Source organism: Colobus angolensis, unplaced genomic scaffold, assembly GCF_000951035.1.
Source record: "Colobus angolensis palliatus isolate OR3802 unplaced genomic scaffold, Cang.pa_1.0 Scaffold124, whole genome shotgun sequence".
Taxonomy (NCBI): Eukaryota; Metazoa; Chordata; class Mammalia; order Primates; family Cercopithecidae; genus Colobus; species Colobus angolensis.
The window spans coordinates 4,600,237-4,656,938 of NW_012113586.1; the positions used below are offsets into that span (position 1 = coordinate 4,600,237).

At 41.0% G+C, this 56,702-nt stretch overlaps 1 protein-coding gene and 1 pseudogene across 1 annotated transcript; both read left to right on the forward strand.

Moving 5' to 3' along the window:
- Nucleotides 1-29,996: 29,996 nt before the first annotated feature.
- Nucleotides 29,997-30,921, forward strand: LOC105505300 (annotated as a pseudogene).
- Nucleotides 30,922-44,786: 13,865 nt separating this feature from the next.
- On the forward strand, nt 44,787-49,508 carry NHLH2 (nescient helix loop helix 2). Its single transcript, XM_011933091.1, has 3 exons — nt 44,787-44,969; nt 45,373-45,701; nt 47,518-49,508. The coding sequence occupies exon 3, from the start codon at nt 47,526-47,528 to the stop codon at nt 47,931-47,933; it is 408 nt and encodes a 135-aa protein (XP_011788481.1). The 5' UTR covers nt 44,787-44,969; nt 45,373-45,701; nt 47,518-47,525; the 3' UTR covers nt 47,934-49,508.
- Nucleotides 49,509-56,702: the final 7,194 nt, after the last annotated feature.

Below are 56,702 nucleotides of genomic sequence, written 5' to 3' on the forward strand. Positions count from 1 at the left end.
CCTTTCCTAATTTCCTAACATTGTGTGAATCATTGGATGGGGTCCAAGAAGGGGCAGCGTGTACATGAAAGGACAGCAATGACCTACAGTAACTCAACTCTGGAGGACACAGTTCCTGATGTACTCTGCTAATGGGAAGGAGAAACAGTTGAGACCACTATTTCCTAAAGAGAGTTCCTCTAAACACAAGTCCCTCAAGACCTCAAGACGTCCCTTTCAAAAAGCACTGTGTTCAAAAAAATATATGCGGCAGTTGTACAATGTCTAGAACCCTAGGGGAGCCACAGTATGTGAGCTATATTCAAGGTTAAGTTCTACAGGAAAGAGGAAAAATGCTTAGCTTCATATTTCTAAAGCTTTCTGTGATTGTGGAGGCATTTTATTTTCAAATAAACCCTATTTCTAACCTGTGGCGCTAATGTCTGGTACTTTCAGGCTTGTGTAGACAATCTGGACTTACACATAGTCATACATAACAGTTTAAAAAATGAAAAGAAAACATTTTGTATACACAAGATTTTAAATATGGATAGTAACAGGTAATCAGCCAGAAAAGCCAAAATTGGCTCCAGAACACCAATGTGTCAAAATCCCACATTTAAGAACCACTGAATCTAAGGCCGATTAAAAGGACAGTGCTGAAAGATTCTGGCTGGGGAACAGCTTAGAAATTCAGGGAACCTATGGGGATATGCTCTGATGATTCCAGGCTGTTATATGACAAGTGTGTCAGGAGAAATCGTCCAAAGTGGTAAAGTTCCACATTGTAAAGCTTCAAGAGAATGGACTTTGACAGTCAACCTCATCGTGGCCTGTATCCCTGAATTGTGGGTGTGACTGCACGGTGTGCTTAGACTAAACCTCCTTTGCCATTACTAAGTTCATGAAGAAAATGAAAATCAAGATTCTTAACAGAAGAAGAAGAGCTAAAGCTTGTAATTCAAAGAAGAGAGATTCAGGAATTACGTAATGGCCCCGTGTTGGTGGGTACAGAGAGCTGGAGCAGAGGGCAAATCTCATAGATCTTGGGGCAAACAGTACACAAGAGGAAAGAAGCAGAGTGTGTCCTGGGCTGGAGAGAGGAGGTGATGTTAACATCAGGCTTACCAAGCTTTGGAGAGGTAGAATGGGAAGACTGCAGGAAAACTTAGAGACTATCTAGTCCTAGTCATTTGTGCTATGGACAGAGTTTTGAGTTACTGAAGAATTTTTCCAAGGTCACACAGCCCAGAGAGTTGCTGAGCCAGAACTATAATGCCATGCTCTTACCCTCATTCCAGGCTATCTGTGCCAAGTGGAAAGAGCAGTGGTAACTCTGGCAGTGCAATTTTAATCATTTAAATAAAATATAAAATTAATATCTCTGAGCCTAAATTATAGATAGATTTTTTATCTTTAAGAGACAAGAAGAAAGGCTAAAGTTTTTTAGATATACATAGGCCTGGGAATTAAAAATGGGCAGCTCTCCAAAAGTTAGATATTATAATAGATATCAAGCATTTTCCTTTCGCCCATTCATCCTTTTTTTTTGAGACAGAGTCTCACTCTGTCACCCAGGCTGGAGTGTGTAGTGATGTGATCTTGGCTCACTGCAACCCCTGCCTCCCAGGTTCAAGTGATTCTTCTGTCTCAGCCTCCCAAGTAGTTGGGATTACAGACATGCATCACCATACCAGGCTCATCTTCTTGTATTTTTAGTAGAGACAGGGTTTCACCATGTTGGCCAGGCTGATCTTAAGCTCCTGACCTCAAGTGATCTGCCCGCCTCAGCCTCCCAAAGTGCTGGGATTACAGGCGTGAGCCACCGTGCCTAGCCTCATTCATAAAAATCTGTATGAACTTTTGGTTCCAGGCAAGAACAGGTAAGCACACTCAGCCGTATCTTTCCTAGTAACTACAACTAAAAACTCTAGATCAACACACATAATCTAGCTATCAAAAGGCTCTGAAAAGTGGATGAAAGCAGTCAGAGTGGGTAAGGATAACTGGACTCCAGGCATGATTGGGTGGTGATTTCTCTAAAGACATTTTTGTTGTGTCTTTTTTTGTTTGTTTGTTTTTGGCGTCTCATAGATTTTGTTCTGGGTGCTGAAGCAGCCTGAAAAACTGGATGCAGACAGAAAGAAGCCCTTAGGAAAGCCAGAGTCTCTGGAAAGGGAGGACCCCATCGGTCTAAATCCTTTTGACTTTATCGGCTCTACTCCAGGCAAACACCAGCAAAGAATTGGTCCCCCTTCTGCTCTCACTGGTAGCTGAGGTGGTCCCTGAGGGGCAGAGTCCTGTTGAGTCTCTCTGCCCTACACCAGGCAAATGCCAGCAAGAAGCAGAGCTTCTTCCCTTCCTCACCAGTACAGCAGACCCTATAGGTAGGATAATGCCTCAGCTTTCTAGCTAGACATCAGGAAGGGGAAGCCCTAAAGGCCAGAGACTGCAGGATAGAGTGGATAATTATGAAGAAGGTGCTGAAGAAAAGGATCCTTTAAAGCTGTGTATAAGGAAGTGTTGAGCTTACTCCTGAACTGAGCATGTGTGAAGCTGAGTGGAATCAGCACAGTAAGGACCTTAAGCCCTGAACTATGGAGGAGATCATTGCTCAGGTTTCAGACTGGCAGCAGGGGGATGTATAGGCAGAGTGGACCAGAACATCACTGTAAATGCTTTAGAAAGTTGGCCAGGTTGTGAGTCTAAACCTGAGTTGCCCGACTGGTTTTAAAAACAAGTCAATGCTTTTCAGAAGATTTAAATAGGACTCAGGGTTTTATCACAGTATATTCAAAATGTCCTAGATGCAACCCCAAATTATTTGACATGCAAAGGACTATGAAAACTTAAACAAGTGTCAAGAGAAAGGGCAATCAACAGAAGCCAGCATGGAGCTACTTAAATATTGAAATAGATAAAGACTTTAAAGTAGCTATTATAATTATGTGTTAATAAGTAAAGGTAAATATTTTTTAAATAAGTGGAAAGACAGAAGTTCTCCGCAAAGAAATAAAAACTGTATAAAAGAACAAAGTGGAAATTTTAGAATTGAAAAATTCACTGGAGAGACTCAATAGCAAATTGGAGATGTCCTCAAACTATACCTCACACCATATACAAAACTTGACTCAAAATGGATCATAGAATTAAATGTAAAACTATAAAACTCATCAAAGGAAATATTTTAAAAACCATGATTGGGTTAAGCAAAGGGTCTTTAGATATAAGAAAATAAAGACAATCCGTAAAAGAAAATATGGCAAAATTTGACTTCATAGGAATAAAAAAGCCTGTATTACTCTACAAAATATACTGGAATTTGTTTTGTTGTTTTGTTTTGTTTTGTTTTGTTTTGTTTGAGACAGTCTCACTCTTGCCCAGGTTGGAGTGCAGTGGCACTATCTCAGCTCACTGCAAGCTCTGCCTTCCGGGTCCAAGCCATTCTCCTGCCTCAGCCTCCAGAGTAGCTGGGACTATAGGCGCCCACCACCACTTTTCTGTATTTTAGTAGAGACGGGGTTTCACCGTATTAGCCAGGATGGTCTCGATCTCATGACCTTGTGATCCACCGGACTCAGCCTCCCAAAGTGCTGGGATTACAGACATGAGCCACCGTGCCCAGCTTCAAAATATACTATTAAAGCAATAAAAAGACAAGTTATAAGCAAGGAGAAAATATTTATAATCACATATCAAATGAAGGACTTGTATCCAGAACATATAAATAACTCAAAATTCAGTGATTAGAAACAACCTATTTTAAAATAGGCAAAAGATTTTGACAGACACTTCACCGAAGAAGATATATGGATAGCAAATACAATGCTTAAGATTAATAAAATTAATAAGTTGAATGAAAAGATGCTTAAATATAATCAATTAGTGAAATGCAAATTAAATGACAATTTTAAGTGCTAGTGATAATGTAAATCAACAGGAACTCTCCTGTGTTGCTGACGGGAATGTGAAATTGTACAGCCACTCTGAAAAATTGCTTTGGAGTTTTTTATAAAGTTTGATGTATATTTACCAGATGACCCAGCAATCCTACTTTTAGGTATTTATCCTAGAGAAATAAAAACATGTTAACACAAAAATCTGTGCACAAATGTTTATAGCAGCATTATTCATAATCACCAAAACACAGGAAACAACCAAATTAGCATTAATGTCTGAATGGATAAACAAACCGTGTTGCATTTACGCAATGGAATACAGCTTAGCAATAAAAATGATTAATTACAAATACAGACAACAACATAGGTGAATCTCAAATGCATTATGCTGAGTGAAATCTCAGTATCTAAAGGTTACAGATTTATTCCATTTAGGAATCATTCTGGAAAAGGCAAAAGCAGACAGATCAGTGGTTTCCAGGAGTTAGGTGTACAGAAAGGGTTTAACTAAAAAAAGGCAGCTGGAGGGAGATCTTTGGGGTATTCAAATTGTTCTCTATCCCGACTGTGATGCTGGTTATAGGAATCTATGCATGTGTGAAAATTCATGGACTTGTACACAAAAAAATGAATTTCACTCTTTGTAATTTGTGTAACTAAAGAAATGTTTAGGCCGGGCACACTGGCTCACGCCCGTAATCCCAGCACTTTGGGAGGCCAAGGCAGCTGGATCATCTGAGGTCAGGAGTTCAAGACCAGCCTGGCCAACATGGTGAAACCCTGTCTCTACTAAAAATACAAAAATTAGCTGTATGTGGTGGCAGGTGCCTGTAATCCCAGCTACTTGAGAGGCTGAGGCAGGAGAATCGCTAGAACCTGGGAAGTGGAGGTTACAGTGAGCTGAGATCATGCCACTGTACCCCAGCCTGGGCAACAGAGTGAGACTCTGTCTCAAGAGAAAAAATAAAAAATAAAAATGTTTACAGCGTTCCTGTTGTATACCATAAACTCTAAAAATAAAAAGATGATTTAATGCTTGAAAGGGGATTTAAACTGCATAATGTAAAAATGTAACTTTTAAGATTTCCTTGAGTCTAGTTTTCATTCCCAAATGGCCTCTCTTTCTAACAGATTTATTCTAAAACTTTTTATATCTGCTGGCAAGGGAAAAGAAGGGTGTGACTTGTGATGCTAATGGGAGTAAGAAGTAGGTGAGGACTTGAGAAAAGGTGTTTGATTAGAACATTTAAAAATATCTCTTTCACCCAAGCTTGGTGCTGAGAACTAACTTGACACCACTGAGCAGATGCTGTGACTGGGAGCAGCTGGGGTCCACACACCGTCCTGCCCCAGAGCAGTAGGGGCAGAGTTTCCTAATCCTGTGGTTGCTGACCTCCCTGCATAGCAGTTCCCGCTGGCCATTCATTTGGGGGTTGAAGAAGGATGAGAGTGGTGGGAATAAAAATTTATATTCTAACATGTTAAGTAAAAATGATAAAGATTCTTTTTTTTTTCTTTTGGAGACAGAGTCTCGCTCTGTCACCCAGGCTGGAGTGCAGTGGCACCATCTCGGCTCACTGCAGCCTCTGCCTCCCAGGTTCAAGCAATTCTCGTGCCTCAGCCTCCGTGGTAGCTGATATTACGGGTACCTGCCAACACGCCCAACTAATTTTTGTATTTTTAGTAGAGATGGGGTTTCACCATGTTGGCCAGGCTGGTCTGGAACTCCTGAGCTCAGATGATCAGTCCACCTCGGTCTCCCAAAGTGCTGGGATTACAGGTATGAGCCACTGCACCTGGCCAAGATTCTTTATATCTAGAATGACCAAAAGGGGACAAATTGGTGGTATTGACAAGCTATAAGATAATAGATGGATATAAAATAACTGAGTAATAACTAATTTATGGAACTTAACACCCTAGTATACATTCCTTTCTCTCAAAGGTGCTCCGACCCCAGGGCAGAACTCCATGAAGAAAAGTTTCCTACATGGAAACCCAGGTAGGGCCAGGTGGGCTGAAAACAGAATGTCTTGCTTTCACCTAGAGTCAGACTAACGCATTCACCAGGAAAAATTCGCTCAAAGTACAGGTGTGCTGTCCAAACAACGCACAAACAGCCCTCTCCCTCCCACAATGAGGGGAAGCAAAGTCCCAAATGACAAAAGAGATTAACACTGCTGTGATTATTTTCATTTCAAAAAGGGCCCACTTAAAGTATTTACTTCGGCAGTTCCTTCAAGTGTGGACCACCTCTGAGGCATTTAGATTTCCTTCATAAATCATTAATCACCGAGTCAGGGCTTGCAGGGAGGGAGAGTTTGCAGTTCTTGCCAATTGAAGATCAATAGAAGTAAAGGTAAATCATCTCGGAAATGATGATGTGAGCCAGTGGGGGAGATGTGATTGCGATTTACACCCAGTGCTTCAGGAAACGCGTCTTTAGAAAGAAGGGAGCTGTCCCTAGAGTGTGGAGGTGGGAGACTGCTCTTCCCAAAGCTGACTGCAGGTGCCACAGAGAATTGGGAATGTGCCCATGTGTCCTCTCTCCACTGGAAGGGCCTGAGACTGGACGTGGCAGGTACCAGGCAAGCTCAATCCATCCTGCCTTCTGGGCCGCACTCGCTCATTACGGAAGGCTGCAATTTCATTTCAGATCGGCAACGTAAAACCTGTTGTCATATTTTATGAGATGATGTTAACTCTGCTATGAAATTATACCCTGAGAATACCCCAGAGCCAGCTCAGTACATATAAATAGCCATTTATCAGATGCAACCCATAATCTTCCCGCTGCTGTGACCCATTCTGTAATTTTCCCTCGGCTGACAAGCTACAAATGAAGAGTGTACTTAGATTTCAGTTATGAGGTTTAAAATATGGATGTGGATATAAAAAGCTAAGCCCTTCAAGAAGAAACCGGGGAATTTTCCCATTAAATTCTAAGGACTTTCGTCCATCTGCTTTATCGTCATGTAAGAATCCCGTGATCCCTGCATTGACCTCCCACACAATCTTTTACCCACTGATTCCCTGTCATGCCTCTGTCAGCTCGTGCTTTCCACACTGGCCCTTTATGTGCCATTCTTCTCCCATTACCAACACAGGCACTTCTCTTCTACATGCTTATAAAATGTGTGTGTAAGCTGAGAACCACATTATGTTTGTGGACATGAGGATGTGAGCTTTAACCACTGAAACTTTTTTTTTTTCACGAAAAACATGTCATGAACTATTACTATGTGCCAAACACTACATACTAGGCATCTTACACATATACTTTCATTTTATATGCCTTTGGCCCTCTGTATCTGTGGGATGCATGTCCAAGGATTCAACCAACCTCAAAAAGAAAATATTCAGGAAAATATAAAACAATACAATATCACAATAAAAAATAATACAAATTTTAAAATCTAGTATAATAACTATTTGCACAGCATTTACACTCTGTGAGATATTATAAGTAATCTAGAGATGATTTAAATTACACAGAAGGATTTATGTAGGTTATATACAAATACTACCATCTTTGACATCAGGGACTTGAGCATGCTCAGATTTTAGTATCCACAGGTGGTCCTGGAACCAATCCCCCCCGCGAATACTGAGGGACAACTGTATGAAGAAACTGTGGTTCAGAGCAAACTAAGATCATGAGTAGTTAACAGTTGGAACCAGGATTTGAACCTAGACTATTAGTTTCCTGTGGCTGCTGTAACAAATAATCAAAAACTGGGTGGCTTAGAAAAACAGAGATGTATTCTCTCACAGCTCTGGAGGCCAGAAGTCCAAAATCAAGGTGTTGGCAGGGCTGCACTCCTTCCAGAGTCTCTAGGGGAGACTCTTGCCTCTCCCAGCTTCTGGTGATTGTTAACATCCTTCAGCCTGTGGCCACGTCTCTCTCTGCTCTGTCTTCTCTGTGTGTGTGTGTCTCTCTCAAAACTCCTTTCACCTCAGTCCCACGAGGACACAGGCTACACTGTATTTAGGGCCCATCTGGATAATCCAAGGTAAGTACCTTCTCTCAAGATATTTTACTTAATCACATTTATTTGCCATGTAAGGTGGCATTCACAAGTTCCAGGGATTTGAAGAGGATATCTTTTGGGGAGCTGTTTTCCAGCCTACCACAGACTTTAAAGCCATCAAAGTCCCAATGGGTCCCCATCCCCAATCATGCATAACAAATCTTTGGACTGCGGGGAACTAGAGGTAGTGGCTGCCTAGTTCATGAAGTCAAGTTGCACCTTTGCCAATCTCCACTTACATGAAGTTTCCGGGGACCGAAAATTCACAGATCCATTTCATTTGAATCACTAAAAAACCAAGATACTTGAATATAATAATAATCACCTTCATACAGGTCAGTTTATCAGATTAACTCTAGTCACTCACAACCCTGCAGAAGCAAGACAAAAGCAAATCAAGTCTGATGGACAACATGAGCTATTCACATTTTTTTCAGGTGCATTATGCTGACATAAACAATGGCTTTGAAATGCCCCTTGAGCTATTTTTTTTTTTTTTTGAGGCTTTATCTGCTGGGCACTGGAACATATGGATGAAAAAATGCAGTACGTAATTATGGGTAAGTTTTATTGATGCAACAACTTTGATATGCTTGATTATAACAGAAGTAATGCAGTGATCTCTTTATATGTTGAAATTGTTTGCCAAATTGGCACTTCTTGACCCATTTGTTTGTTGTCTTCATGACCCCATGGCTGGGAACTCTCCAAAATATTCTGTTTCTTCCTGCAAAGACCTTTTCATAACCTTTTTTAAAATGCTTATTTTAAAAGGAATTTTATATCAACATTAAAAAAATTTTTGAAAGAATAATAAAAACCACCCATAATCCCACTTGCCTAGCAAACAAGAGTTTTCATGAGTAGTGTGTTCTAACCTTAATGAACATCACAGTGCTACTCCATCAACACTTGAGACTATATGCAAAAGAGAAACAGGAACTATTTGGTTTTCAGTTGTGAGGCATAGAACTATCACATGATTTGATTAAAGCATGTAGGCCCCCCCACAATAGTCTTATGAATAAATAGACACTCATCACGCCCCAGCACTTATGAATAAATAGACACTCATCACGCCCCAGCACCTGAACATGTTAACAGTGTTATAAAATCAGTAGGCAGTAGCCTGGCAAATTCAAAATTACTAGAAATTTTCATTGTGATTCATTGGTGGACCAGTGCTAGAACTTTATCATAAACAATCAGACTGGGTCCTTGCGGAGATTTTGGATTTTCCCATGGAAAATGCTCATTTTTGGTTTCTCATCAACTTTCCAGCCATCTCTTTCTACCATCTGTTGAGCCCAAGGAATGCACACTTTCTTTTAGAACAATAGTAAATACTAGGAAAACACTAACATGGAATATAGCTCAAATCTTTGTTTGTTTATTTGTTTGTTTGTTTGAGACAGAGTCTTGCTCTGTTGCCCAGGCTGGAGTGCAGTGGCATGATCTCGGCTCACTGCAACCTCTTGCTTGTCAGGTTCAGGCAATTCTCCTCCCTCAGCCTCCCAAGTAGCTGGGACTACAGGTGTGTGTCACCATGCCCAGCTAATTTTTTGTATTTTTGGTAGAGACGGGGTTTCACCACGCTGGCCAGGCTGGTCTCGAACTCCTGACCTCATGATCCGCCTGTCTTGACCTCCCAAAGTGCTAGGATTATAGGCGTGAGCCACTGTGCCCGGCCCCAGATGATTGTTGAATACTTTATTAAGGATTGTCTTGAGAACATGAATGAAGATAATGATGAGTTAACTGCAGGGAAAAAATTGTAAGGTTGGTGAAATCTGCTTAGTTGACCATAATATTTCATCCTTTCTACTTCCTGAAATACAGCCCTCACCACACACTCCTGTGGTACTCTCATGGTACACTTGGCTGCTGTCACAAAGAAGACTGGCAGCTCACAACTTCAATTAGTTGTTTAGACTTCAAAGAGGAACTCCCCCCTAGGACTCTCTGGGGAGCCAGCAGGGGGCACTCAAGGGATGATTCATGAATGGTGGTGTTGGATTTTCTGACGAAGTGGTTTTATAAGATTGGGAGAGGGGTGGTTGCTTTCCTTGGACACTTCAACCCTCAAATCACACTATAGAGGTGGCTCCTTCCTTTGTTTAAGTAAAAATTAGATCTCCTTGTTGGAATCACTGTGCTCGTGTGTGTGTGTGTGTGTCTGTGTGTGTGTGTCTGTGTGTGTGTATGTGTGTGTGTGTGTGTGTGCATGTAACTGCATGTGTATGCAGGCCAAAAAAAAGAGGCTGAGACCAGGTGCGGTGGCTCACGCCTGTAATTCCAGCACTTTGGGAGGCCAAGGTAGGAGGATTGCTGAGCCCAGGAGTTCGAGACCAGCCTGGGCAACATAGCAGGAATCCCATCTCAAAACATAAAAATAAAAGAGGCTGAAAGGCGGAATATAAGTAAATCCATAAATAATTGTATTGAAGGAAATTACCATCAAATGAGTCTTGTAGTAAATACAATTAAAAGAAAGTTGCTTTATTTCTCTGTTTTTGTTTTGTGAAGCTGAGTAAGACAGAGTGTTTAATGGAAAATAGATTGGACTAAACAGGCAACAATTTCCCTGTGGGTCCGAGAGGCCTGTGCAACTGCAAGCAAGGCAGCGAGCCCCTCTCCACCGCACTTGCCTCATCTGTAAAATGGGTGCCATAGCCCACCAGTGAAAAGGCGGTTTGTAGCTCTAAAAATCCGATTTAACTGTTGTAGAAGTTCAGAATTTCTTAAAACTGGACTCTGCTTTATAACTCCATGAAGTAAAAATCCTAAAAATAGGATTCTATCACCAAATATCACCTGAGCACCAGCTTTGTATTAGATGCTATGCTGGCTAACATGCTGCTGTTAACACATAGGAAGACTGGATTGTGTTTTCATGAACATTATGATTTCGAGAGTTTATTTTCAGAGTCAGAGACTCATGCAGTTTGGAAGAGGTCTTGGAGATTTGGTCAGCCCATCTACCCAGAGCAGGCATATCCTGACACAGGCCTCCTGGTCTCTGAACACCTGGATGCTCAGTTTCTCATCCAGCCATCTAGTCCATTGGTACACAGTTCTTATTTAGAATTTTTTTCTGTATAACTAAACCAATGCTGTTTCTTCTTAAGTTGTCTAACACCTCTTATACTTCTCTCCTCTTCTTTCAGATATTTGAAGTTCTTTGTACTACAAATCTATTAAAAAAGGAAAGAAAACACAATGATTATGGATTTATTTGTGTCTCTATTATAGCAGCTGTTGATTAACCCCCTGTATTACTTCTCTCTGGGTCAGACAACCCCTCTCTATTAATAAACTTCTTGAGGTCAGATAGCATTCTTTCTCATTTTTCAGTCTCTCACAGCACACAGTGCTCCTCCTTTCATGTGGCAGGTACTCAGTAAATGTTTCTTGATTTATGAATAGCATCCCTTTAAATACTTGAAGGCTGCTATCAGTTTTCCCCAAGTCTCTTCAGGCTAAAAATTCCAAATTCTCCACTGGTGGGTGTATAATAAACACCCTTCTTTTAACACCTTCCGCATGTCGGAGGACTGCCCCCAGCCCTGGCACTTTGGTCCCCTAGACAGAGTTAAATGATCAGTGTGAGGTTGTTTAATCCAGCCCCGTATTCTTTGGCCTCCCCAATCACCTGGGGACTCAATCACCTGGGGACTCAAGAAAGCTGGTGGAGACCAAATATCCTGTGCGTTCACAGGAACTTTGGTGAATCAGGTCCCTCTCGCCTTATTCTTGTGGAAACTGAATGTTTAAAACTGAATTCAGAGCTTCACATTTATTTCTGTTAAAATTCATTTTGTGATAGTTTCATCCCTGCTCCCCAAACTGTAACGATCTTTCTGTATCGCAATTATCTCATTAGGTATCAATCCCAACTATGTGTCATCTGATAATGGTCCAACAAGCACTATACATGTCCAGGTAAAAGAACATGAAAAAGTATTAGGCAAGAGAGGATACAGTATTAGACTGGAACACATAAAACTGCCATTGTAATAGGTCAAAAGTGCTCACATATAACCAGTATTTAATGGTGCAGCCTAAGGCATTGTTACATGACTTCCAAAATGGCAGGGAGGTTTCACTCGAGCTTCTCTTGCTGCAACCGCTTAAATGTGTGCTACTGTGCCTCACTGCAGCCTGTGCAGCCTACATTTCCTCCTGTTGTCCTGAAAGGCATGTTGATGCTCATTATTCATTGCTTTGCTGAAAGCCTCTCAGAGTCAAGGGGAAGAGCAAAAGCTCCAGAGCCAGCCTGCCCGTTGAGCTCTGGCTCTGTTACACTGGCTATGTGACCTCTGACAAATTCATTGACTCCCCTGTGCCTCTGTTTCCTCATCTGGAAATAGAGATAATGGTGGTACTGTTGCTGAATTTTGCTCCTTAGTTCAGTGAAAACCTGGCTTCTTGTCACACAAACAGGAAAATTTAGGCACGTGGACATATCAAAGGGTGCGTAGAGCAGGATTTTATTGGGTGAAAGGTGAAAAAACGAAAAAAGAGGCCAGGCGCACTGGCTCACGACTGTAATCCCAACACTTTGGGAGGCGGAGGTGGGCGGATCACCTGAGGTAAGGAATTTGAGACTAGCCTGCCCAACATGATGAAATCCCATCTCTACTAAACATACAAAAAATTAGCCGGGCATGGTGATGGGCACCTGTAATCCCAGCTACTTGGGAGGCTGAGGCAGGAGAATCACTTGAACCCAGGAGGCGGAGGTTGCAGTGAGCTGAGATCACACCACTGCACTCCAGCCTGGGTGACAAGAGCAAAACCAGCCTGGGTGACAAGAGCAAAACCCCATCTCAAAAAAAAAAAAAAAAAGAAAAAAGAAAAAAGATCTCAGCAATGTGTGATGGACCCCTGCTAACAGGCCCTCTACCTCACTGATTGATTCCTAGGTCACCGCTGGAGCTGAAGAGAGCAGGCTCTTCCTCTGCATAATGTATGAATTTCCTGTGGCTCCACCCACTTCCCACAGTGCACATGCCAGGGTCTAGTCAGCTGTGGGCATGCACAGACAAGCCTTGGGCATCTAGCCCTCATCTGCACAAAAGCATCTGATGTAAACACTTGTGAAGCAGGTCAGAGATTCTCTGGGGACCCCTTTTTATCTGCCTAGGATTTGACTGTCTCAGGACCTGCCTCACAGGATTCTTTGAGGCCCGAAGAAATGGAGTGCTTGGAGACAAGCTGGCAGCTTGTGCTCAGTAATGTTGACGATTATTAGTATAACATCTTTCCCTGGAAAATCAGGCTGAGTGCAGGGCTTTTCACTCCTTTATTCCACAAAGTACTGATGAAGTGCCTAATGTAATTAAATCAACCCAGAATTTTCCCAGGGATCAGCATCAAGCCCACAGGGTGACAGATTCTGAAATATGTATTTCCCCACTTTAAAGATAAGCACACTGGTCCTTCTCTCAGCTTTCAGGCAGGTACTTGTGCCCTGTCGCCCAAGGTTGAGGTAAGGGTTTCCCAATCACATCTGCACATTTTTTCATCCAGCAGCAGATTCGAGCCCATGAAAAACAAGTAAGGGGCTCTTACTATTTATTCAACTAGTTAGTGCTCAAATCCTTTCCTAGCCAATATCATGCTTTCCATTATCATTAGAAGATCATTTTCCTTGATCGAGAAAATTAAAAAAATTATGAAATGAATTGTTCTGCCTTCTCTGTGCTGCTGTTAACACTAAATTGAGCAATGGCCATATGCTTCCCTGTCCTTCTTCCAGTTCCAAGCATAGCTAAAAAGCTTTTTCAATTGTCGTTGGCATGCTTCATAAACCTTGCCTAGTTCTGACCTTTACCATGCAGGCATAATACCTACTTGTGTCATTCTTTGTGTTAGCCCCCAACTTAGTGCTCTTCATTCACCTATGCAGATCCTTTAAAGACCTGAGATCATTCAGGAGCTCCCTCTATGGCCACACTAACTGTTTCCCATTTTTCTCCCTTATCACGATAACTTATGACTGAAGAGTTAGAATTTCTGTTTAGAACCTGCCATTCCTCTTAAGTCACTCAGTCTTTTGGAAATCACACTACATGGTCACAGCTATTTTTTCTCCAAACTTTTTTGAATTCCATTTTCTTAAAACCTAAATTAGATGTTGGTGCTTTGACAAACATTTTCTTCCTATACTATAATATGATGGTCCCTTGTATATGAGGTTGCTGTCAGTTTTTCCTCTTTCTTCCCAGTTCCTCAATTTTGGTCAGTGGAGAGCAAACTGGTCAGTGGAGAGTAACCATCCTTCATTGCACCTTTCAACTTCTGAGAGACTGAATCACTGGCAAGGAGTCAAGAATTTATTAGATATTGTAGGACTTTTTGAGGGTAGGCAGAATGAGACTCCTATTAATTATTTTAAGTAAGCTTTTAAAAAATTATAATATATGTAAGAAAAGGTCCAAAATCATAAGTGTAGAGCTAGATCTCAATGTACGTATGTATATATTTATTTATTTTTGTAGCAAGGTGTCACTCTGTCACCCAGGCTGGAGTGCAGTGATGCCATCATGACTCACTTCAGCCTCAACCTCCCGAGCTCAAGTGATACTCCCACCTCAGTCTCCTGAGTAGCTGAGACTACAGGTGCACTCCACCTTGCTTGTCTAATTTTTGTATATTTTTTGTAGAGATGGGGTTTCACCATGTTGCCCAGGCTGGTCTCCAACTCCTGGGCTCCAGTTATCCACCTGTCTTGACCTCCCAGAGTGCTGGGGTTGCAGGCATGAGCCACTATGTCCTGCAAGCTCAGTGAATTTCTACGAAGTGAACACACTCATCTAACCACCTAATTACAAAACCTCTCAGCTCTGCTGAAACTTTCCTTTTGCCTCATAAATTAGTTTTAATGGAATTATAATCTGTACTGGGAAGGCGACAATTACCATAATAGGAGTAACCATTTCTTGAGAACTTAACTATGTGCCAAGCACTGTGCTAAACAATCTATAAGTATATAAGCTCCACAGCTCTATGAGGTGGGTCTCATTATTATCCCCATTTTAAAGATAAGAAACTGAAGCTGGGAGGAAATAGGGAGATGTTGGTTAATGTCAGAGGCCATAAGTCTGTGAGATCTATTGCAGAGCAGGGTGACTACAGCTAACCATATATTGTTTATTTCAAACTTGCTAAGAGAATAAATTTCAAATATCTCACCATGAAAAATGATAAGTGAGGTGATAGATATGTTAATTAGATTGATTTAATCATCCCACATTATATAAGTATATCAAAACATCACATTATACCCTATAAACATACATAATTATCTTTCAATTAAAATAATATTAATTTTAGAATAATAAATTAAAAAACACACAAAGAAATCACTCTCACAAAAGGCTCTGGCTGTTGAATGGCCAATAGTAGCTGCCTCAGCTACTGGGAATGTGAAAGTTGTTTCCCAGGATCCAGTAAATTTTGTAAAAGCCATAATAAGTAACAATAATAGAAAAGGAGCAAGAGAGTTACTTCCACATGTATTATGAGACAGGCATGAACACCAGTTTTCAACCGGAAATGTCCATGACCCAGAATGCCCTGTTTCCTTGGAGTTCTAGCTAACTTAAATGTTATTGTGACCATTTGTACTTGCTCACCACATAGTGTGACGTGGCATAAGGGGGTACTCAATAGATCTTGCTTGAAAGCTGAAAAGAACATGAAACTGAAGCTTAGAGAGGTTAGATTACTTGCCCAACATCACTAGCTGGAATTCAAACCCAGGTCTAGCTAATTCCAGAGACTGCATTCTTAACTATTATAGTAGACACATGGTCCACAGCTTCCACTTGGCTAGCCAGGCTGTAGATCAGGGCTTCTCAACTTCCACACTATTGACATTTGGGGCTGAAAGGTTCTTTGGGGCTGTCTTCTGCATTTTAGGACGTTTATCAGCCTTCCTAGCCTCAACCCACTAGATGCCAGAAGCATCTCCGTCTCCTACCAGTCATGATGTCAGAGGTGCTTGAGCCAGAGCGACTCCATCTTGAATAGGGGCTGGGTGAAATAAGGCTGAGACCTGCTGGGGTGCATTCCCAGTAGCTTAGGCCTTCTTAGTCACAGGATGAGACAGCAGGTTGGTACCAAATACAGGTCATAAGGACCTTGCTGATAAAACAGCAAGAAAGAAGCTGGCAAAAACCCACCAAAATCAAGATGGCAAAGAAAGTGACTGCTGGTCATCCTCATTGCTCATTATATGCTAATTCTAATATGTTAGCTTGTTAAAAGACACGCTCATCAGCACCAGGACAGTTTATAAGCATCATGGCAACATCTAGAAGTTACCCTATGTGGTCTAAAAAGAGGAAGAACCCCCAGTTCTGGGAATTGCCCATCACTTTCCTGAAAAACTCACGAATAATCCACCCCCTGCTTCGCATACAATAAAGAAGTAACTATAAGTATACTCAGTTGAGCAGCCCATGCTGCTGCTCTGCCTACAGAGTAGCCATTCTTTTTTTTTTTTTTTTAATGGAGTCTGGCTCTGTCGCCCAGGCTGGAGTGCAATGGCGTTATCTCGGCTCACCACAACCTCTGTTTCTTTCCTGTCTCAGCCTCCCAAGTAGCTACGATTACAGGCGTTCGCCACTGTGGCCAGCTAATGTTTGTATTTTTAGTAGAGAGAGGGTTTCACCATGTTGGCCAGGCTGGTCTCGAACTCCTGACCTCAGGCGATCCACCCGCCTTGGCCTCCCAAAATGCTGGGATTACAGGCATAAGCCACCGTTCCCGGCCTGCCATTCTTTTATTCCTTTACTTTCTTAATAAACCTTGCTTTCACTTTACTTTGTGGAGTCGCCCTGAATTCTTTCTTGTGCGAGGTCCAATAACCCTCTCTTGGCGTCTGGATTGGGAGCCCTTTCTAGTAACAATGATAATCAAAAACATCTCCCAACATTGCCACATGTTTCATGAGGGGTACAACTGCCCCCCGTTGGGAAGCACTAGTGTAGGTAGTCCAATACTTTCATGCCTCCCTTCTCCCTCCTCTTTCATTAGCTGAGTCCATCCTCAGTCAAATGGTTACTAAGATAGGTGTGCACCCTCCTGACAGCCGGTGCTATTCCAAACCCCTAGGATTCATCAGTTTCTTTTGAACTCCTGCCCTGCAGTGACAAGCTTCACTGCTTGGGTTGTATTTAACAATCTGAATTAAAAGTTCTGCTTCATTTCATCATCCAAATACATTCATGGCTGTGCAGTCTTCTGTAGCCACAGATATCAGTGCTCTTGCCAACAACTGGCACAACTTCTGTCTTGTTTCCTTTTCACCTTCCTATGGAAAATCACCAGAAACTTCCTCCCATACACTTCCTTCTTTTCCCTTGCACTCACCATCCTCCATATGGATAACTATAATATCTGTCAGAGTCGTGGAAGAAACAGCTGGTATACTTAAGAGCAATTGGAGAAGCAGATTTTAAAGATCTTACTTACAAAGTGTAGAGACGATTAGGAGAAACTGAGGCTGGATAATGTAGCAGCTTTAGTGGCAACCACATAGAGTTGTTACAACTCCTTGGTCTGAAAGGGAAAGAGGAAGGTGTGGTTACTTGAACCCAGAGTTTCTCCATGGTGGCTTTCATTGGTACAAGCCAAAGAAAAGGGATGGGAGCCTCATGATGCAGTGCTTCCATAAGCTTCCCAGGCATGGAGCCGGGGGAGAAGAGCAGAGAGCAGACCTGAACAGCAGTATCTTCAGAGCATTATATAAGCACATTTCCCTGCTCCTTGTCCTAAATTTCATGTTGAAGTCCTCTTTATCAGATCATACAGCTTCTTGCCAAACATGTTTATCCTGGTTTTTGAGAGATGCCTTCTTCTTCTTGCCAGAAGCCTATCATTCTAATATCATCAGCCTTGTTTAGAAGACCAAATCCTGTTTTTGGATACCATCTATGTAGCCAGCTGCTCATTTCTTCTCTCCTCTCATCTGTCCCAAAATTACAAACCTCAAGTGGAAGCAGAAATGAGAAAATTTGATTTGCCTTGGGAGATCTGGGTGGGTTCCTTCATCCGATTCAGGAAGGAGGGAACCATTTTCCAGTCATTTCTCTGTCTGATGTTCAGGTCAGGATTTCTTATGCTTGTCAATACCTGGATATTCTCTTGATTATTCTTAAGGGCAGTGATGTTGTTTTTTCCTCAGAAGATCTGGATTCATCCTAAGCGGGAGGGTCATCAGGGCCAGTTCCAAGGCTGAAAATTTCTTCCTTTACTTTTGACTCTAAGCCATACAATTGTTAAGATGTTACCCTGCCTTCGTAAAAACTTCCCCCGACTTTTACTACATTCTGGGTTATTTTGTCCTGCAATCCTTTTGTCCTCTTTGGTAAAGACAGCAATAAGTTTTTCCTCAAGCCCTTTGTCTTCTCCAGGGAGACCAGTGGCATTTACGGCATATCTGAGAGAGACAGAGACCAAGTGAACACACTCCGGAATGCTTCCTTGATGCTCCTACCACCTGAAAATCAAGTTCAAAACAACCTTCTGTAGTTACTCTCCATTTCTGCTCCTGTTTGCTTCTGAGCTTCTGGTCTCTTGGGGACTCTTGATAAGAGTGCCATTAAGTTGACATGGCTGTTTTCCACCCCATCTCACCTAACTTCTGCTAATCTGCAAGATATTGGTAATTAACAGTAAGTTGCACTAGCTGTGAACCAAGTACAGTCTCTTTTGGTTAACACGGTGAGGCAGGAACAGCTATCTGTCCACACACTCACAATGTCAATGCTTCATCCTCGTCTTTCTACCTTGTGCCTTGCATGGTATTTTGTTGCTGAGTTCCTAATCATAATTGTAGATCATGTTATGCCTATGTTAAGACTTTTCTTCTTGGTGTAGTAGTAAATTTAATTAGTGGAGGTATATATACATATATATGCACACATACACACACATACATGTGTACACACACGTGTGTATGTTTTTAAAATTAAAATAGCCTAACACTTTAAAACAGTGCTTAAAATAATTCTATTTAAGAGCAACCACCTTCTTACACATCAACAATAAAATTGATAGAAAATGATTATGACGATGCAACATTTTTGTTTTCCAAAGTGCTGTCAGCATTTCCTTAATGTTCATAGCACTTTTGTTGGGTATGTAAAGCAGATGTTAGTTTCTGTATTACAGATGAGACAATTCAGGTAAATATATTGGACTTATTCTTAGTTTTTACTTCAGTTTTCCGTTTATTACCTGATCAGATTAAGTCAAGATCTTCAAATTCTGCTGTCAACATCAACATTAGCTTCTCTGATTTGGTAATTGTACTATGGCTACGTCTATGTTCTTAGGAAATATACATGGAAATATTTAGGAATAAAGGAAAACAATCTGCTACTCATTCTCAATGGTTAAAAAAATTATATGCATATGTATATACATGTGTATGTTTGTATGGATACATGCACATAGAAAGAGGGAGAAAGCAAATAAAATCTCATTGGTCACCTTTAGAGGCAGATAGAACACAAATCTATTATTCTGAAAATCAGGATATGAAAGGAAATAATTTTTAAAACTCTACTAGCCAGGTATTAATGGTGAAAAGTTCACTTGCAAAATATAATCTTTAGAAGGTGTTTTCAGACATCTTGGTCACATATCACAATCAGTTAAAAATTGAACACACTCCCTCAGCATATGCTTATTTATTTATAATTTACATATAAGTACTAATATACAGATACAGATACATTACATGTATTATAAGCCATCCATATTCCTGAAAAGGGAATATGTAAATAGTAAATGAATCATGTTTTAAAATAATATTCATTTTGTTTAATAATTATTTAAAATATATTTCCATTTATTTTTATTTTTGAGACAGTCTCACTTTGTCACCCAGGCTGGAGTATAGTGGCATGATCTCAGCTCACTACAACCTCTGCTTCCTGAGTTCAAGCGATTCTCCTGCCTCAGCCTCCCAAGTAGCTGGGATTACAAGCGCATGCCACCACCATAGCTGGCTACTTTTTGTATTTTTAGTAGAGATGGGGTTTCACCATGTTAGCCAGGCTGGTCTCGAACTCTCAACCTCAAGTGATCCACCTGCCTTGGTCTCCCAAAGTGCTGGGATTACAGTCTTCAGTAACTGCTCCTGCCCTTAAAATTCCTTTTAATCTTACTAAAATTAATGTTAACAAATGACAGAGTAATGTAATTGAATAGGCCTAGTTAGATTTTTTAAATCTCGGCTTAACACCTTGTGATTTAACAATCCAAAGTTCTGGTTCCCAGCTTAGATTATCCTGATTCTCGGTTTTAAAGAGTGCTACAAATGAGAAGATACCTTGCAATATGTCTAATCCAAATGGAAGAGGTGTATCATTGCCTGCACATGCTGGTTTTCATTGAAATTTGGCCAATAAAGTTCTGTTTTCCCCAGCTGTGACCACTTTTCCTTGCAAACTGATCAGAAAACATTGACTTTTTACTTTAAAACATCTGAGTGTAAAACTCATTAAAAGCCTTTGTTTTGGAAAAATTTTAAGGAGACTAAACAATTATTTCTAAATTATTTTAAGGGCACAGATATAAGGATATTTTAAAAAATAGATGGCACACTTTTTTTTTTCTGATGACCAAATCATATTTCTATCCTTCTAAACGATTTCTCAAAGCATTAATTTCTTTTGAAATATTGTTACTTTCTCATTCTTTGTTACTTTGAAGAAGCAGGTTTTGGGGTTTTTTGAGAATATAAAATATATGCTTGATTATGAACTACTTAATGTCATATGTTATTAGAGAAAGGTTGGTAACTTTGGAGCACTTCCTTTTTTGTAACAGAAGAATGTTAAATTCCATCTCCAAGTTAACAGCGCTTCAAAGTAATTTTCTATGCGCTCACCAGCAAATTTCTCTGAGGTACAAAAGATGTTCATAGTCACTCCTCATGTCATTAAAAATGCACTGTAAAGATTCTTCTATGTTTTAAGTCTTGCTTTAATGAATCCAGCCATACCAGTGACATCCTATAGCACTTAGACTATGGTACATTGCAATTCACTGAAAGCAAAATGACACATGAAGTTTTCACTGCCAGCCCATCCTTGCTGCAGAGTATACACATGGCTTGTGACAAACAGACACTGGTACGGTGAGGTCATCACTGTCAGCCTGTGTATTAAATAATCATAACAGATTTCATTTTTAGCTAAAGCTTAAACATAAAATAAAGTTTGAATATTTTCTTTTTCCTTTTTTTTTTTTGAGATGGAGTTTCACTCTTGTCACCCAGGCTGGAGTGCAATTGCACGATCTTGGCTCACTGCAACCTCTGCCTCCCAGGTTCAAGCAATTCTCCTGACACAAGCTCCCAAGTAGCTAGGATTACAGACACATGTCACCATTCCTGGCTAATTCTTGTGTTTTTAGTAGAGACAGGGTTTCACCATGTTGGCCAGGCTGGTCTCGAACTCCTGAGCTCAGCCTCCCAAAAGTGCTGAGATTAAAGGCATGAGCCACCACACCTGGCCTCAATATTTTCTTTCTGTACTCTAAAGGATTAACTTGTACTTCCCTTGAAGTACATATTCTCTTGATGGACCACTGACTAAGAGAATATATTCCAGTTCATCTGCCTTTCCTTTCATTGCTGTACCCACTGTAATGTAGGGTGATTTTCCCCAAAGTGTGGGTTTTCCATCACTAAGTTTGAATTGCACACTGCTGCCCATTCCCCAATGTCTTCTATGCCTTTCAACATTTTCCCTCTCTGGACCTCAAGATTTATAAACCTACTCAGAAAAGTATGAAATGAGAGCACCATTTTATTTTTTTAACTTCACATTGCTTAAGATATTGCTTATAATTGCAAGATACTGGAAACAATCTAAATGCCCCTTCACAGGGGACTGATTGAGTAAACTGTGGGACATCTGCATAATGGAGTACTATGCGACTATAGAAAAGAATGAAGAGGAGCTCTATGAACTGGGGTAGAGTGATTTCCAGGATTTATTGTTAAGAAAAAGGTATCTATATTATGCTCTTTTATGTAAGAAGTAAGGGAACATAAGAATTATACATATATCTGCTCATTTGTGTCAAATGAAAGAAATAGAGAAAGTGTATACCAGAAACTACTGGGACTGATTTCTTACAGGAAGTGGATGGAAATAGAGTAGATAGAATAAGGGGATGGGAATGAAGCAGAAAGGAAGAAAGTTGAGTGACTTTTCTTGGTATACATTTTTGTTTAGTTCTGATCTTTAAACCCATGTTTTTAATATACTCAAAAATTATATAAATAATTAAAATCAGCCACGATATAGGGGAAGCCAAAATGGAACCCAAACACTAACAAATGAACCTAACTGAATTATAAATGAGGAATATAATTACACTGAAGGGATTGGGTAAAAACTAAGTCATTTTGGAAAGCGGAAAACATTATTATTATTATTATTTGAAAACATTGTTTTGACTGGCTAATACTTCAGTCAGGATTCACCCAGACAGGTTAATAGGACATGTACACTAAGGGATTTACTGCAAGGAATGGGCTTGCAATATTGTAGGGGCTGTCTAGGCAAGTTAGAAATCCACAGGGCAGGCCATCAGGAGGGCAGGCTGGAACTCTAGGGTGTGAGCTGAAGCTGCTATTCACAGACAGAATTCTTCTTCTTAGGGAAGCCTCAGTTTCACTCTTAGGGCCTTTCAAGTGACTGAATCAGGTCTACCGAGATTATCAGATTATCAGGGATAATCTCCCTTACTTACACAGGGAAGTAATGAGTGCAGTCAAGGAAGCAACAGAACAATGACGACAACAACAAAGTGGACCAAGAACCAGTAGAGTGGTAGTTTTAGGGACTGCTTAGTAACCACAGCATACAGGCTGCTGCTAGTCTGTCTCAGAAGACCCTGAGCATCAACATATTATAACAGGACATGTAATTGACATCAATAATGATGACCATAGTCACCATCATTCACTTAGTTATGCACTACCTCTTTTCAAAACAGACACAAGGCCCCTTAATCATTACCAAAAAGAAAAAAAATAGTGTTTAAAATTGTCCTTTTCACAAACAATGCCTATTGCAATTTTTTTATCAGAATTGGTGATTTTAAAAAAATTTCATTTCTGCTTTCTCTCTCTTCCTTCCTTCCTTCCTTCCTTTTCCTCCCTCCCTCCCTCCTTTCCTTCCTTCCTTCCTTCTCCCTCCTTTCCTTCCTTCCTTCCTTCCTTCCTCCCTTCCTTCCTTCCTTCCCTGTTTCTCTCTCTTTTTTTGAGACGGAGTCTCACTTTATTACCCAGGCTGGAGTGCAGTGGCATGATCTTGGCTCACTTCAACCTCCGCCTCTCAGGCTTAAGCAATCCTCCCACCTCAGCCTCCCAAGTAGCTGGGACTACAGGCATGTACTACCCTACCCAGCTAATTTTGTTATTTTTATAGAGATGGGGTTTCACCATGTCGGCCAGGCTGGTCTCGAACTCCTCACCTCAAATTGATCCACCCACCTCGGCCTCCCAAAGTGCTGGGATTACAGGCATGAGTCACTGTGCCCGGCCAACTTGGCCAATTTCTATTAAGAAATTTTAAAATATGAAATTGGTTCTCAGAAGACTGAGTTTCTATCATCTGGAAAATGGGCTTACATAGAGACTCATTTTTCCCTTGGTAGTGCCAGTGCTACAAAGTGCCATGGCCCCAGGTTGGGGATATACAGAAGGTTGGGGTACAGGTAAAAAGAAAAATCAGTGTGGCACCGTGGAGGCGGAGAAGGCTTGAGGGCTAGGATAGCAGCATGCAGTCAACCTCCTGGCCTCTTGCAATAGCCTCAGTTCCTATGGCCCTGGGGCTGCAGCTGAAGCCTGTGCTTCCGACATGAGTAGCTTCCCCAGCCACAGACTCCCACTTCCTGGCTTGTGGAGGCCTCTGATCTCATCTTACGGACCTTGGATCACTTCCTCACTCACGAAAGCAGCTCTTTGTCCAGCCGAGCCCCTTGGACCACTGACCCCAGCATCCTGCCCCCAGCTTCAGCTCCTAGCCATCTTCCTGTTGCAGCCTATCCCACACTCTTCCCAAACTGCTCTGTGCTTTCTCTTCTTAGATTTGACCTCCACTGTCCCTCTTCTCAGACCTTCTCACTGAATGTCCTGAGAAATTCTTGCTCATGGTAGGCATAGTTCATGTCCCAGTTTTCCTGGCCTTAAGGGAAATCTGTCTCTTCCCTGAGGACATTGAAGTCTTCCCCTGGGGCCCTCCTTCAGGGAGGCTGCTTATTCTCCACATCCCCAAACCTTCACCTGTCTTCATTTCCAAGGCAGCTTCAGACTACTTTCTTCTACTCTCAGGTAAATATCCTGGCTTCTCTGAGGTGGGTGTCATGGTGTTCTGCCATCTTCCACCCCACTCATCTCCATCACTTACTGACTTTCTGTCCCTCCCCAAACACATTGAAAACTGACCAGCCTCCCAGTCTCCTTGCTCATTTTCTAGTGACTTCAGTTTCCATGTGGGCAGCCAGTCCAGCTCCCAGCCTGACTGCTCCCTGACGTCGTCAATGTCACCACAGTCCTTTCAGGTCACCCTTCCCATGGGGCAGGGGGAACTCACTGGAGCAGCCCTGCTGTCTAGACACAGCCCTGCCTCTCCATCCCACTCTCCTGCCAAACCTTCTCCTGAGTCTCAGAGCAGCCGCAATGCCTGAGAGTTGTTGGGAATCCTTCTTCCTTTCTGCAACCTGGACCTGAGAGAGTCCAGATCCTGCTTCCACCAATGAGATTGCTGGTCACCTTGACATTGCTAAACCCAAGGAACGTCTTTCTCTTTCTGAAATTCTTTGCTACACTTGACACCAGGATCACTCTCTCCTCCTTTTTGTTTTTGTTTTTTTTCAGAGACACAGTCTCCCTTTGTCACCCAAGCTGGAGTGCAGTGGTGCAACCTTGGCTCACTGAAACCTGGAACTCCTGGGCTCAAATGATCCTCCCACCTTGGCCTCCCGAGTAGGATTACAGGTGCAAGCCACCATGCCTGGCCTACTGCCTCCTTCTTAAAATGTTTTAGCTTCTTGGCATCTGTGATCCCACCCTCTCCTGCTCCTCTTTATTTTTCTCAAAACTTCCTTTCCTGATTCTTTGTGGACTTTTGTCCTCTGAGCCTATTTTAAATGTTGCAGGTCCTTCAGGGATATGTCCTTGGCTCTTGTCAGGATTCCTGGGTCACTCACTGGAATATGGCTCATTTATCCAGTTTTACTTGCCCTACTGCTTTTAACCGTGCACACGGTTCTGGAGATGATCTCATCCACATCTCATGGTTTCAGCAATTACACATGTATTGAGGATTATTTCCAGCCCAGCCTACTCACCTAATATCCGGGCTTTGTGGTCCAACTGCCTGATGGAAACTTTCGCCTGGGTGTCCCACTGGTCCCTTAAACTCATTATTCTCAAAACCAAACGCATTATCTACCTAGAAATCTTTTCTTCTTTTGATTATTTCCAACTTGTTTCAAGGTAGAGATTTCAGATTCATGTGGTTTCATATCCAAGTAGTCATGTGCTGCTTTCACCATTGCTATATTTTTGTATCTGTCCCTTCTTCTTTACCCTAACTCATGTCACTATCATCTCTCAGCTAAATCACTACCATTGTTTTAACATGTTGTTAAAAGATACTTCAATGCACAGGTCCCTGCTTAACTCTCTAGACTAATTTTTCTCTACTATCTGCCTTTTATTAATACTTTTTAATCTAGTAACATTTATTTTTCTTCTGCTTCAAGTAGCTCCCTTATTCCCTCATTACCTAAATAACTCCTACTCAACCCTTAAGACTCAGCTTTCTTGTTCCTTTCTCTAATAAATTATCCCTAGTTCACAATTTCTCTTCATCCCATCTCCCTTTCCTCCAGAACTGGATTACTTATCCCTCCTCTGATCTCCTGTAATGTGTTGTGTAAACTCTATGTTGGTACTTAGTGCATGACATTTTAAATATTCACTTTATGTCAATGTCTCTCCCATAAGACTCAGTTCCTTAAAGGCAAGAATTACATCTTATTCTTCATTAATTTTGATGCCGTGTATAGTACTTGACTCATTTTAATCACTAAATAAATATTTGTTTTTTAAGGTAAGCAAGCTAAGCAAGGACAAATACATGCAGCAGGGAGTGATATGGAGGGAGAAGAGGTATGGTGATATCCATTTCTGCTTAGGCTTCTGTGGTTCTGTGGCTACCCCAGTACATTTGCTTCTGCTGAACCAGCTAGAAGGCACTGAAGACCAGAAGTGACAATCACAGGGCCAGTGAGTGTGTCTCTGCCTGAATAAATTCCGCAGCCCTCCCAACTCCCATGCTGCTGGTGTGGTCAAATTGCAGGGACCACTGCTCCCACCCCTTATGATCTGAACTCATCCAGACCGTGCTTATGCTCTACTTTGCTTGTGGTGTTCTCTTTGATGGAAAAGGACATTTTTTATCTCTGACTACTGCAATGCTCCCCAATGTCAAGGCTCAGCCCAAGTAGACTTTTGCTATATACTTTTCTCCAAGACATTAATTTGTATTTAACTCCCTTTTTAAAAATCAAATGGATGTCATCAGTCTGGTACAATTTAGTTATAATATATTATCTTAGATAGGTTTCTATTTTTTTCACATGATCGTCATAATTGACCCGATCCATCTGGTGAATGACAAGGCTTCCTGATGTCAGGGACTATGTGTTCATTTATGCAACAAGTAAGTATGCATTGCCTTCGTATAAAGTATCAGGCCTATACAAGGCATCGGGAGGAACAAACAGTGATTGAGACAAAAGTTCTACTCTATAGAAACATATAGACAAGTGCAGCATCACTTAAGTCGGGGATATGCAAGCCAGGGAGTACATAAGAAGATCTATTAAAGTGAGAAAATATTAGAATTCCTAATATTTCTAATTTTTGTTTCTAATAGTCTAATATTTCTAATATTCTAGCAAACTTTTTATCTAAGGAAAGAAATTAAGCTTTATAAATATTTAATAATGTGAATTGATCCTGATTCCCTCAGTTGGTATCTATGTCATATAGTCATATATCATGTATGATACAAAAGGATCTTCAAGGCAGAGTGGGAGTTCTCAAACTCATGGGGGTTGACAGTACAAACCTCTGCCATTTAATCACTTTCAGTGCACTGTGATGTATTGCAGTTTGAGTGTGCTTGGTTAAGAGGTTTGCTATTATCTAGCTTTAAGAAAATTAGCCCTCAAAAAGAGACCAGTGGCCTAAAAAATAATTCATTTAAAGATACCATCACTTAAAGGTGATACAACTAGTGCAAGGACAAGCGAACAAGAAAGTGTCAGCTCTGACATCCTCTCCACTCAATAATGAACATTTCAGCCATATTTCAGTAGAAAACAATGTTTATCTAAACAGATCTAACAAAAACTTGTCCAGAATTTTAAATGATCTAGAATACTAATTAATTAGGAAACTCAACCTAAGAACACTTTTTACCTTGAGATACACCTAGTAATAGTTTGATGTAATCATCATAATAAAAAATTTTAACAATTAAGCATGAGTTTTCACTTCTGCTTTGTATGTAAAAAGCTGCAAAGACTATTGTTCTCATCACAACAATGAGAGAAGTCCAGAAAAAACCAAAATCATAACTTTATTGAACTAATCAGAAAGCTGAGGAAAATAGAGTTATCTGAGTTTGAAAGAGAGATAAAAGATAGAAACTCTCTCATCTATAGCAAACCACATGAGAAAAAGCTGTAGGCCACAATACAAGTGGGGAAGAAGAAATCAGTCACATTTTAAAGGAATTTCCAAAGGCTAAGTGTGGGTTAGTGTGCCAGTCCAGAATAGTGAGGGCACCAACTAACAGAGTTAATACTCATTCACAAACTCCTATCTGTAGATTCTACTGAGTGCTCATGAAAAAGACAGTGAGTGGGCCTGCACCCACTGTTCGGGGCTTTGGGGATAAGCCCACCCCGTGTGCTGCCACCAGTGTGTGTGAACGCTGTCTAGCAGTATAAGGACAGGCCCACCCCACGTGCTGCTTGTGCCCATATGCACCTCCCTCCCAAAACAGGGGGACTTACCTGTCTACACTGACATTGCTGCCACTAGCTCCTGCCCACATGCAACAACCAAGAGACTGTGATCCAGCATACCCAGCCTGCCACCATCACTGCTAATGCCTGTTTGCACTGCTTGGTGCTCTGAGGGTTGGCTTGCTGCTGCTGCTGCCACCACCAACATCACACACACTGTCTGGGCACCAGAGGACCTACCCTTCAGGACCTGCCACTGCCGGCACCATGCACAACACCTGGGGGCCCAAGGCTCTGCCCTCCTGAACTTGTCACTGCTGATGCCCACATATATTACCTTGGCACCTGAGCACTGGCATCCTCAGCACACCACCACCACTATCACCACTGTTGCCTGAGGACTGGCCCATCTGGTCATTAGCATCATCAGGAAAGTGTCACCACAGCCTCCACTAACAACTGCAACCTAAGCCACTGAGGAACTCACAGATGCCACTGATGAGTTGATTACAGCTGAAGAAATCATACAAAGGCTACACTACTACATCCACCAAGAATCAATGCCAAAGTGCCTTTCCCAACCAATACTATAGAGACATCTACAGGAAAAAGTATTTCCCTGCAAAAGCCAACCGATAAAATTAGAAGAAGCAACTGTTACGATAGATGTGTGGATATTAAGGTAAGGACACAAAAACATGAAAAAGCAAGAAAACATGACACCTCCAAAGGAACATTATAATTACCAGTAACAGAGCCCAAAGAAAAGGAAATCTATGAAATGCCTGGAAAAAATTTCAAAATAATGACATTAAAAAAGTCAGTGAGATAGGACAACCCAAATGAACAATACAAAGAAATCGAGGAACGAATTCATGATTTGAATGACAAATTCAACAAAATAAATGCTGAGGAGCTTAAGGAAGTCCTACATCTGGAAACAAAAGAACTACGTCTACATATATATGAAAACACACAAAAAATAAAACTCATTGATAAAGCAGACACACAAATGAGAAAAAAAGGAGTCAACTGATATTACTATAAAACAGACCAAATTGTAGAAGTAAACAATAAAACAAAAAATACAAAGCAATCAGAAAACAATGCACAAGATGACAATAACATGTCCTCACCTATCAAAAACTATCTTCAATGTAAACATTGAAATTCCTCAATTAAAAGCTATAGACTGGCTGCATAGATCAAAAAACAAAAAAGACACAACTATATGCTGCCTAAAAACTTACTTCACATGTAAAGACACACATAGATTGAAAGAAAAGGAATAGACAAAAATATTCCACACAAACAGAAGCCAAAAACATGCTTCTGTAACTATACTTATATCAGACAAAATAGACTTAAAGTCATAAAACATAAAAAGGGACAAAAAAGGTCATTATAAAATGATAAAGGGATCAATTAAGCAAGAGGATATAGCAATTGTAAATATATATGTACCTAACACTGCAGTACCCAGGTATATAAAACCAATATTGTTAGAGCTAAAGAGAGAGACTCCAAAATACTAATAGTTGGGGACTTCAACATCTCACTTTCATCATTGCACAGATCTAGACAGAAAAGCAGCAAAGAAACATCATACTCAATCTGCACTAGAGACTAACTGAACCTAACGGGCATTTACAAGACATTTCATCCAACAGCTGCAGAATGCACTCATCAACAAATGGAACATTCTCCAGGATAAGCCATATATTAAACCACAAGACAAGTCTTAACAAATTTTTAAAAATCAGAATCATAACAAGTATCTTCTCAGCCCACAATGGAAAAAAACTGAAAATCAGTAACAAGAGGAACTTTGGAAACTGTACAAATACATGGAAATTAAACAACACACTCCTAACAATTGGGTCAATAAAGATATTCAGAAGGAAATAAAAAAATTTCGTGAGGCAAATGAAAATGGAAACAGGTCCTTTCTGCCCATGGATGCCGCCGAGGAAGCATTGTTAAAGTCTCTCATTCCCCTGCCATCATGTCTAAGTCAGAGTCTCCTAAAGAGTCCTAACAGCTGAGGAAGCTCTTCATTGGAGGGTTGAGCTTTGAAACAACCGAGGAGAGCCTGAGGAGCCATTTTGAGCAATGGGGAATTCAAGGGCCAAGTGTTAATGAAAGATCTAAACACCAAGCGCTCCAGGGGCTTTGGGTTTGTCACATATGCCACTGTGGAGGAGGTGGATGCAGCCATGAATGCAAGGCCACACAAAGTGGATGGAAGAGTTGTGGAACCAAAGAGAGCTGTCTCAAGAGAAGATTCTCAAAGATCAGGTGCCCACTTAACTGTGAAAAAGATATTGGTTGGTGGCATTAAAGAAGACACTGAAGAATATCACCTAAGAGATTATTTTGAACAGTGTGGAAAAATGGAAGTGATTGAAATAATGACTGACTGAGGCAGTGGCAAGAAAAGGGGCTTTGCCTTTGTAACCTTTGACGACCATGACTCCGTGGATAACACTGTCATTCAGAAATACTGTACTGTGAATGGCCACAACAGTGAAGTTAGGAAAGCTCTGTCAAAGCAAGAGATGGCTAGTGTTTCATTCAGCCAAAGAGGTTGAAGTGATTCTGGAAACTTTGGTGGTGGTCATGGAGGTGGTTTTTGGAATGACAACTTTGGTCACGGAGGAAACTTCAGTGGTTGTGGTGGCAGCAGTGGGGATGGCTGTAATGGATTTGGTAATGACGGAAGCAGTTTTGAAGGTGGTGGAAGCTATAATGATTTTGGCAATTACAACAATCAGTCTTCAAATTTTGGACCCATGAAGGGAGGAGACTTTGGAGGCGGAAGCTCTGGCCCCTATGGTGGTGGAGGCCAATACTTTGCCAAACTGTGAAACCAAGTTGGCTATGGTGGTTCCAGTAGCAGCAGCAGCTACGGCAGAGGCGGAAGATTTTAATTACTGTCAGGAAACAAATCTTAGCACGAGAGGAGTGGCAGAGAAGTGACAGAGAAGCTACAGGTTACAATAGATTTGTGAACTCAGCCAAGCATAGTGGTGGCAGGGCCTAGCTGCTATAAAGAAGACGTGTTTGAGACAAATACTCATGTGTATGGGCAAAAAACTTGAGGAGGACTGTATTTGTGATTAATTGTATAACAGGTTATTTTCGTTTCTGTTTTGTGTAAAGTGTAAAGCATTCCAACAAAGGGTTTTAATGTAGTTTTTATTTTTTATTTTATTTTATTTTTTTGAGACGGAGTCTCTGTCGCTTGGACTGGAGTGTAGTGGCACGATCTTGCCTCACTGCAAGCTCCACCTCCTGGGTTCACGCCATTCTCCTGCCTCAGCCTCCCGAGTAGCTGGAACTACAGGTGCCTGCCACCACGCCTGGCTAATTTTTTGTATTTTTAGTAGAGACAGGGTTTCACTGTGTTAGCCAGGATGGTCTCCATCTCCTGACCTCATGATCAACAGAATAAAAGACAAAAACCATATGATCATCTCAATAGATGCAAAAAATCATTTTATAAAATTCAACATGTCTTCATGGTTAAAAATTCTCAACAATTAGGCACTAAAGGAACATACTTCATCACAATAAGGCCATATATGACAAATCCACAGCTAACATCATATTAAATGAGGAAAAGCTAAAAGCCTATTCTCTAAGAACTGGAACAAAAGAAGGATGTCCACCTTTCACCATTCTTATTCAACATAGTACTGGAAGTCTTGTCAAAGCAATCAAAAAACAGAAAAATAAAAGGCATCTAAGTTAGAAAAGAGGAAGTCAAATTATCTTCCTTTGGAAATGACATAATCTTATATCACGAAAAACCTGAAGACTCCACCAAAAAACTCTTAGAACTGATAAACAGATTCAGTACAGTTGTAGGATACAAAATCAACATACAGAAATCAGTGGTGTTTCTATACACCAATAACAAGCTAGCCAAAAAAGAAATCAAAAAAGCAAACCCACTTACAATAGCTACAAAAAATAAAATACCTAGAAATGAATTTAATGAAGGATATGAAAGACCTCTACAACAAAAACCACTGATGAAAGAGATTGAACAAACAAATGGAAAGACATCCCATGCTCATGGATCAGAAGAATTACTATTGTTAAAATGGCCATACTATCTAAAATAATCTATAGATTTAATGCATTCCCTATCAAAATACCAGTGACATTCTTCACATATACAGAAAAGAATTCTAAAATTCTAAAATTCTAACATTCTAAAAACAAAAGACCTCAAATAGCCAAAGCAATCCTAAGCAAAAAGAACAAAGCTGGAAGCATCATACTACCTTACTTCAAAATATACTACAAAGCTATAGTAACCCAAACAGCAAAGTATTAGTATAAAAATCAATACATAGGCCAATGGAACAGAACAGAGAACCCAGAAATAAATCCACATATTTACAGCCAATTGATTTTTGATTAAGGTGCCAAGAACATACACTGGGGAAAGAACACCTTCTTCAATAAATGATGCTGGAGAAACTGGATATCCATATACAGAAGGATGAAACTAGACCCTATCTCTCACCATATACAAAAGTCAGCTTAAAATGGATTAAAGACTTAAAGATAAGATCCAAAAGAAAAAACAGGGGAAATTCTATAGGACATTGAACTAGGTGAAGATTTTCTGGATGATCCTTTATTTTTAATTTTTAAAAATTTTTTAGACCTGGGGTCTCCTCTGTTGTCCAGGCTGGAGTGCAGTGGCATGATCATGGCTCATTGCAGCCTTAAGTTCCTGGGCTCAGGTGATCCTTCCACCTCAGACTCCTGAGTAGATGAGACTACAGGTGTACACCACCATGCTCAGCTAATTCTTTTTATTTTTTTAGAGACAGGGTCTCACTATGTTGCACAGGCTGGTCTCAAACTCCTGTCCTCAAATGATCTTCCCACCTCAGGCTCCTGAGCCACTAAGATAACAGGCATGAGTCACCATGCCCTGCTGTAACTAAGACTTTAAAAGCATAGGCAACAAAAACAAAAATAGACAAATAAGACTATACTAAGCTAAAAGTGTTCTGCACTGCAAAGGAAACAATTGATAAAGAGACAATCTGTACAATGGGAGAAAACATTTGCAAACTATTCATCTGACAAGGAACTGATATCCAGAATATACAAGGAACTCAAACAACTCAACAGCAACAAAACAAAACAAAACAAAAGCCAGTAATCTCATTAAAAAGCAGGCAACAGGTGTGAACAGACATTTCTCATAAGAAGAAATACAAACAGCCTACAGGCATGTGGAAAAATGTTCAACGTTGCCAATCATTAGGGAAATGCAAATCAAAACCACAATCAGATATCATCTCACCCCAGTTAGAACGGTTATTGTAAAAAAGACAAAAAATAACAAGTGCTGGTGATGATGTGGAAAAAAGGGAATCTTATATGCTGTTGGTAAAAAATGTCAATTAGTACAGCCATTATGGAAAACAGCATGGAGGTTTCTCAAAATATTAAAATTGAACAACCATGTGATCCAGTAATGCCACTACTGGGAATGTATTCAAAAGAAATCAGTATATCAAAGGAATACCTGCACCTCCATGTTTATTTCAGCACTATTCAGAATAGCAAAGATACGGAATCATCCTAAGTGTCCATGAATAAATAAAGAAAATGCGGTATATATATACCATGGAATACTATCCAACCACAAAAAGAATAAAAGCCTGTAATTTGCAGTAACATGGATGGAACTGGAGGACATTATGTTAAGAGAAACAAACCAGGCACAGAAAGACAGTTATTGCATGTTCTCACTGCATATGTGGGAACCTCCATGCATCTCATGGACATAGAGATTAGAATGATGGTTACCAGAGGCTGGGAAAAGGTAGAGGTATGAAAAGAGGTTGGTTAATGGATAAAAACATACAGTTAGAGAGAAGGAATAAGTGCAAGCATTTGATAGCACAGTAGGACGACTATAGTTACTAATAACTTATTGCCTATTTCAAAACGTCTGGCAGGGAAGATTTGAAATGTTACCAACACAAAGAAATGATAAATATTTGAAGTGATGGATATTCTAAACACCCTGACTTGATCATTACACATTATATGCATGTATCAAAGTATCACACGTACCCCATGAATATGTACAGTTATTGTGTATCAATTAAATCAGGAAGAAAAGACTATGGGTGTAGCAGGTATACAGAAAGTAACTGGTAGGTCTTTGTGGCCAGACACAAAACACCATACACTTCCCTCCCCAGACTCTTTTCTCATGTGAAGCAAAAACTTTAAACTTCTGGAAGAGTGGCAGCAAAGACTGTTGCCTAAAGCCTAGGAAAAGATGCATTATGGAGAGGGGTTAGTGGTATAAGAAAAGGCTATCTCTGGGGAGACACACAAAATCATCTTGGACCTAACATCTCAAACTGATATAAGGCAGAGATTTTCTACCACTAGGAAAGGTGAAGAAAACTCTTGTTCAAGATCAACTATTATAAATACAAAGCAGAATTTGGCTGCCACAAGACGGAGCAGCAGGAATGCAGAGAGAGGCCCAATTTTAGAGGCCCTCCCTAAGACATAGACTGGAGTAGAACAACAGATAAACCCATTTACCCTGAACACAAAGCTGGCAAAAAGTAACAAGCAAAAGTAGTCTAAGACTGGGGATGGGGAAAATCCATGGTGAAAGATCTTCCCTGTGGTACAGGCATTCAGGAAAGCTGAAAGCTGATGGTAGAGCAATAAACCTGAGAGAAGACGCTGGTATAGCAGTGTCCACTCTAAGCACAAGGCAAAGGCAGCCCACCAATGGAAGAATTAGGAACCTGTGGTGCAATCATGGTAACCATAGCAACAACAAAACCTAAACCCAGCTCAACTCCTGACAGATTGAGTCAATTCTCCACATTAATGGCCTTACACAAGAAGAGTCATTCTCATCTTCCATTGTTAACAATATTTACCCCATTCTCTACTATTCATGCAAGGTCTGGCATTTGCTCAAAAATTATGTACACCCGCGCGCGCGCGCACACACACACACATACATATACACTACCTACTATCAAGAAACAATGATGTCAACATCCAATACCCAGATGTTGAAACTAGCATACAGGAATTTTACAATAACTGTGATTAATATGTGAAAGGATATAGTAGAAAAGGTAGCATTTATAAAAGATGGGGAATTTCTCCCATCTTTTTGAGAAGAAAAAACATGTATAAAAGGTAAGGAATTTCTCCCATCTTTTTCAGAAGAAGAAGCATGTATAAAAGATAGGGAATTTCTCCCATCTTTTTCAGAAGAAGACATCTTTCTTCTGAAATTTCCCATCTTTTATACATGCAACCTTTTCTACTATATCCTTTCACATATTAATCACAGTTATTGTAAAGTTCCTGTATGCTAGTTTCAACATCTGGGTATTGCTAGAAATTAAAAACTTAATATTGGCCAGGTGTGGTGGCTCATGCCTGTAATCCCAGCACTTTGGGAGGCTGAGGCAGGAGGATCATCTGAGGTCAGGAGTTCGAGACCAGCCTGGCCAACATAGTGAAACCCCTTCTCAACTAAAACAAAATTAGCTTGGTGTGGTGGTGGGTGACTGTAATCCCAGCTACCTGGGAGGCTGAGGCACGGATGCTTGAACCCAAGAGGTGGAAGTTGCGGTGTGAGCTGAGTCACGCCATTGCACTCCCTCCTGGGCAACAAGAACGAAACTCCATCTCAAAACAAACAAACAAACAAACAACAAAAAAAAAACCCAAACAAACAAAAAAACAAAAACAAAACTAATAGTTGAGATAAAATTGCTTTCAATATACTCCTTAGTAGAAGTATGAACCCAGCTGGAAAGAATCAGTTAACTTGAAGATCTGTCAACAGAAATTACCCAAACAAAAATACAAAAAGAGAGAAGAAGAGTGGGAGAATAAAATCAGAACAGGGCATTCATATCAAACATAATAATGTACATATGATTGGAGTCCCAGAAGGATAAGAGAAAGAAAATGGGGAAGAAGAGATATTTGGAGACATAATGAATGGCCAAGAATTTTCCAAAAATAGTGAATGACAGTAAATCACAGATCCAAGCTCAAACAACCCCTAAAGGATATACACCAAACAAACAAAGAAAACCTTACACATACCTAGACACATCATAATGAACTTGCTAAAAATCTAAAATAAACAGAAAATTTTGAAGGCAGCTGGGGAAAAATGGTGGGGAACACATTATATACAGCAAAACAAAAAGAATACTTAGTGTAGACTTTTCATCAGAAACCATACAAGCCAAAAAAGAAATGAAGCGACATTTTTAAAGTACTGAAGGAAAAAATAAAAACAACTGTCAACTTAGAGTTCTATACACAAAATTTTTTGAAAATGAAAGCAAAGACACTTTCATAAAAACAATAGGTGAGAAAATTCAGTGACAGCTTACTTGCTTTGTAATAATTGTTAAAGTTCTTCAGGCAGAAGGATTACGTTACCAGATAGAAATTTGGATCTACACAATCAAATGAAGAGCTCTGGGAAGGATAAATGAATACTATTTAACAATAAAAAGGAATCAGCTAACTAATACATAACAGCATGGATGAATTTCAACATAGCAACTGACTAAAAAAAGGCAGACAAAGCCAAAGCATATTGTATAGTCAATATATAAAATTCTAAAAACACGAAATAATGTCTAGTGACAGAAAGTAGATCAGTGGTTTCCTATGGGCTTAGGAAACATACACTCACCATACAATCCAACAATTTTTATTCTTGGTTATTTACCCAGAAGAACTGAATGCATGTGCCCTCATAATGTCTGTATAAGGACTGTTGTACCAAATTTATTAGCTATATTCTTAATATCCCAAAACTAGAAACCACCCAAATGTCTATTAGTTTGTGAATGGATAAACAAATTGTGCTACAGGTATACAATGCAATACTACTCAGTAATAAAAAATAATAAAATACTGATACATGCAACAACATGGATGAATAGTAAAAAAAAAAAAAAACAACTTTATACTAAGTAAAAGAAACCAGGCTGGAAAGTCTATACTTTCTATACTAAGCAATTCTATTTTTATGACATTCTGGAAAAGATAAAACTATAGGAACGGAAATCAGATCTGTGGTTGTCTGAGGGTGGATATAGATAAAAGGATTGGCTACTAAAAGGTACAGGAAACTTGTCAGGGTAATGGAAATGTTCTGTGTTTTGAGGGTGTTGTTTACATGAGTGTATACGTTTGTGGAATTTGTAAAACAGGACATCTCTTGAAGGATGAGTTTTACTGTATATAAATTATACTTCAGCAAACTGATTTTAAAAATTAAGCATCCAAAATAGGAAAACAAATCTCTCAAATTTTTCAGTGATGTTTAAAATCATGCCACACTCAATCCAGTACTTTTCAACATTTCACTAAATATAAAGATAAACATTGAGAAACCTCTCTTAAAGTTTCTTATTTTATAGCAAAAGCCAAACTGTTGGGGAAATAACTGAAATAATATTCAGAACCAAGTAGAGTGATAAACTAAAATCCTTTCTCATATTGACAGATTCCATTGATAGACACTTGGGAAACATTCCTGAACATTCCTGAAAATTTGAAGAAATAAGTATTATATCAATTTATGCAGTGTTGTAATTATGTCAGTTTGTTGTTTATGTGGATTAAAAAACAGCAGCTATTTCTAACGTGTTTGAGCGTGTGGTACTTTACAGATTCTATCTCAGAATCTTCTGAAATACATAAAGAACTCTTTTTAAGGGGGTATAAATGGAAAAATGTATGGGAGCAGATACATTCACAACTGAAAGGATCTTTAATAGAAAGAATAATTTATGGAAAAATTATGGAAGTGTAACCACTGAGGAAAAGGCTGCTTTAACTCAAATATATATAAACAGCCTGGAGTCAGAGAGACCATCACAAACAAAATTTATTCGCTAAGTAATTGCTCTGCAAGAAATGTGCATACTTTGAAGCCGAAGTATACAAGATGTACCCATGTAGTTAGTTTTAGAAATATGAGTCTTTTAAAATATTATAGAATCTTTACAATAAATGAAACGGGAAAATACCATAAAATTCTAGTGTTCCACAGTGAAAAATGCTGTTTGGCAAGTGGTAAAGTACGTAAAGAGTACTTAAAGAGTTGCTCAAATTTAAGGTAAGTGTTTCAAAGTTGTTTTTTATGACAATGTCAGTGGTATGCTACCAGCAGATTAAAAAAAAGAGTGCACATGCAATGTGTCTCTTTATGTGCATATTTTAAAATGAATTAAATGACAACTTTAAAAAACATTGTACAATGGTGAAGGCATTTTGAAGAGATCTAATTTAGAAATTTTTCCATTGTTATGTGATTTTTGCTACCCCAAATAATGAAAATGTGACATATGTTAAAATTTATTATCTGAACAATTGAAACACTTGGAAACATAGATTTCTAGGTTGTTAAAATTTTTTCCAAATCAAGAGTTTTATGCATTTTAAACACATTGTTAAAAGAAAAACTAATTCACATTAGAAAGAGACTTACTGTCCAAATTTCAATAAAACTTTGGAAAATTTCATAGATAAGAAAGAAAAATGAGAATGATAATTTAGTTAACAAAATCAGCGATTAAATTCTGTTAGACTTTTGATTTTTTTTCTTATAGCACATACTTTATTGTTTCATAAGAAAATAAATGATCTCCCACAACGATGTGTGTATGTCTGAATGGATTGGGGGATTGGAAATATTCTTTTATTAATATATGTTTAGTGAAAATAAATAGCTCTCAAATTATGTCCTATCACTTATGGTGTTTATATCAATGCTAAAATATTTTTGTCACAACAGAGTTTCTATTTTGTCCCCTGTAATTATTACTAATGGGATAATATTGGCTTATATAAAATAAATTGAAATTTTACTTTAATTTTTAAAAGTTGGGAATGGTTATCCACCACAGATACCAGCTCACTAGCAAAAGGAGTGGACCATAGATTAATACAGAGCAAACTAGGGATACCATTGTCTATCTTTAACCTCTGATTGTGTTGACTCCTACCACGGTTCAGGTCACATAGATGGCAAGTTTTCAAAAGTACTACTACAACTGGTGGTAGTGTCTTCTATTCCTTTAGAGAAAGCAAACAAATAAAAAATTATAAAAACCCTTACCATTTAAGATATAATCAATGACAATAAAGAAAAATATTTACTAGATAGAATAATAAATAGAGTAATACAGTGAAAATAGGAATTGTTGGGGCTCAGAAAATAACTCAAAGTATGGCATTTTGGCATCCTGAGTACTTTGAACAAAAGATGATTGAAAATCCCTTAAAAGCAAGTCTCTCTCTGAACTTCTCACGCCTTCCTTTCTCCTTGCTCCCTTTTCTTCCCCAAAGGTAAGCCATAGAAACTAGAATTTCTCTTCCCCAAGGTGGATCATAGAAACTAGAACCCCTCTCTCCAAAGCCAGTCATACAACCTAGAAATAGTATTCTAACATTCTCCCATTTTTTTTGTATAAGAGCTGGCCATGAAGAAATTCTCTGACCTACTCTGTCTGCAAGTAGATTATAAGACCCTCATTCTAGAAGGGGTCTTGCCCTGTCCCTGGAAAAAGGAATGCCACACAGAGAGGCCAAGAAGAATCTTGACACACAGGCTTTCCTGGTTTCCTCATTCAGTCTGTTGCTGTAAGATCATTTCCTTTTTGTCCAGTCACATTTCTGCATGGCTATCCACTCTGCATCAAATCTAGGCATAAAAATGGATAGTTTTCCTTTGGATCTTTGGGTCTTCATTCTGAAGACTCCTGTGTCATGTAAAACTCTGATTACATAAATATGTTATGCTTTTCATGTTAACCTGTCTTTTGTTAAAGGAGTGTCAACTGTGACCATTATGATGGGTGAGAAAAGACATCATGCCCTTTACCCACTACAGTGATATACATATCACGTGATATGTCTTCTGAATTTTCTAATAGCTTTATTGAGATACACTTAACATACCATAGTTGGTATACAGCTCAATGTTTTTTAGTGTATTTACAGAGTTGTGAAATCATCACCAAAATCTAATTTTAGAATATTTCCATCATCCCAAGATGAAACTCTGTGCTGATTAGCTGTCACTCCCTGGCCCCTTTCTTTCCCCCATCTTATCTCTGTACAGCCATTAATCTACTCTCTGTTTCTATAGCTTTGCTTATTCTGTACCTTTCCATATGAATGGAGTCATGCAACATGTGATCTTTGTGTCTGGCTTCTTTCACTCAGCATGATGTTATTGAGGTTCATCCCTGTTGTCTCACGTAATAGTACTTTGTTTCTTTTTCTTGCCAAATAGTAGTCTATTGTACGGTTATATCACATTCTGTTTAGCCATCCATCAGTTGGTGGACCTTTGGGTTGTTTCCACTTTTTCTTATTTGTTTTTAAAATTGACAGACAAAAATTGTATACATTTATGATGTACAATGTGATGTGTCAATATATGTTTACATTGTGGAATGATTAAATCAAGCTAATTCACATATCCATCACTTCACATGCTTATCATATTTTGTGATAACATCTGAATTTTTGTATTACATCTTTTTCTGCTATATTAGCCAAAAACCAGATTCTAAATAAATTGAGCTTAAAACCAGATGATCAAATCATTATCTCAATGGGTTAAACAATGAGTCTAACAAAATTAAGCTTATTGCTCTCAGAAGTTCTACATTATCAATAATACCTTATGCTGTTAATTAGTTTTTGTGCTGTTAATAAATAAAATGAATTATTTTACAAATATTATTTTTGTTTATCATATATTTAATAATAAATATAAATATTTAAATTTATAAATATATTGATAAATATTTATACATTTAAAAATAAATATTATTTTTATCATATCTTTACATATATCTTTTTGTGTATCTTTACAATTATATGATATACTAGTACATGTACAAAGCTTATACATGTACTACTGTACTAGTATAAAATTATATAGTTATAATCGGGTATATATATATATACTCAATATGTATGCCCCACATTTTTATCTATGGGGTACAACATTTTAAAAAATAGATTGGAAATAGCTGTCTAATAAAATTAACAAATAATATAAAGCCCCTTTAGTCCAACAGTATCTGGCAAAGTACTAGATGAGCAGTAAGTATTTAAACTACACTGACACTGTATCAGTCCATTCTCAGGCTGGTATAAGAACATACCTGAGACTGGGTAATTTATAAAGGAAAGATCTTTAATTGACTCACAGTTCCTCAGGGCTAAGGAGGCCTCAGGAAACTTATAATCACAATGGAAGGGGAAGCAAACATGTCCTTCTTCACAAGGCAGCAGGAGAGAGAAGAATGAGAGACTACCAAAGGGGGAAGCCCCCTATAAAACCATCAGATCTCGTGATAACTTACTCTTTATCACGAGAATAGCATTCAGTTACCTCCCACCTGAGAATTATGGGAAATACAATTCCAGTTAAGATTTGGGTGGAGACACAGCCAAACCATATCACTCACTAACCACCCCTGAATGCAAAGGTGGCAATTTATCTAAGTTTTGTGTGTATGTATGTTTCTCCCTTGCCATATGCCATATTCATAGGTGAATAGTTCTGTGTGAGTATATCTGTGTAGAATACAATGACCACAGAAACGTAGTACTTTGTGTTTGAGAGTGTGGTTTCTGAATTTAGACCACCTGAATCTCTATCTTAGCTCCATAATTTATTAGCTATATGACCTTGAGTAGATTGCCATCTTTTCCATGTCCTAGTTTTCTTATACACAAAATTGGGACAACAGTACCTATCTACCTCATAGGTTTGTGGTGAAGGTTAAATAAGTTAATATGAGCAAAGTCACTGTACCTAGGTCTGACACATGGAAAATGCTCATTGTAGTTTGGCCACCAGAGCTATAGACACACACACACACACACACACACACACACGTGGGTGAGTATATCTGGATATGTTTATTTTTCTATGTCAATCTATATCTGGTCCTCAATATGTATTTATACTGAATAATAACAATAGTAATGATAGCTGATATTTACTGAACATGAGTTCTAGGCATTAGTTTAAGCACTTTACGTAGATTATCTTGTTCACCTTCAGAAAAAAAAAAACATGACATAACAACATTTTGTAGCATACTTTGATTATTCCCATTTTACAGATTAGAAAACTAAGGTCCAAAAAGTTTAAGTAACTTACAACTAAATTCACACAGGTAGCATATGACAGAGCCACAAAGTCTGACTTTTTAAGCCACTACTTATCACCTCCCCATTCATTTAATAATATTATTTAATGTTACTCTTATAGTTTATAGTATCATAATTTGTATGGTGCTTAGTATTTTATGAAATATTTTCAAATACATTGGGTCTCATAGCAAGCCTGTGAAATGAGAAGTGAAGTATTATTATTCTCATTTTTATAAGAAAGCAAACTGATAGAACTGAACCATGGGTGTCCTTTGGTGGAAGAGTTTCCGTGTTACAAATATCCAGGGTACCTCTGTACATAAGGAGTCACAGCATGAATGAACTGAGTACCTATAATGTGTCAAGCTCAGACACTAGTGCTGGGGATATAAACTACAGACCTCCCCTGGAAGCATCATAGCCTAGGGAGAGACCAGTGTGGTAACCAAGAACCAAGAATCATGGTACACAATATGTAGTCTCTAAGGGAGACATGAAAGGAGTGTTTATGGAGCACAGAAGGAGGGGCCATCTGTGCCAGGGAGGTCTTAGAAAAGGCAAAGGGATGGGGGAGGGGGAGGCTTTCCTGGAAGAAAGAATGCATGGGTGTGAATGTGAATCCATGTTTGTGTCTATGACAGTGTGGCTAGGCATAATGAAGTATGGATCTGAGTGTGTACCTGTTTATACAGGCTTACTCCTGTAAGTATTAATTTTTGTGTATGCTGGCTGCTGGTGTAGAATGAGTAAGCCTGAACATAAAAGAGAATTTGTCTGGTATCACACACATCACAGCAGAATTGGACCTGCCCTGATATGCACACCCCATCATGACCCCCCAACACCAGGGGAACCAGAGATGCTGGTCCTTTCCCACTGTAGCAGCTGCCCACTCTAGAGCTATGGTGATTAGACTCACAAGTTTTTCCAATCCATCAGTCTGGGTGTGTGGTGGTCTAATAGAGCCAGCCAGTTTGTATGAGTAAGGGGGGGGGGGAAGAGGGAGGAGGTACAGGTATCTGTGGGTGTACATCTGTGTGCACACTTCTGGTTGTGTGTGAATGCTTAGCATTGGCTCTTCCTAATTAGAGTGAGGAAACCTCCTTTCTCCCTTCATCGTCACCACCTTGGGGTGTTTATCCACTCACCTGTTTCCATTGCCACCTGTATGGGGCCGGCTTCTGTCTTCACTTTAACGTTCTGGGGATATCTAAAATATAGCTCTGTGCTGGGGTTAGGCAGAAGCAAGGCTGGGGAGTGCTGGTGCCCTTATTTGGTGGAGGCACTCCCTCCTTTCCCCCACCCCTGCCCCATTCTGGTCCAGGAATCTCTCAAAGGAGCAAAAATGTGGGCAAAGGCAAGTAGTACTTGTGGAAGCCATGAAAAACCCAGAGGGTCACTCCCAGGGGTGGGCTGCTCAGTGTGCCTCCCCTGGTGATAAAATCTGCTTTTAGGGCAAAAGTAAGGAAGGCAAGTGAGGACTCCTCTCTCCACAAATGTTCCCCAGGAATTGGGGAGGTGGGAGTAAGGCTATAATGCTCTTTATTTCTTTAAGCTTCTATGATCAAAACAAGCCAAAATAATCACAAATAATATGTAATTGATATTAACTATGAGTATCTTTATAAAATGGCAAAATAATTGAACTAGGTTTTTTTTTATTATAAAGTATATAAATTCAGGGCCATGGGATCATGTAAGGCAAAGGCATTATGTACTGGAATACACTGGTAATTTGTGTTTACACCTTAGCACAAGCACTGCCACACAGTTAAAATATTAGCACATTAAGATGGGCAAGAAAGAAGTGCAATAATCAACACATGTAGCATGTCATATTTCAGCTTGAATGAATAAGTGGGTGGAGAGAAAAACAAACATGTACAGAAAAGTAGAATGATCTCACATTCGTGGTCCTTGAACATGTGGATTCTCTTTCCGGTTCCACCAATGGCTTAATCTATTGAAAGCTTCTTACCATCTATTGATAAGTTAGTCTATAGCAGATCATTTCTCAAAAATATTAATATGCTTAATCAAACCTTACTGAAGTATTTTTTTAAATGTAAATGATCTCTAATAAATGTTAGCTGTTGCATGTCTAAATATATTTATTGCAGCATCTTATATAGTATATATTTCCTTGTTCTGGACACAAATATTTTTCTAAACATTAAGGGAAAGTGATGGCTTTGTAATATGCCAGGGGAATTTTTTCATAGTCAATATATTGTTTATTTGCACTTAAATATTTCATCAATAATCTGGAAAAGAGAAATAGCCTGACTATGGCTAGAGACTGTTCAGAGGCTAAGATTTCTATCATGAACTGCTTTCAACTGTTATATTTTATGGCACAGATTCAGTGGGAATCTGATCTGCTAAAATATTTGGGCTGTGAAAACTCCCACACTGTGACAGATGTCAAGTCCAATTAAGTGACTCATGTCCAGGTTTCTGTCCAATAGGATTTCCCATTAAATATCAATTTAGGGGAAAAAAATTCCATCCCCCTTCCTAAGCCTTTATCTCTTCCACCATCTCCAGGCTGAATCAATTGGTACCAGGAGAGCCCAGAAGCCACACACGCATCTCTGCCTCTTTGCCCTGGCTCTCCCACCCTCTTCCCGTCTTTCTCTGCTTCCTTGTCACTGTTACTCCTCCAGGAGACGTTTACTTTTCACCAACCTTTCTCCAAGCATCTCCAAGCCACTGACTATATATATTTTGCTACAAGGTAAAGAGAGGAGGGGGTGGGGATGGGGGATACAACCAAACCTTGAAAGACTTTGAAACTGGAAAATAGGTGTCTATTTATACAACATACAAGTAAATGAGGGAAGAGGAAGAGGCAACCTTAGCTCTGAGTTACAGTATTGTGTTCCTGGGAACTGGGGAGATATCAACTGAACAAAGCCTTATCTCAAAAAAAAAAAAAAATCACTTCTGAGCAAGATCACATCTCTGTCCTGCACTTCCCAGTTTCTGCTCAGCCGTATTAAGGGAAGGAAAGGCGTCCGATAGGAGCGGAATCTTATCTTAACCATCTTTCTTATTGATTATTCGCGCTATTAGAAAGTGGAGGAATCAGCCCTTTGATGTGATTGTGTTTATCTCTGTATCTCTTTTGTTATTTTTAGAGACCTAGAAGAGGAAAAAAGGCACGAGACTTTTCAACACATCGTTTAAAAAAATCAACAACGAATTTCTTGAAATGTTTGAGAACAATTAAAAGGAAAAAGCGTTTTTCAAAAAATCTATCAACTAAGTGAACAATCATTCATATCGTCTACATCCTGTGATATTATCGTCCCTCGCTGCGGACACCAGCGAGATGACAGCTGCTTTTTCATTTTTGAATGTAATAAATATTTGCTGCTTTTAATATTTTCCGGAATCTCCCCTCGCTATTCCCTGGCATTTTAACTCTAAAGATTGGAGAACAGATTATCAAAAAGGCTTTTGCAAGGTAAGACTCCTTTAAATAATTTTTTTCAGCTTGAAATAAGTTAGATTATTCGCAGGTCATTCCATAGTTAAAGAGATAAAGCGCATACACGACATACTATTTATGAATATTTTTAAAGATCTGGAGGAGAATTTAACATACTTTGAGGGCAACCCAGGAACTTTTTACCAGAACTACAACTATTTAATGCTTATTGTGATTTTCCATTACTGGCCTATTTATTTCTGCCCTTTCAAGCTGACTGTGTAGATGCAAGTTGTTCTACTCATAAACATACCCGAGAAAAGCCCGTAGGGAGTCACAGGCAGTTCACTGGGAGCATTTGTTTTTATTTTGCCGTAGAGGACCTGATTTCCTCGCAGGGAAATTAAAGCTGTTTTGGCCCAATTCGCTCCTCAGCAAGTTCGGTGCTGGGAACCGATCACGCATCCCCTTGCTTTTGTTTCTCTAAAAGCAAACCCTCCTATATGTCGCCGACGCGATTTCCCCCGCGCCTAGCGTCGCTTTGGCTGCCCACGCCGGGGCCCGGAGTTCGCAGCCGGGTCCTCACTCCCGACGCCCGGGGGGCGGTGCGTGCAGCCCCCGCAGGGGCCTTTCTCCTCCTACCGCGCCCTTTCTCGAAGCCCGAATTCCCCCGAAGCCCAGCGGTTCCGAGTGGCCCCCTCCCAGAAGGCGCGCAGTCGGGGCCGATGCTCCAGGCGCCCCGGAGAAGCCTGGCCAGGTGGCATTTCCAAGAGGGCACAGTTAGAGGAAGGCTAAGCACCGACATGCCCAGACTTAGCCAGGCCACCCGGCGACAGCTGCGGGCTACCGAGCTCCGGTTCCGGGAGCGCCCGAACTTTGCCGGCAGAGATGCAGCTCCCGCCAGGACAGTATGCTTGGCACCCGCTCGTCCCCGCTCGCCCTGCCCCGGGCCCTTCCCTTCTCTTTCCTTTCCTCTGCATCCTTTCCTCCCTTAGCGGGCCGGCTGCCGGCATTTTCCCGCAAGGTGGTCGCCAGACTGCCGGGCGCATTGTCTGATCCCACGTCGCCGTGTCCCTAGGTCCCTTATGTGTGTGGCTGTCTGCGTGACAGATGGTGCTCCGGGAGCCTGCGAGGCCATCGGAGTCAATTTTCTTTTGAAAGGCTCCGCCACGTTTATTTAGTCATTTCTTTACGATTTCGGAGAAGCGCGAGGGGTCCAAGAAGGCTTCCCGCCCCCAGCCGCTGGCTCTCCGCTTGCGCTACGGGATGGAGGTTCCCGACAGCCCGCACCCCAGCGCCGGGCACCCCCGGCGCAGCCCCAGACCAGCGCCAGGCCCTCGGGCGCCGCGGCTGCCCGGTTGCTTCGCCAGAGGCCCTCGGGGCGAGAAGCGCACTCCGCGTGACACCGCCCCCATGAAAACCTAGATGTATTCGTTGTTCGGAATCACTCGTTTGTCTGGGAAGGGGACGAAGGGAGAGAGACGGAATAGCGCGGTTGGCATTTGGCCGGAAGAGGCACAAAAACCCAGTAGCGACCCCATAGGCCTGCGGTCGTCCCCCAGGCCCCGGGCCACAGGCGCGTCGTGGCCGTCGGCAAGTCGAGGTGTCGGGTCCAGAATGCGGCCTGGGTCAACCGCGCCCCCACCGGCTCCCGCGCCATGGGGACGCGCGGGGCTCGCGCCCTCGGGCCAGATCCTCTCGGCGCCCTCCAGCGTCGCGCGCCGGCCTGCTGTGGGGAGGGGGCCCTGGCCGCGCGTCCGCTGGGAGGGCCGGCGTGGTAGGCCTCGGCCGCCATCCTTCCAGCAAAAGACCCTGATTTCTTTTACTGATTAATTTTCCGACCCCTCCTCAGCCTCCAAAATGATGCTGAGTCCGGACCAAGCCGCAGATTCGGACCATCCCAGCTCGGCGCACTCGGATCCGGAGTCCCTGGGCGGCACGGACACCAAAGTGCTGGGCAGCGTGTCGGACCTGGAGCCGGTGGAGGAGGCCGAGGGCGACGGCAAGGGCGGCAGCCGGGCCGCGCTCTACCCGCACCCGCAGCAGCTGAGCCGCGAGGAGAAGCGCCGCCGCCGGCGCGCCACCGCCAAGTACCGCTCGGCCCACGCCACCCGCGAGCGCATCCGCGTGGAAGCCTTCAACTTGGCCTTCGCCGAGCTCCGCAAATTGCTGCCCACGCTGCCCCCGGACAAGAAGCTCTCCAAGATCGAGATCTTGCGCCTGGCCATCTGCTACATCTCCTATCTCAACCATGTCCTGGACGTGTAGGGCGGGGTGCGCCGCAGGGGACCGCCTGTCCGGGTGTCCGCGAAACGCGACGGATCCGGGTGGCCGCCGCTGGGGTGGCGGAGGCTGCGGTGGTCCAGCGAGATGGCCGCCTCGAGAGACTCGGGCCAGGGAAGAAGCTCGCTACCTGTTCTTTCTGGTCAGCAGGGCAACGAGAGAAGGTTTCCGACGCAGGCAGGTGGGGTTGTCTGGCGAGCCCGGGGGCTCGCAGGGGGGATTTTTCAGGCCAGGAGAACCTCGTGGAGACACCGAGATGTGCCACCTCTGGGGCTCCCCAAGGGTTGTTGCTGGAGACTTTGAGTTCTCCTATGTTCATCCGCCACAAATCTTAATGTGTTGAAAGAATGAGGGCAGAAGTTCAGAGTATGCAGGCTTATAACTTTAGGCTATCTGGAATTTTTCTAATGGACAAATCACCAAACACTGGGGAGGAGAGAGGAGGGATCTCGCCCATAGAGATGGAAGGCATAGAAAGGTGCGACAGGAAACTTTCCTTTCTGTTGTGAAAATAAAGGTTATATTAGAATCCAAATAAACCCTGAATATTTAGTAAGGTTAAAAAGACAAATTGAGAACAATTAGACACACTGTGGGAGGGTTTGAGCTTGGTGAGATTTTGTCTCCAAGATATGACACCAAGGTAGACAGGAAAATCCATATTTAAATGGAAAATTTAATATCTGATTGCTTTTGCAGGCGAAGTGCCCCTTTATATATCCAAAAACATCTATTTGTGACCTTAAACATGTGGACCCATAGGTGCAGTTAGAAAAAGACAACCTATTTTTATTTATGTTAGAAGGAGTAGAGTATTTTTTTCAAGACATTTATTTTTCAGAGTGGTGATACTTTTACTTTGGATACTCTGTGCCAATTTATTTATAGTCAAGTGTTTACACATTTTCCTGTGGAATAATTATGTCTAACTTTTTACGTGTTTGTTGAGATTATACTGTGGTCTTTCTTTCTGCTCTAATTATATTGCACTTGTATAACAAATTTCCCAGTTCTCCCCGTTTCTAAACATATTTTATATATTAAGATGTTTGTTCTTGAAAGGTTCTTTTGTTGTGAGATCAGCAACACTAGCACTTCACTATTATAGTTTTTTAAAAAGTGTGTTATTCTTATCTGTAGTTATGTCTGAGAAGTCCTTTACAAGCTGTTTATAAGGAGAGTAGCTTCTTTGTGTGTGTGATGTTTGTGCGTGTGATGAATTTAGGAAATTAAGTTATTTTCCTAAAAAAAAAAAGAAAAAAATAATTCAGAACTACTTTCCTCTGTGACACCAAAAAGAAAAGTCTATAACCTGAAAATGTTTCATGTTCTCTGCTGTGAAACTCTTAAAACAAGGAGTGTATTTTAGAGACAAGGGAAAAAAACCACATCTGCTATCCAAAGATTTTAGTCTTTTTCAGGGTTTTTTTGTGTCTCTGTTGCTTTATATAATGCAATATTTTGTAGTGAAAATAGATATAATCTGGTTTCTATCTGACGAGTTTTTCATATCTCATGAATGGTGCGCTGTTTTGCATATAAATAAAGGTATCAAATAAAGTCCTCTCTTTTATTTTAAGCACACTGTCTAAAAATAATGGACATGTTAGCTGAGCATGAAATATCTTAATGGACTCAATTCCTTAGAAAGAAACTGGTAAACACAACAAAATCTTAACATCAGCATATTTATGTAGTGAAATATTTGATGCTCAAATTTGGACGTGGATCAGTCCCATAAATAGATGCCCTACATATGATGGTGACATAGATCATTCTACTCTCAATGAGGAAAATAAGTACAGTGTTTATATAAAATGTTACTTGAATTGTGGATTCTTTGCCTCTAAAAGAAAACTTAGTAATTCTCTAACCCAGCCTCTTCAAATTAGAGTTGGGAAACTGAGGCCCAAGGAGTGACCTGCACTAAGACATATAGCTATTTAATGGCAGTGAGAAGAAGGTCCCTGATACGATGACTCTCAATCCTCATGGCACTTATTAAGAACAAGGTGTCTATTACTATTGTAATACTCAAACATCTAATCAGTACACAGATACAAGACAGGGCACCTGCAAACAATAAAAAAAAAAAATTAAGCGCTGGACCAACCTTGAGATACGAAGAATGACATCTGCAAAAACCTGTGGCTAGTATAAAAATGCGAAATATATTGCTTACAAACAGAAGACATAAATGACTTAAAAACTATATGTACATATGCATATATAGAATATTATGAACTGTGAGTCTATATCACACCAAGTTTCAGAGTAAATGCAGTTAGATGGATGCTAGGCCTTATGCATATAAAATGTCTGTGGGATTGCTGGTATTCTTCACTTTTCACCTAGGTGTCTTGTTGTCAGCTTCACAGATACCTACTAGGTAGGACCTCATCCTCTCCCTTATATGAAGGTGTGTAGTAGGAAAGTACTTCCTAGTGTGTGAAAAAGAACAGCACCTTCCGTTGCCTTGTATCTGGACAATGTCCTGGTCACTAGAGCAACCTGCAAAACACATGAGCACCTGTAGGCCTTCTCACCTCTAGGGAGTGTGGAGGGGTAACTACTCCTAGTTCTTCTAGCACTACTCTATTATACAAGAGAATAATTAGCCCTGCTCCTGTGCCAAGGGTATGAAGTCAACTTCTTATCTCTGGAAACCTTCCAAGTGCCTCTCTTTCCCAGTTTAGGGGCCCAGCTTCCAACTGACCAACACAGTCCTCCCATTCACCTGTAGGAGGAACCTATTGATACACTCCCCTAGACAAAAGGCCCTTGCTTTGGAATTTGGACAAAGGGCAGCATCCCTTCCTAGCTACACAGTCCGTGTGATTCCAGGAGAGGATCTTCACAATGTCATTTCAAATCCAAAGCTGCTGAGCACCCTCCAGGAGAGACAAGCATGGTGGCAGTCTGCTAGACCAGAGGGTGACTGACACATCCCCTGAGTGTAGCGCAGACACAGTGATTATTCACCCATCCGTGAGGTCTCGATTCTTCTTTGAATGATGATGGTGAGCATTCATTCTTACATTCAACCGTTGTTTATTGAGGACCCACTGTGTGCCAGGCATTGTTCTAAATGTTGAAAATAGAGTAACACATGAGACAAAGTCTACTGGAGAAAAGCAGTATGCTGAAGCAAAAAAAATTAATTTTAGATAATGCTAAATGCTATGAAGAAAAATAAAGCAGGGCAAAGAATAGAGAATGGGGTCTGGACGTGCTGGTGCTGGGTAGCATTTTAGAGAGGGCTGTTGGAGAAAGCCTCTCTGAGGAGATACTGTGGTACCCTTGGCCCAGAGACTTAGGCCTGCTGGACCAGCTTCTACAGTTGCCGCTACTGGCACTGCCTTTTCTTTTCTCATCCTGTTAAAATGTTCTGAGTGCTCATGCTACCAAAACAGCCTGTGCAGGTCACTCACCTTTCCGCAGCTGGCCCCAACCTGTCCTTTACCCCGAGCTTGGTCTTTCCCCAAACAGACCCAGAACCACATATCTTCCTGCTGTCCCTTCGCCTTCTTCTCTCTGCCTGCAGCCACTCAACAACTTGCCAGGCCATTGCTGCTCCCCAGAAAGCATAGCCCCAGCTGGCCCAGCAGACAAGGCTGCCTGTGCTGAATATTTCTCAACCCAAATGGCCTTCCCCTCACTTCTACCACTGCCCAAAAACTTCCGGAGAACAAGCGCAAAAGTATTGGGCAAAACAACCTTCCTCTCAAGGAAGAGGGGAAGAGGAGGGGCAGTGTATGATGGGATGGAATGGTAAAGGAAGGGCCAACTGAGGAGAGAGGAATGGGTAAGGAGGGAAATGAGACTGGGTGGGGGTGGGGAACTCTGGAGGGAATACTCGCTTCCCGTAGGAATGCTGTTTGGGGGGCTCCCTCCAGTGGCCCTGTCCCATGAACACATGTCACCAGACCACTATGACGAGGTAAGTAGGCAGAGCCAGTCTCTGTGATGCTGTGATTTATCCATCTCTCCTCGCTGCTGTCTCTGGCTGCCAGTTTTCTTGCTGATGTTTGGGGTGGAGAGAATTTAGCGGGAGAAGAGGGTCAACTTAAGAGCATGCACAGTCAATACCCTTTTCCATACTTTGATGTGCTATCTCATTTATCAGTATTAGTAGTAGAAATAATAGCTAATGTGGGTTGAGTGTGTACTATATGCTTACTAAAGTGCTTCCCAAGCATTATCTCCTGTAATTCTCACACTCACCCAGTGAAGTAGGTACTTTTATTGTCTCCATTTAACAGATAAGGAATTTGAGGCTGAAAGAAATTAGATGGCTTGCCCCGTGCCAAGAAGCCATGTTTACCAGTTTATCAAAGTGCCTGCCCCTGCCCATCATACTCGAGAGTTGTCCTTTTATAGAGGGGTAGCTGTGCCAAGCACACACCCTCCCTTTGGCCCCTGCACTGCATCTCTCCATCCATGTGCCTAAGGAAAGCGTCAGCTCATGCGATGCCTAAGGAGTGCTGCATCTGCAGTGCACACGGCTGCCCAACCAAGGGGACCAGTGGGGGCCAAAACCAAGCCTGTGCTCTGTATGCCAAGTCAAGCATGTGCCCTGGCTTGAAAGTGAACTATCTGGAGGAAGGGGAGCATTTTTCTACTTTGCAAGAAAACACTATAGGATAATGGTGGCCCTGTGACAGCTCCCCTGCCAGGGCACTGTCATTCACCACCACATGGGTGAGGCTGGCTCCATCCACACTCCTCTGCACTTTCCAGCCCATTTTCACGCTGCTTCTAGACCTATTTTTAAAAATTAGCATGCCATTCTCCTTTGTGAATGTCCATTTGATTTTTTTAATAAAATTCAAGTTCCTAATTTAGGCGTAGAAATGTTTCACAGTCTTGTTCCAGACCCTCACTAGTGACATCTTCAGCCACTCTCCAGAGATTAAATATTCCTGCCAAATTGGGTTTCCTCACTTCCCCAGAGAGGCCAAGTCTTTTTCTTTTATGACCTGGGCCTTTGCACTTACTTCCCCTTTACTCACAATGCTCTCCCTTAACCTATTTTTTACCCAGAAAATTCTGATGATTCCACTGTGACCCAACTCGGATCACATGTAACCACATGTAACGTCACAAAGCTTTCCTGTTTCTTTCAGAAGCATTAGCTGCTCCGTTCTCTGAGTCCCACATACATACATCATTATACCTGAATTCACCTGTTTTTCCCGTCTCCGTGTTTGTAACCCAAGACTCTGGAGCCAAGTTCAGGGCCTGGCTCCACTTATTGTAAGTGTATGACATTGCACATGTTACTATGTCTCCTAAAACCTCCACTTTCATCCATAAGATGGGATAATATATGTACCAATCTCAAATGCGTGTTATGAGGTTTCCATGGGATAATGTATAGTGCTTATCAGAATAGGAAAACATGGGAAGTGCTCAATAAATGTGAGCTATTTTTATTACCTTTGTATTTATGATATGCACAGGAATTAATATAGGATGAGCTAAAACCAGTTTTAATTCATTAATATATTAATGATTTGTGGTTTCCACCAACTGTATCCATCTGCATATGATACAATACTCAACAGTCAGCCAGAAATCATCCATCTTGTAAGACAGGAAACCTAAGTAAGTTAATAGTGATCCATGGAATACACCACATGCACACATGTAGAGTTATCTACAGATCTGAAAGCCCCACTAGACTCATGATAAAGGCCCAGTCTACGCCTTTTCTCTTTTACCTTGGTTTTTCTCATAGCAAGAATGCTGTGATAAGCACTCTAGCAGACTGGTCAGGAGCACCAACTCTGACAAAGCATGCCCTGTGTTCAATTCTCCACTCTTCTACTAACTGGCTGTGGCCTTGAACCAATTACTTAATTCTGTGCCTCAGTTTTTCCACCTGTAAAATAGGGAAAATATAGTACCTAGCCAGTAGCATTGTTAGGAGGATTAATTAAGTTAATCCATGTAAAGTACTTAGAACATGTCTTGTGCTTGTAAAGAGCTCAATAGCGCTCACTATATTAGCATTTATGGCAGGCAACCTTTTTAACAATGAATTAAACAGTTTAATTATTCTTGAGATAACAGAGACAGAAACTGTTGGAATTTCCTGCTTCATTTCAGTAAGTATTTCCAGGTCAGGAGGGAGTACTTCATCTCCTTGCTGATCATTCCAGCAAGGTATCAGAAAAAGGGAAGATTTCAGGAGGCTCTTGAATCAGGAGAAAGGTGGTGTGATTGGTAGATATGTATACAGGGGCAGGTCCTCTTAGGATCCCCTGGGGTTAGGATGGAATAACTGAAAATAAAAGGCCACTGGAGTCACTCTTCCAGAGAGGCACAGAGGATCATTGACCAAAGACAAAAAAACTTTCTCCAGAGATGTCTCTGTGGAGCAATAGCTGGTGCATCGACAAAACGTAACCAGGGCTGGAGATGGTTCTCTGAGGGACATGAGGTGACTTGTGCTAGAGGGTGGAGCTCTGCAAAAGGGGGTGGTGGCCTTAGTTCAGGTGGGATTCGACTTCCTGGTGAGTAAAAATCAATTGGCACAAATTTTCTGAGCAATTACATTTTAGAAAACACTCTTATGGAAAAATGTTAAAACATCTCCAAAAGCCAAGAGAATAGTGAGATGGATTCAAATATATGCAACACCAATAAGTACATTTCATTTATTTTCTTACCCTGTCTTTCTCACTACCCCTTAAGACTTTTTGAAGCAAATCCCAAACATCGCATCATTCCATCCCTGAAGACATCAGTAAGTATCTCTTAAAAGATAAGTACTCTTTTTTCTTTTAACAACAAATATACCATTGTCACAGTAAAACAAACAGTATTTCCTTAAAATCACCTGTGAGCACTTGCATATTTGAGGGGACTTTCACAGCGGATCTAACCCACCTTCTCTGATGACTTTTCTCCTTCTATCTTAAAATTTTACCCCTTGTCCTCCTTAATTTTGGCAATTGCTCGTACACACACGTTGGAGGTGAGTGCCTGCTCATCCCCCTCTGCCTGACCTATCATGGGTGAGCAGGCCTGAAAACTGGCCCTCTGAGCACAGAAGCCTTTCCACGCCCAAAGCTGCCCTGCAGGGTGTGCTGGGGTAGCTGACAGCTGGGTGCTGGCTAAATACAGCCACAGGTAAAGGGGAAGCTATAAGGGACCGCTGGAACATTTAGAGTGGATATGTTGCCAGAGCCCGATTTAGACAGATTTTAAAGATTAAATAAAAATCAGGTGGACTCTTTCAGCCATTGGTCAGGCACTAAAGTCAGGAGGGAACTTTGGAGTGAGGACCTCCTAGACCTCCCGGGCAGCAGCAGCCTGGAAGCCTGAGGGTCATTTACAACTGGCCAATGCCCCTCTTTGAGGTCTGTTGTGTATTCTGTGTCTGTGAGTCCCACAGGCCCATGGTAGAGAGGGCTCAGCTGACCTGAGTGGTTAAGTGACTTGCTCACAGTTTCAACATCCTGCAGGGCAGAGCCACCTAGAAGCCTTTCACACCAATCCTGTGCTCCTTCCACACATAGACCCCACACTGTCTACCCTGGGCTGCAGCTTAGGGACTAATAATAACATCAGCAAAAACTGAACAGGCATAGCATTTACCCTGTGCGAGGCACTGTCCATTATTAGCTCACTGAATCCTCTAAAATTCAGTGAAGTAGAAGGTGTTGCTATTCCTAAATTATAGACGAGGACACTGAGACACAAAGTTAGGTGATATGCCCTAGGTCACATTGCTAGTTAGGATTGAAATGGGAAAACGAGTCTCTAAGGCAGCACAATTAAAAAGCAAATACTTTGGCAAAAGGAAAAAATATGTAAGTTTTCTTTGGTGTGAAAAGAAAAATAAACGACAGCAATTGAAAGTGAGAACAGCTTTTCCCTTAAGCAGCGTGGGCCCTGGACTAGAAATTGGCCCTGCTCAGTGGACTTGTCCTCTGACACCACTCGGAGAGTCCGAAACTTCACAGAGACTGTAAAGGAGCAGGAGAGGGAGGCTCCGTGTGGGCTGGTTCTGCGTGTGTCCGGAGAAGGCTCTGTGCTGACATCACGCCTTATATAAGCTCTGGATCAGGCTTCCGGGAGGAGATCCAGATGAGTCACTTTTACCAGAGGATCCTGACCAGGATGCTTAGACTTTGGGAAATACTCAGAAAGGCGTAGTGGTTAGTGTCCTTGCATAATTCCTACTGAATGGAGAAAGAAATGAGTGTCCTTCTTAATTTAGGCTAGATATGGGCACTAAAGGCCTTACACAAAGAAAGTTATCCCCTCCGGGATCTCACACCCATCTTCGGCCGGAGCCGTCAACACAGCCGCACACCTCCATCGCCGCCTTCTTTATACCTGGTTCTGGTTCCTAACCTCGCTGTCAACACAGCCTAACGCCAGGCACTTGGTGTTATTGTGAGGTGGTGTGAGTGGAAGGAGCTATCACTTGCTGCAATAGTAGCTAACTCTTAATTTTTTAAAAAAGTGTAAATCTGAGACTGAAAGTTGTGGGTGACGTTTAGTGTGAAGTTCGGGCGTCCCTGGACGGGCTAGGTGTGTGGTGGGCAGCGTCTGCCTCGCCAGCCGCGCTCCTCTCCGAGTCGGATCTGCATGTGGGCCGGGATTTGTCTTTGGCTTCTTGTCTGGTTTGGGATGAGACCCTCGCGTCCCAGGGGAGGGGGGCAGGTGTTGCTCCAGTCGAGCGAATGGAACCAAATTACAGGCCCGTCTGTCACCTCCTCTGGGAGAAGGTGGGGGAGG

Excerpts from the sequence above, each read along its gene's own strand:
- NHLH2 (XM_011933091.1), top strand. The coding sequence starts at position 47,526 with ATGATGCTGAGTCCGGACCAAGCCGCAGATTCGGACCATCCCAGCTCG.